The 68,488-nt window shown below is 34.4% G+C and overlaps 8 protein-coding genes and 1 pseudogene across 16 annotated transcripts in view; 6 read left to right on the top strand and 3 right to left on the bottom strand.

Annotated features, from left to right (window-relative positions):
- LOC137810976 (expansin-A6) overlaps positions 1-2,613 on the bottom strand; it is a 2,877-nt gene extending 264 nt beyond the window's left edge. The window contains exons 1-3 of the mRNA XM_068612501.2: positions 1,463-2,613; positions 1,040-1,358; positions 1-351 (exon numbers count right to left, since the gene is read on the bottom strand). The exon at positions 1-351 is cut by the window's left edge and continues 264 nt beyond it. Of these exons, the coding sequence (XP_068468602.2) occupies positions 42-351; positions 1,040-1,358; positions 1,463-1,721 (888 nt within the window). The 5' untranslated portion in view covers positions 1,722-2,613 and the 3' untranslated portion in view covers positions 1-41. The remainder of the gene's footprint in view (positions 352-1,039; positions 1,359-1,462) is intronic.
- An 8,464-nt stretch (positions 2,614-11,077) lies between these two features.
- Positions 11,078-13,948, top strand: LOC137810941 (uncharacterized). Of its 3 annotated transcripts, none has more exons than XM_068612461.2 (8): positions 11,078-11,382; positions 11,474-11,536; positions 11,645-11,731; positions 12,545-12,782; positions 12,978-13,051; positions 13,185-13,283; positions 13,507-13,632; positions 13,725-13,948. In XM_068612461.2, exons 1-7 carry the CDS (start codon positions 11,185-11,187, stop codon positions 13,588-13,590), a joined length of 843 nt encoding a protein of 280 aa, XP_068468562.1. In that variant the 5' UTR covers positions 11,078-11,184; the 3' UTR covers positions 13,591-13,632; positions 13,725-13,948. The 3 variants fall into 3 exon arrangements, with proteins under 3 accessions (XP_068468562.1, XP_090153746.1, XP_068468554.1); XM_090297620.1 differs by having other exon boundaries at positions 12,540-12,782; XM_068612453.2 differs by having other exon boundaries at positions 13,507-13,948.
- A 1,226-nt stretch (positions 13,949-15,174) lies between these two features.
- LOC137810954 (Rab5-interacting family protein) lies at positions 15,175-17,483 on the bottom strand. 2 transcript variants are annotated; one of them, XM_068612474.2, is made up of 4 exons: positions 17,101-17,483; positions 16,688-16,791; positions 15,569-15,698; positions 15,175-15,477 (listed from the first exon to the last, which is right to left on the bottom strand). In XM_068612474.2, the coding sequence occupies exons 1-4, from the start codon at positions 17,203-17,205 to the stop codon at positions 15,439-15,441; spliced, it is 378 nt and encodes a 125-aa protein (XP_068468575.1). In that variant the 5' UTR covers positions 17,206-17,483; the 3' UTR covers positions 15,175-15,438. The 2 variants fall into 2 exon arrangements, with proteins under 2 accessions (XP_068468575.1, XP_090153747.1); XM_090297621.1 differs by lacking the exon at positions 15,175-15,477 and having other exon boundaries at positions 15,485-15,698; positions 17,101-17,355.
- Positions 17,484-31,005: 13,522 nt separating this feature from the next.
- Positions 31,006-32,130, bottom strand: LOC137822797 (uncharacterized). The gene has a single exon (XM_068627800.2). The coding sequence runs from the start codon at positions 32,128-32,130 to the stop codon at positions 31,006-31,008; it is 1,125 nt and encodes a 374-aa protein (XP_068483901.2).
- Positions 32,131-33,786: 1,656 nt separating this feature from the next.
- On the top strand, positions 33,787-38,567 carry LOC137820323 (oxysterol-binding protein-related protein 3C). 2 transcript variants are annotated; one of them, XR_011082607.2, is made up of 10 exons: positions 33,787-34,066; positions 34,387-34,480; positions 34,746-34,862; positions 34,947-35,019; positions 35,277-35,395; positions 35,639-35,760; positions 36,142-36,318; positions 36,700-36,844; positions 37,099-37,866; positions 38,150-38,567. XR_011082607.2 is itself a non-coding variant. In XM_068624356.2 (10 exons), the coding sequence occupies exons 1-10, from the start codon at positions 33,975-33,977 to the stop codon at positions 38,394-38,396; spliced, it is 1,365 nt and encodes a 454-aa protein (XP_068480457.2). In that variant the 5' UTR covers positions 33,787-33,974; the 3' UTR covers positions 38,397-38,567. The 2 variants fall into 2 exon arrangements, 1 of the variants encoding a protein (XP_068480457.2); XM_068624356.2 differs by having other exon boundaries at positions 37,688-37,866.
- Positions 38,568-43,443: 4,876 nt separating this feature from the next.
- On the top strand, positions 43,444-48,764 carry LOC137825281 (telomere repeat-binding protein 5). Of its 2 annotated transcripts, XM_068631005.2 has the most exons (10): positions 43,444-43,774; positions 44,649-44,848; positions 44,949-45,738; positions 45,834-46,043; positions 46,150-46,212; positions 46,310-46,389; positions 46,567-46,805; positions 47,049-47,375; positions 47,607-47,670; positions 48,314-48,764. In XM_068631005.2, exons 2-10 carry the CDS (start codon positions 44,768-44,770, stop codon positions 48,554-48,556), a joined length of 2,097 nt encoding a protein of 698 aa, XP_068487106.2. In that variant the 5' UTR covers positions 43,444-43,774; positions 44,649-44,767; the 3' UTR covers positions 48,557-48,764. The 2 variants fall into 2 exon arrangements, with proteins under 2 accessions (XP_068487106.2, XP_068487187.1); XM_068631086.2 differs by lacking the exon at positions 47,607-47,670 and having other exon boundaries at positions 43,482-43,774.
- Positions 48,765-52,731: 3,967 nt separating this feature from the next.
- LOC137819322 (scarecrow-like protein 14) lies at positions 52,732-56,048 on the top strand. The gene is made up of 2 exons (XM_068623487.2): positions 52,732-52,965; positions 53,321-56,048. The coding sequence occupies exon 2, from the start codon at positions 53,352-53,354 to the stop codon at positions 55,590-55,592; it is 2,241 nt and encodes a 746-aa protein (XP_068479588.1). The 5' UTR covers positions 52,732-52,965; positions 53,321-53,351; the 3' UTR covers positions 55,593-56,048.
- A 1,233-nt stretch (positions 56,049-57,281) lies between these two features.
- On the top strand, positions 57,282-60,238 carry LOC137820194 (GRAS family transcription factor). 3 transcript variants are annotated; one of them, XM_068625261.2, is made up of 3 exons: positions 57,327-57,507; positions 57,629-59,704; positions 59,861-60,238. In XM_068625261.2, the coding sequence occupies exon 2, from the start codon at positions 57,673-57,675 to the stop codon at positions 59,659-59,661; it is 1,989 nt and encodes a 662-aa protein (XP_068481362.1). In that variant the 5' UTR covers positions 57,327-57,507; positions 57,629-57,672; the 3' UTR covers positions 59,662-59,704; positions 59,861-60,238. The 3 variants fall into 3 exon arrangements, with proteins under 3 accessions (XP_068480620.1, XP_068481362.1, XP_090153306.1); XM_090297180.1 differs by having other exon boundaries at positions 57,329-57,970; positions 58,138-59,704; XM_068624519.2 differs by having other exon boundaries at positions 57,282-59,704.
- Positions 60,239-63,893: 3,655 nt separating this feature from the next.
- LOC137829648 (scarecrow-like protein 31 pseudogene) lies at positions 63,894-66,322 on the top strand (annotated as a pseudogene). Its single transcript, XR_016517764.1, has one exon. The product of XR_016517764.1 is annotated as a scarecrow-like protein 31 pseudogene (transcript).
- The last annotated feature ends 2,166 nt before the right edge of the window (positions 66,323-68,488 follow it).

Below are 68,488 nucleotides of genomic sequence, written 5' to 3'. Positions count from 1 at the left end.
AATATATATTTAATTATGTCATTGATGTTGATTCTAGGGTTTCAGACTCGGAAATTTTTGCCGGTGAAAGTTTGACCGAACTGCCAATGCGGTGGAGCGATGTTCCACGAGGTGGAGGTGCGGCTGTCGCTGCTCGTCACGCGAAACGACAGCGCCTGACCCACCAAAACCGCGTTTGACTGCCAGTTCTGACCCCAGTTTCGGCTCATTGGCATCCACCCGGTTCGAGACCCCTTCACGTAGATGCGCACGATATCCCCCGCACCCGCCACGTTGCTAACGAGCACCAGGTTGAAGTAACGGAATCCGTTGACGGTGAACCTTATCCCTCCGTGCTTTCTGCATGGCACCCTGCGTAAATACCAACCAATCCACTCATTATTATCTAACTAACACTCTTAATAAAATTTCTACTTCAGTATAATACTTTATAAAGCAAGGTTAAGTAGATATAATCAAATAGGGATCCACATAATTAAGGTGCTACTTTTTTTCTTACGCCTCGCAGTAACAGCACCGAAAGTGACTTGAAAGTAACAATAAATAGAAAAAACAGCAATGAAATTAAGGAACAGACTAAAATGGTTAAGTGGTTGAGTGACAGAAATCCCAAAATTAGAGGCAGAAAGACCAACGAAGAACCTACCCCACCTCTTCTCTACTGAATCAGACACAGGCCATGCCGAAAACTGTGAAAAGCACAATGTCACAAACAAATCACGCTCACATCATTGACTTCAGTTATGAACCATTTGGGAAATGGACTAACCAGTAACTACCTAGGGAAGTTAACAGCTACCTTACTTTCTTTTCCTTTCACCGTGACCATTCTAGAGACTCATTACCAGTTTTTGTGACTGCTGCTTAAACAATAAGTCAATAACCGTACTTTAAACCCCCAAAGGGAAACAAAAACAAAAACCCATAAATCACAAATGAGAAAAAATTATAAAAAACAAAAGAAACAAAGCTAAAAATATAATCTTTTTACTTTAAGGATGGATATATGAAAAGGAAAAGTGAAGGGTAGGTGACGAACCGGCGAAAGGCAACAGGGACAATTCCGGCGCGGTATTCGGCAATTTTAAGGAACATGGGCATGGCGAGGTCGAAGTGAGGACGAGGAGGGTTGCACCAGCCGCCATTGTCGTTTGGAAGAGCGTAGTTGGGAGGGCAAAAGTTTGTTGCGGTGATGAAGATGGAAGGGCTTCCGGAGTGACACCACTGTCTGTCGTTTGCGCACTTGATCTCAAAGCACGCGCCGCAGCTAAGGCCATTGTTGAAAAGCGCTGTGCTCAATGCCGCCGTGTTCACACCGTAGCCTTGGCTGTAGAGGTTCCCATACCCACACGCTCCCCCTAAACAAAGTACAACGTGGAAAAGAAAATGCTGTTGGTTAGGAACATTAAGCTATGTTGTTACATTTTCAAAGTACTAGGTTTGTGTCGAGTTAGTTACTAACCCATGGTGCCGGAAGCATCGGATCCTCCGTAGAAGGTAGCGTGAGCACTTTCCCATGCACCGCCAGAGTAAATCCCTGGAATTCGTGCTTCAACCATCCATGTTAAGGAGATAACGAAGGCAATGCAGAGAAAAATGTTTGGCACTGCCATTTTTCTTCTTTTTTTTCCACTCTGTAAGTTGAAAATAGTTATGAGAGGCGATTGGTCCGGGAGAGAGGAGGAGTACTTAAGGAGCAGAGCGGCACTGGGTAGTGACATGGAACATGTTGCAGTGCAGGGGCAGTTTTTGGAATTTTGTTAACTTTTTCTATCATTATTAAATTAATTGTAACTTTTACTTCAACGCGTATACACCACCTTCCAATTGTATTCAGACAAATTGAATTACGTGTGGGGTCCAGAACTACGTAGAGATATGAAAATTTTGTAGAGCAGATTAAAACTGAGAAGGTTAAAAGGTGAAAGAGTGAGTAACGGTGGAGGAAAACGACAGAAGTTGGGATTGAGAATCCATGGGGCGGGTCCTTTCTTTCATCTCTAGTTCCGTAATCATCGCTCCTTAGATACCGCTCCCAATTCACTTTAACTGTATCTTAGTGCCTCACATTCTATAACCCTTTTTCTTTCCTCTCTCGAGCCACACCCACCAAAACCACTACCACTGTTACCAATGCCATCAACCTTCTGCATTTTAATTTTCCTTCTCTAGTTTTTTTTTACCGACACTCAACCTCCTTAATAAAAAAAACACTACTGTTTTCTCTTGGTACAGTGCTGCATGTACGAGAGATGAATGAGTAAATGGATAAAACGATGGCATTTAACTTTTGGCGAAAGAAGTTGGAAATGGGAAAAGCGAATTAGCTGCATCGGATGCTCCAAACATGAAAAGATGAATGAAGATCTATGACCAGCTTCGGTTGTCTTCTTTGCGGGGTTATGATTCATCACTCCAGGACTTGTGCGAACCTTCTCATTTTTTGTCAAAATGTACCAAACAGCTCACATGGAAAAGAGGGAATTTTGGATTCTGGGCCAAACGAGTAAATTCGAAGTAAGCCTCAAGTTAAATAAACCGAAAAAGCTCCACTTTGTCATGGTCATGCTCATGGAGTCCACGAAAAATCGCATCCCCAACAACGCAAACAGTGAAGCATCCATATCATGAACACACCATCCTTAGGTTAACTAATATGCTTCATGTACTTTTTCAGTACCTAAAATATAATTTATCATTACGATTATGAGAGTTCACTTTATAATTTAAGAGTAACTATTTACCTTATTTATAACTGAGCTCAGCTATCAAGTAATTTTAATAATAGAACACTAAAAAAAGAAGAACATGGTCTATACCCCATTTAATCTTTATATAAACATGAGTTAAAATATCTTAATTCTCTCATAAACTAGATTTATTTTATTATTTATTTATTCACTTACTTTGGAGTTATTTTGTAAGTTTTACCACTCATAGAATAATTAAGAATAGTTTATTTTATTGGAGATCTCACATCGATTAGGACTATAGACGAGAATATTTCATTGTATATAAGTGGGTGCAAACCTCACCTCATAAAATCGGTTTTATAGGGTTGAATTAGGCTTAGAGTCCGCTTTGTAATATTATATCAGAGTCATTCTGAACTTATCCTAACAAGTGTTTGTTGAACTTATCAGACCATCCGTTATTGGACCGTTATCGGATCACCCATAATATTATTGGGTATGAAGCCAAGACCAATTGGGTTGGGCTAAGTAGACAACATGTTTTAGTGGGTGAGCTTAATCATTGTGTCTCTTTATTATTTCTATTAAAAGATATCATTGTACTTGTAATTGGTGTGCAACAGGACAGAATAAAAACCTAATAGTTGCCCGTGTGGATGTAGGTTGTAGTTGTCGACCGAATCACGTTAAATTATGTGTTGTTTATTTTCTGCAGTTGATTTATGATTATGTGTGTTGTTTCCGCGTGCGTTTTTTTTTTCATCAAATATGTTATCCAACGCACGAGCTGTCAGTCTCGATGCGAGCTGTTATCTCCGCTTTGTAATACATTTTCTACCGAAATAAGTTAATTAGATTATATATGCATGGTAGCTAAAGGTGTTTGACATACATACGTATAAGAGAGTGTACATGTGTCTATATAGAGTGTTGTTCCATACTAAAATAAGACACTAGAATGAAACCTAGCAATGAGCTTAAAATATAAGTCCTTTTTTTAATGACGTCATTAGCGTTAATAAATGATTAGTATGGTTGAGTAATGAGCCCTTGTGGGGAGAAAAGGGTTGGAGTTTTGTGTTTTGAATGGGGCCAGCATTGTTGTTAGTTTGAAACCGAAATTTGGGGGCCATGATGAAGGAGGAAGCAGGGGCTAAAATAAAAAGTGCATAAATGCAAGGAAGCATAATGAGGTTGCGTCATGTGGAAATATGATTATGAGAGGCAATTGAAGGTGAGAAAATAAAAAAGGAGAGATTGCGTGGTGGGCATGGCAAGAAGGGGTCCTAGTCCTACACCTACTCCTACCTTTCGTCCCTCCAAGGCACCCTAATGCCATGTGCTTCCCACACGGGTCGGGTCAAGAGAAGACACAAAACAAACATCATAATCCACGCAACCTCTTCATTTATTAATGTGAATGCAAATAGGCAAAGTAGGATTTTCTTCTTTTTTGTACATTTTTAGAAACAAAAACATCTTCCTTTTATCATTCGTCCCTACATACCCAACCTTCTTATAAAGCCTACGTAATGCTCAACAAAATTAAATCTAGATAGATGTCAAATTTTTTATTTTAAAAATATATTTTTTTTATAGAAAATAAAATAATAATTAATTAACAAAGTGTTATATAATATTTCCACACCGTAATCCATTATTTTGAACAAAATTATGAATGTTTAATGTTAGACATAATATAAATTTTTAAATCCCTATTGTTAATTTTAAAATTTAAACTTTCACTTTCTACTTTCTATACGGTGTTGAAACTGGTTAAACTTCTATATTGATAATTCTCCTTCGTAATTAATTGAATCAGCGTGACTTTTAACAAGTTTTAGTAATATTAAAAAATTAACTTTAAATTTAACTCAAAGGTAAGATTTGTACTTATTTATATATTATATTTTTAGTTAATGTGAGATTTTGCAAAGATAAACTTTAAATGACTTTGATATCATATTAAAAGACTTTAAGTCGAATTCAACCTTACAAAATCAGCAGATTTGTACTCATTTATATACTATGAATTGACTTTATTTTTAATTAATGTGAGATATTGAAGAAGTAATTTTATTCCTGTATAATTTTCTTGCCAATCTTTATCTTTTAGTTTTATATTAAAAATGGTATTTAAAATCATTATTTTCCGTATACATAGTAAATAGCTATGTCACCTTTTACTTTTACTTATAAATTATTTTTCTAATTACTTTAGGATGAAAGATAGTTTCAAACTTGCTTTTATTCAATTTGTAAAATTGGTTTTGAGATTTAGTTATTCTAGATTTGAACGATATTGGAGAGGTAAAAGAAGAGTTCATGTTTACGTTCATATAGATTATATAAACTTTACTTTAAAAAAATTATTGTATTATATATTACATTATAACTATAAAATTTTGCACTAATTAAAATATTATTGTGTATAATTGAATATTTTTTTTTTACTTTGTTGTTAAAGTAAAGACAGACCATCAAAATGAGAACAAAATAAATGGAAGTTAACTAATGTTTTAAACTTTTTTTTTAAATTCAATTATCTAAAATGCCACTACAAACTACAAGAAATTGATTAAATATCAACTAATTTAAAGATAAAAAAATAATTAGTTAAATTTTGACTAAATTAGAACTATTTTATGAATAAAAAATTATTGATATCAAAAGTGATTTATATTATTAATAAAAAATATAAATAGTTTCTAAATTATAATCTAACATTAGTTATTAAAGTTTTAACTTCTAACTACTTTAAACTCTAAATTATTGACTAATTTAATTAAAGACCAATTTAGAATATAAAACATTGATAGTTAATATTAGATATCAATTTATAAACTACTTTATAAATTTAATAATATAATTTAGGTATTAATCGTTTTTAGTTTATAAAATAATATCTAATTTAGTTAATATAATGACTAATTATTATTTTTCTCTAAATTATTTTATATTTAATGATTTTCTTGTAAGTTAATATAATGACTAATTATTTTCTTATCTCTAAATTAGTTTATATTTAATGATTTTCTTGTATTATATGCTTCTAATTTTTGTCTTTAGTTGATTGACTAATAATAATAATAATCTCTTATATAGGAAGAACTTTGAAAACAATTAAGCGAAATGAACTATCAATGGTTAAAACTTTGATTGCTAATTAGATATCCATTTAGAAACTATTTTAACAATAATAGAAACTAATTTAGAAACCAATTTTTTTTTAGTTTCTAAAATGGACTTTAATTTAGTTACTATTGCAACTAATTATTTTAGTTTTTAAAAATTGGTTTCTATTTCATGATTTTCTTGTAGTGTAATTAATATTTGATCAAATTTTATTAAATTATAAATAATTTTTTTTAAGTTTTAAGAATTTGAATGTTACTAAATGTTATATATATATATATATATATATATATATTGTATGATGAAGTAGTTTAAGTAATATATAGGTCATTCATAGTTGAGGTGGATTAAATAATTAAGAAATAGGTGGATGAAGCATGCTTTTATTTGGCCATATATGGAATATAGAATACCTAGGAAATGGATTCAACAAAATAGTGTTGGGCACTTATTTATTAAAATGACCTATTTTTCAAAATGTGGAGAATTTTTTATGTTGTTCTTTGTCACAAGGAGAGTGAGAGATATATGAGTTTGGCAACAGTTTAAAGTTTGCATGTGCATGGTGGCTATTGACATCAAAGATAGAAGATACACATGTGAACTGAAAATTCCTATGCATTGTGGTCCATTTACCCCACAAAAGATTGGCTTCTTCAACTCTTTCTTTCATTCACTCCCATCCTTATCTGTGATATTCCTTACATGTGATCATCTGCTATACTACAACCCCATGATTCAATGCCTCTTAGTTCCTCCAAATTTGAGGCTTCACTAGCTTCCACCCAAAGAATAATACATATCACCTCCTCTAATAACAAACACAATGGGTTGGCATCAATGTCACACTCAACTACATTTTGAGATTTTATTTGAGTGAACTTTCTGATCCAAGGAACCAATGGTTCAGCGTTCTGAAAAGATAAGATCAGTTGAAGCCCAAAAGTTTGTGATAAGGGAAGGGTCCCAGAGGAAAATACTATTCAAGAACAATGTTGTTTCTTACAAATAAAGGAAAAGGACTGGGGTGGGGGAGAGACACTCGACAGACCATAGAGGGCTCAAACCATGTTTCTGTCTAACAATGATAATGTTATTTCTAATCTCAATTTTCTGTAATCATCTCATGTTTGTACACTGCACTTTTTGTTTTAATGGCAGCATAAATGAGACAAAATAAGTGCCACTGCATTCTCTTCCTTCTCTCTGTCTCTCTTTCTATTGATATAAAAATGCATGTATAATACAAAATGAGAAATATAATGTGCAATTAGTGAACAATGCTGAGGAAACAATCTCAACGGTAGTAGTATAACAGTTAAAAGTGTTCTTGTGAATCTGAGATGATGCCATGTCAAAGTACTGAAGTGGTCATAATAATAACACTTACCCTATTTCCAACATTGGACCATTTTGCTTAATAGTTTAGAATCATGAATCCTATATCCCAGAATCATGCTTGTTTAAAACTTTGCTTGATAAAAAAGCAGAGTCTTTTGAAGCAAGCATCCTCCTGACACTTCTCTTAAATGGGCATATCTGTGTCGGACACACGTATCGGTGTCGACACTCATAGGACACTCGTAGGACACTTATCGGTGAAGTGTTCAATTCAAAAAATATTTGTTGGATTTTTTAAAATTCTAGCACGGTTTTAATATAATTTTAAAAAGTATAAATACAATAATTTTCTAAAAACTCAAATTTATTGTATAAATTTTTATTACGATTATAAAAATAAGGAACAAATTCTTTTGAACCAGTCATGAAAAATATCTTCCTGCTCCCAAAAGAATCTGAAACATACTTTTGCACATAAATATTTATTTTCAATTTATATAATTTAAAATTATATAATATATAAATTTATGTCCCCGTGTCCTACATTTTAGAGATTATATGTATCTCCGTGTCCGTATCCGTATCGTGTCAGTGTCTGTATCATAGGTTTTTCATCTATCTGATGCCATATCAATCCTGTTCTTTGTTCTTTGTTTATCTTTTGAGGGACCCTGAGATCATGGAGCTATTTCCTTCTTTGTTGTATTCCTATTTTCAAGCATCATCCATCATACATAAAAAATAAAATAAAATTTAAACTATCTATCTACAACTGTGGTCACGAAACATCGTTAATAATTTAGGTGATAATAACAGCTCTTCAATACATCATATAATAACAAGTGTTACAACCGAATTACCTGTAAAACATCCAAGTGGGACCACTGAAATCTGGTTTGAATAGGAAAAAACTTATTCCCTTGTTCCTTCCCTCGAGTAATGAATTTCGTAGAAAAATTAGGTATCTTATTATATTTTATCGTAGATGATCTCGAAGTATTTATGATCGGTGTTAGTGGTGACATGAGAAAAAATGTTTATCATAAAACATTAGGAGAAATGAAAATAGTATGTGTGTGCAAATCATTAATCATGCGTCCTTTATATCAGGTTTAAAACCAACAAAAATAAAACAAGGATGAGCTATAGGAAAAAATATTTTACGTTTTATAGGCAAAATGTTAGTATGACAAAGACAAAAAAAAGGGGGAGCATAGAAAGATTGAGAATTTTATTATGAAGTTTTTCAAAAGAAAATTGATTGTTTAAAACAGGTTAGACGAGAGAGAAATAATAATATAAATAACATGAATAACAATATAATTTCAATTTTTTTTGGATAAATTAAATTGAAAGAGAATAGTTCTATAAATAGATAAAATATGTTGATGTGTTTTCTTAACAATACCATTTTGTTAAAAGAATTTTAAGATAAGATTTTTTTATGAATAATACCTTTAGATGTATAGAAATCATTCATGCAAAATTCTATTCCATTATCAGTACAAATGACATGATCTTTTGCTTCAGAATCTATAATCCAAGTGATTTCATTGTCAAGGAATCCATACCTAAATTATTTAAGTTTGACACAAGTGGAAATAGAAGTAGTATGAGAGGAATTCAAACTGCTAGAGGTTTTCTTTCCTTATCTGCTACAAATGCATTAACACTTATGCTAGAACTTCTATAGATGAAATCCATGTTTCCTATAGCATATGTCCACAATATGATCAAACAGTTCACAGTGGGAGCATATTTTATTATTATGAAGATTTTTTCCTTTGTTATCAAAAATATTATTTGAATTGTTCTTGTATAAGAAAACATTCTCATTGTGACAAATTTTTCCATAAAATTTGGAGTGAACATTTTTAAGAAATACTAGCATTGTTAATAAATGTATTATTTACCTCTAAGGCATTATAAAATGCAAAATGAACATTTTCTCCAAGAAGTTGTTTTTCTTGTTAAACAATAAAGGAGCAAATTTTTGAAATGAGTGGGAAATGGTCAAGAGGAACATGAAATTTGATGTTCCCATATTGTTCATTAAGGTCGTGTAGAATTTGCATGGCTTGATCTTCAAGCTTTCTTTTATCCATGACATCAAGAATTTCACAAAAATACTTATTATTGTATTTACAATCAAACCTGAAATTGTTCATCTTGTACGCATAACTTGAAAAATAATTTAGTAATAGATTGATATTTTTGTCTTAATGAAAACATTTCTGGTTGAAGATATGACATATGATCACCTTGACCATATCTTGATTAAAGTTCATCCCAAATCTCAACAACAAAGTTCATCCAAATGATGGATTTTTTGATACTTAGCGTTACCAAATTGATGATTCATGATGCAACCATATTGTTACATCTTTTCCACAAAGAAAATATTTGATTTGTGGCAGGAGGAGGATCAATAAGACCGTCTATGAATTGTAACTTATTTTTTGCGCTTAAATCAATAACCATAAAACGACTCCAAGAATGATAATTAGTCTAATCAAGTAAAAGAGAAACTAAAGAGGTAGCATGGTTCTCACCAAGATGCATATACATGAAGTTATTGACTCCAAGACAAACTTCTTCGTCAACCTTATCCATCAAAGAGATGCGCAAGAGAACACTTCAAAATTAAGTGTTTTAAGGTAAAACTAGAAAACTTTATCATTGATTTACAAAAGAGACTGTAGAATGTTGTCAGAAAAATCAATTATGCAAGAAGAAAAACAAAAAAGAAATAGAAAAATAGAAACGTTTAAACAAAACGAGATGACCATTAGATAATCTAAGTATTTCATAAATTGTCTAGGTTAGTCATAGTCATCAAACTATTTAAGAATATTTTGGATTATAGGAAAACAAACCGTCTAATGGTCAACAAAATAAACTCTCTAAAATTTGAAAAGGATAGACAAGATTATTTTTTCCAATTCTCTATCATTATATGGATAAATATTGATCGATAGAAGTGTTAAACCATTTATCTATATTATTTTTGTGTCAACAAGATAGTCAAACATAATTTATTGAAACATAATTGTAAGGTTATCTACCTCCATCAACTATGTATAAACTAGTTGTGGTAACAAAATTTGTAAGCATGGAACATAATTAAAGAAATTACTATTACACATTTTTCTATTTTAATCCTAATTAGTTTTACCTCAATTTTTAAACGAGAAAAATATTTTTCCATGTAAGATTTTTACTAAGTTCAAATAAAAAAATTGCGTTTTCGGTAGTTTTATCACATGGTAATACTTGCTACTTGAGAAGTGTCATCACTAATTGGGATAATGTTCTCTTGTTGTTTATATTTTTCAAGGAGGTGGCAAGAATTAGATAGATTTTGATATTGACATTGAATAAACATAAGCATATTGTGTCATTCAATCAAAATCGTCATCCATTCATGTTTGATTTCCTTTGTCTTATTTATGATTGCACATGTTCACTCTTTTATTACTAATAAAAGAAAGGTTTAAATGATTTAGCACTTTCAAAAACAACATGCCATGGTGTAAATGTTATTTTCTTTGTTATAGCACATGTGTTTTTTTTTGTTAGTATCAATTGAATATTTTCAGGTTATGTTAAAGATATCTCCTAAGAATAAGAATATCCTTGTTCTTTTCATATTAAGTACAAACACCATCTCCAATCCAAATTCTAATAACAGTAGTATTGTGGATCTTTTTTCTTTATATTTATTTAATTTTCTCCTTTTTATTAAATATGACATTTTAAATTACACTTACATTTTAACAAGAATGCAATAGTATCTAAATTACAAAATAATATTTAGAAAAGGCAAAAAAATGAAAAAAAAAATTATTTTTGGTGAAGAGAATGAGAAGCAAAGAGATATTTAGGCAAGTGGAATGAGAAGAGAAGGTGGAAAGAAATATTGATTTATTAATATTATTAATTTATTATTGCGTGGAGAGAAATTAAATGAAATTAATAGAAGAATTGGTTTGGGTGGAAATTGTGGCGTGGGCTGATGGCCGCCACCAGCCTCTCTCAGATCATCCAATCGCCGCTCCTGGAACTGCCCAGAACCACCGCCCACGTCAGAATCTCCGCCAAAAGCCTCCGCGTCTCCGCCACCTCCGACCGACACCCCGAGGGACCACACTGCATCTACGTCGGGCCCCTCGAAACCGCCAACAAAGAGAACCTCGAAGCTCTCTACTGCCAAGTAAACCAAACCATTTCAATTTTACTCTCCGCAAAACTTCAATTTTGCTACTATTATGGAAATATCGATGAGTGTTTGGCTTTTGCAATAGGCACGGGATGCGTATTATAGTGGTCACCCTCTCATAGTTGATGACATGTTTGATAGAGTAGAGGTATGCTACCTTCCTTCACTATTTACTATTTAAACTGTCATAGTATATAGTTCTTAGCTTCTGATTTAGATTACTTTTCCTTCAATTATACTAAATTATTGAAAACAGTTAAGGTTAAGATGGTATGGTTCAAAGTCTGTCGTCAAGTATCCTAGGTGCAGTATCAGGAGGCAATCCACATTTGCTGATGCTGAGGTAATTTCATTTTCTTCACAATCTTATATTAAATTCTTCTTCTGTCACCTGCCTCTGCTGGGTTGTGATCCCCAATCTTGGTCGCTGATTTCTTATCATATATACTCTCAATAGTTGTAGAATGAAGTGCTAGAGTGTGTATTTCCAATTTTTTACTCTTTCCTTCTGTTTGATACAGGGGAAAGAAAATAAGAGATTGGTTTGAAAATTGAATTGGACAGAAGATAGAAGGATAGAAAAATTAAGTCCTTGTTTGTTTACTGTTTTCTTAAATTTGTTTGTACTTTGATTCATTTGAGAATGACTGTCCTCTGTCTGAATATAATTATGTTTTCTAAAAGTTGGTCTCTTGAGCACTTGAAGAAAACAGAGGAAGTGAATGAGCATCTCCCAGCTGTTTCTGTAATGTAATTTTCATAACTTCATAGATTTTGAGGAGAAATTAATTGCTGGGTAATGCAGAGTTATTGTAGAAAACGTTTTTTTTTAAAATAAAAAATTGGAAGGGAAACAATCAGGCTCTGAATTTTTGTTTTTAAAAATCAATATTCATGTTTTTCTTTTCAACCAAATAAAAGAAAATGCATTGCTATTTGTGTTTTCTTTCTCTGTATTTTCTTTTTACTCATTCAAACATGTTATTATGTGGCTCCAGAATTTCTGTTTGTGTGATATGATTGCTGTATTTCTATTCTATTGAATGTCTGTAGCTTGCTACATGTTTATCTGGCTAGAATATTTAGGGCTCCCTGCCTTGGCTCCTTTCTTCTTGGTTTCTTCTCTAGAATATTGAATGATGTTGTCGTAGGGCAGGAAGATCTGTCTATGGTTTTTGCTTTAGCAAGCACATGGGCCATGTTCCTTGCATTTGGCAGTTTAGCCTGCGTTGGACCCATATCGTACACTGTTGGCATGGCTTATCAAAATGCATTCGATTCAGGCGTATCACTTGGTAGCCAAACACCTGGATTAGGGTTTCTGGCCTTGGTGAACAGCTTTATTTTCCTTGGGCTGGGTGTTGTCATCGGCTACCCTGTTGCTTCAGCTTCAGGTAAAACCCTTTTTGCTGCTTTTCCCCTTCAATATCTTATGCTTTAATCTTAAAATTTGTACTCCAAAAAATACCTCAACTGCCCCTTGTTTAGGAATTCCTTATCGGAAAATTTTCTCCCTATAACCTCAAAACATATTCAATGATTGGTGACACTACTTCTACATTTGTATTTAATTAACTGTCCTTTCACAGTTAAGGTGCTTCAAAGCCTGTGGAGGAATGATTTGGTGGCACTAAAAGGTGCGTGTCCAAATTGCGGAGAAGAGGTCAGTCATTGTAATAACTCTCCATTGTTTCTTTTCCATCCTGTCCCTCAACTTATGTTCAGTTTGAGAGGCACTGCACATATGTAAGGTTTAATTTCACCATGTGCATTGAGCTGGATTAATTTTCTTTCAGTTATTTGCATTTGTGAGAATGGACAGGAATATTGAGTCACCTCATAGAGCAGATTGTCATGTGTGCGAATGCTTATTAGAATTTCGCACAAAAGTGGAGGTAAACGAATTAGACTTCTATTCTATTTTTAATTGAATTTTTTGCAAAAGGCTGTTCAAAAATCTAAACTGTTACAATTGAGAATAGTTATGCAACAATTTCTAATGCATGTTCATAATGTGAAATTTCTCTTCCATTTTATATCCTCTTCGCCCAAAACAAAATTCATCCACCAAAAAATGATGTTGCACTTTGTATGACACATGATTTTATTGTTTTTCAGCAACCAGTCTCAAGATTTGGTAGACAGTGGGTTTATGGGCGTATTTATCTTGTTTCACTAAGAGGCAGATCCCGACGGCAATAACAGCAGTGAATTTTCTTCCGAATTGCTTTTGTGCAGTGTATAGTAAGGATCAGAGTTTCATCCATTCCTTTCTTAGTCTTATTTTTAGTCTGGAACAGTTTTGCCTGAAACCGATTTAAAACACTTATCATCAGGAACAAGTTGACTTGTTAATGGATGGACAACTAATTTCTTCGTGTACGTGAGTGTTATGCGCGATTTTTTGATATTGAACTCTCAGGACAATTGATGTCTATTGTAAAGTAGAATCACGATTATCGTGTATACAAAATGAGCTCTGCATTTTTTATATATTGTTTACTCTTGTAGAAACACTTGTGATCAAATATTAAATGTCAGAGACAGTGTTACATGCCCACTTTATTATTATTTCTCTTGTATGCCATGTTACTATTGCCTTGATTGCCGCTGCCATTGTTGATTCCATTGTTATTCTAGTTACCTTTCCTATGATGTTTATCAAAAGTTATTTTCGGGACATATTCTATTTTCGGGAAAGTTAAATCCACTGCTCTGTACAGTTTGTATTCTCATGTTAAGGGTAAGTTATTCCATGAAAATGATATAACTTTCATTTTTTATTTTAATTAATTTAAAATTTAAAAAGTATTTGCGTGAACATGAAAAAGTTAACTAAATATAGTTATAAAGTATGCTTGAGAATAATTTTTACAGTTATATATTCTCATACTATAAAATCAGAATTAAACGCCTCATGATGTTAAACCGACTGAATCGAACTAGTGGGGGTTGGATAGTATACGCCAGTTCTTAGGTTTGATTATTACTATTATCGTATAAAAAAAAATATGTCATCAATTGTTTTGCCCAAAGAGAAAAAAAGGTTTGCTTACAAAGTCTAATTTTTCAAAATTCAAGAATAATTCTTTCCTCTTGCAGGTGACATCAAGGATTTCATGTAACATTGACAAAGAAAAAACTACATGCATCCAAGGATGATCCAAGTTCCAAGTTATCACATGATCTATTGATATAAGAAACGATACTAACACATTAACTCAAATTGAAGAATAAACTTTCTGTTGATGCTATTATACTTGATTATGACTTTTGATTAACTCTTCTTTTAGAGGAAGGTGAATACGGGGGAATTGCATCGCTTTGCTAATCTTCACAACAGTAAATGATATTTGTGCACTATGAAACTTACAGTCTTTATACGTTGCATGCTAGTATATAGATATAGAAGAAATTTTCAGTTAGACGTGCATAATCAATTTTTTGAGACAAATACCCTTTAATCTCAATAAATCTGCAAACTAGAGATTCTTTTACATTTTTTTTTGGGTCAAAGAGAAAGGACAGCGTTATTATAATAAAGTTATTATCTTGCAAACAACCAAAAGCCAGATCATGAAAATTTTATGGCCTTTTACCATAATCATGCATAAATACACAAGATTGGATCCTTAAATAATCAGTTGATAGAAGCTGCAACCAAAATCCCCCACAATAAAATATCTATCCCCTAACAGCAACACCAAGACCCCCAAAAAATGAGAGAACCCATTCGGGAATTCTATGTTTATGGCATAAACATCAAGGATAAATGGTCCTTCAGGATTTGCCTGCAAGCAACTTTATTTCAAGGTTTTCAACAAAGAGAATTTTGATTTTCATCAGTTCTGCAATCCTCGAAATTTGCTAAGAGGAGTCACTATAAATGCTTGACTAAAACAGCTATTACCATGGGATGCAGAAGTTAGTGTTCATGCATGCATTGCAAAATCAGAACATTTTACATAGAACTAAAGCAGATGACTGCAATTTGGGCAAATGTAATCAAGTAAATCTTTCAATTCTGTTGAAGCTTCAATGCCCAGCCAATCAGAAGTGTGCTAAACTGTAGACTAGAATCCAGGAAAGCTGCACAGATATTAAATTGGAGTCAGACTGTAGAACAACAAAAGCCTTATTTTCTACAGCATATAAAGCAATGAACAACATAGCATAGTACCAGGAAAAGGGTTATAGAAGCAAATAGCCCCTCTTGAAGGAGGGCTCCATGACCACCAAACTCTTCCTCGTCAACCTTTAATATTACTGCATAATAACTATATATAATCCCAGTCGATAACGCTAAAAACCTGCAAAACAGACAAATATTTAAGAAATAAACATCAAACTTTAGAGTGTTAAGGAGAGTAGGTCCCACATTCATTCTTAATGGCACAAAAATGCAATGGAAAAAGCTATGAACTAAGGATTTCAATTTGGACAAAGATAATTTATCTGATGTTAAAGAAACAATATGATGTTGACAATTCAAGTCTGAGAAAATTTATACTTCGTAAAGTCACAACAATTCATCAATCATTCTGTTTATAAAATTGATGATAGCACAAAGTAAAACTCAACAAAAGGTAACTTGATTACTGCAGCCTAACCTCATTAACGATTTATTTCAATAGATTACTAGATGCTTTTCCAAACAAATCTTCACAAACAATGTCACAGTGAATGCTAAAACCGAAAATCAAGAAACATTAACATAACAACTTCAAAAGATTGTTATCTCTGATGAGACCCTCTCCTATATTTCCAGAGTTAATGTTGCTGTAGCACAGCAAAAGTCATAAACACGCAATTCCCTTAGTTTTGTAACTAGAACAACATCTTCATATATTTAACATCCACCGCTGTTCCCAAATTTATGTTAAATGCCCACATTTTCATAGGTTAATCACTCAACACTTCTTTTTCACCCATAGATCTACATGGTCCTTTCCCATAGTCAATTAATCCTTGATAGAATAGAGCACTCACTGTCTCCTTCTCCACTGTGCACTTCCTTATCTCATAAATGTTGTGAACAAAAGTTGATCCCAACTCCTAAGCAATATGATAAAGGACCACTCAAAAATATCATTGCCACAACAGAACATATACACAAGATGTTTCTAGATCCTATGCATGGCACCATTTGGCAGAAAATCAAAATTAAAGACAATGACCATTAACGCTATTTGGACAGGATAGCACAACATCAATTATTACAGTTAATACTCAATCTACAACTTCAATTACATCCAAATATAAGATAAACATAAACATACTGGACAAAAAAAGCACTTACAGTATAAACCATATGCCTCCAACCAAAGGTATTGAACCCCAAAGGAATCCACAAGCAAGGCCGAGCCCTTGTCTAATCCAATGTAATACGTCTCCCAATTGATCCTGCTTGGAGGTAATCCATAGACAACGGTTGTTAGCATATGATTAGAAAAATTAAGTAACAACTACGCACAATACAGTTATTCCCAATCTTAATCACATACTATAAAAGAAGTTGAGGAGGTGTTACATCAGTAACACAACTATTTAATTTTTTTTTACTCTGTTGCTTACCCAAGTTTCAGGAAGGCATATAATTCAACTCAGCACCTTCAAAATTAATTATTTCATTTTAAGTAAATTTCAGCAAACATCTACGGGTCAAATTGGGAACAGGAATGGATCTAGGAAGGATGAATTGAAAGAACAAACCTTGTCCCAGGAAGCTTCGGGATCAAACAATTTGGCAAATTTTGAAGGCGAGAGGTGACCGTTCTGGTGCGGCTGTTGATGGTTAACGGATTTACCCTCTTTCATAGTCGGAGACAAACAACGAATAATAATGAAAACAAGGAGTAATGGTGAGTGAAGTACTTCACACAGAATTTGGGATCCGGCGACACAGTGGAGGGTGGAAAAAGAAAATTAGGGTTTTTGGATTAAAAGGGAAAAAGGGAATCTGAAAGTAAATTAAAAATTTCAGAAATTGGTTGTTAATGTTCGATCTGGCATTTCATATACATTAACATCACAGTATCTATCTCTTTTTTCCTTAAAATCTCAACAACCACATCTTCTCTGCTGTTTGTTACTTTTGTTTATCATAAATTTAAATTTAAATTTAAATATATCCAAACAAACATTTTTTTGGATAAACATTTATTTCTTTGTCTATTTTACACTTAGAAGTTATCTTTTCTTAAAATTTACACACATTTTTTAATATCCTTTTAACCTTTAATACATCCATGTAGCATAGACATAGATACGACACAGACACAGACACGAATATACGTATAATATATAAAATGTAGAACAGGACACATATCTATATATTATATAATTATGAATTATATAAATTGACAATAAAGATTTATATGCACAAATATGTTCCAGATTCTTTTTTGGAGCAGAAAAATATTTTTCATGAGTAGTTCAAAAGGATTTGTTTCTTATTTTTATAATCATAATAAAATTTTATACAATAAGTTTCAGTTTTTAAAAATTAATATATTTTTCTTTTTTAAAATTGTGTTATAATTGTATTAGAATTGTCAAAAATTCAACAAATATTTTTTGAATTGGACACTTTACGGATACGTCATACAAATGCCGGTATCCGATATGAGTATCCGACACCGACACGCCAGTTAAGAGAAGTGTCAAACTAAAATTATATTCATATTAATTAATATGAATGACTTTCAAAAATAAGAACAAAATATAATTCTTATATATTGGTTTCCCTCTTTCATACCTTTACGAAAAAAGTTTACTTATAAAGCCCTAATTTTTGTGGTTTTTTAATGATATGGTATGTGATTATTATCTATTATATATTATTAGAAAAGAACCACTTAGTGACTCTATATTTTAAAAAAATATTGATACTAATTGTTTTTGTTTTTGTTTTTTTTTTTATTTTCAAATATAATTAAAAGTAAAGTAAAAACATAAATATGTAGTTTTTTTATATATTGTTACATTTTTTAATTTTAAAATATAATTAAAGATAAAAATATAAAATATATACAATAAAAAGATAATCCTTTATACAATGTTAAAGGTGACAATCTTTTTTTCCTTTAAATATATATTTAAAATGATTTTATTTTCATTGGCATGTAAATCTTGTATGTGTTTAATTACTTTTCTGTATAAAGAATTATCTTTAAATTTATACAGTTAAAATATTTCATTTTAATCTTTACACGTGTTAGTTTTTAACTTTTGTAGCTTATATTATTATTTTAATTATCTTTAATCTTTTAGGAGTGTAAAATGGTATATGAAAGAATTAAATTGAAATATTTTAAATATGAGAGCTAATTATATAAACTGACCAAAAAAAAGTTTACATTAATAATGCATAAAATTAAATTAAATATGGATAAAATATAATTTTAAATTTTCGTATCCGTAAACCTATAGTCTTCGAAAATATTAAGTAAAATTTAAATATTTTTTATATTATTACTTTAATATCTCATTCAACTACTTATTATCGTTTTAATATTTAAAAACACGATAATATTATGGTCTTAGTCATACCAACTTTTGGATTTTAATTTTTAATTAAAAAATAAGTGATGACTTACACTTTTAAAAACCTTTTTTAAAACACTATTATTTATTTACTATCTTATTGTAGTTACAAAATATAATAACTAGTAAATTAAGTCTTTAAAATGTGTGCTGATTTCAATTTAATCTTCAAAATAACAATTAGTGCTATTTCGTATCTTCAAAATAACCAGTATATAATTTTTTATATACTAGTTATATATATATATATATATAACTATAATTATTAAATAAAAATAATTAATTATTATATTAACTAAACTAGATATTATTTTAAATTAAAAAATTATTAGTATATAAAATAACTTCTATTATTAATAAAAACTACTTTAGATAAAATTAAATATAATAATTAACTGTTTTTTATTTTTAAAATTATTTTTTATTTATAAATATCTTGTAATATATATATATATATATATATATATAACTCAATTATTATATTTTTATGTTAAATTTCACATATCATTTTATCATCAAAATATACTATCTAAAAACCAATATCACGCTACATTAAGAAATATTTTATTATTATATTATAATATTTAAGAATCAAATTATAATTTTTGTATTTAAATATTAAATTATATCTTTTTGTTTTTTAAAAGATTAAATTCACAAAATCCCACTCGTTCATAAAAAAATCAAATTTGCCCTTTATATAATATGCATTGATTGATCTTATTTATTAAGTGAATTAGTATTTGTGAAGGTTTTAGTTTTAAATGTACATTTTAATAAAATAAAATGTGTTTGATTACAAATAGCTTTATTTATTTTTATTTTAATGTTGAGACGTTTAACTCTTATTTTTTTAGCCGGCTTAACACTTTTTAGGGGGAAGAAGTGGATTAATTAGTGTTTATCTAGTGAAGGACTCCTGTTAAGTTATACCCATACATTACTACATGTCACCAACTCTTTATTTTTTACCTAGATATAAATAACTTTTGTGACAAAGTAACTTTTACACTTTTTAGTTGATTATAAATGATTTTCGCCTTCAACTTATGACATGAAACCTTCACAAATTATTAATCAAATAAAACATCTTATTAAATTTCCTAATTTAATACTTATATAGCACATTTCAATATTAATTTTCCTAATTTAATACTTATAATACATTCCAACATTAATATTAGTATAAGGAGTGCTGGAATATCATCCTTTAAGATATTAGAAAAAATAGTTTTAGACTAAAAATAATATATGATTTTTTTATTATTAAAGTAAAAGGTCTACATAAATGGAAAAAAATATTTAAGTTTCATTTTCAAAATAATTATCATTCCTTGAGAAAAGTTTTTTCTTTTTACTTATAATTTTTCTTTAAACTTTTAACATTATCATTTATCAGATTGATAATCAAATACTATATTTGGAGTCCTGACAATGATTAAAGCAAAGTTACCTAATCAAAATTTTGATTCGAGTAAGTTTAGTTCTGCTTCTTTTTTTGTTGAGACAGTTTTGAGTTTTCATGTATACTTAGGTACATGTGCTTTGCATGTGATATATTTAGTCTTAGGATTAGTCTTTGTTAATTTAGGATCCTAATGATGTGCTCAAATCATTGATCAGGATTTTGTTGTGCAGGTTAGGTTATTCTTGTTTACTTTAGGAGTTTGAGTTATTTGTGAGTACTCGTCCTTCTATTCAAGTAAGAGAGGGTGATTTTAACTTTTCAATAGTACCTTAGGCTAAAAGATTTGGATGTAAAGGTGACGTGGTCACAAGTTCCAAAATTCTCATACAATTATGTTATTTAATGATTTTTTTTTTAAATTGATAACTTTTGAAATTGTAGATATATTTGATTTTTATAGTTTGGTATATAAATGTTGATTTTAGTATTGAAAAGGTTATTGAATGTTTTTAAGTTGGGTTATGAATTATTTTGAAGTTTAAACAGTGATGAAAGTTGGTTGTTTGAGTTGAATTTAAGTAGAGTCTTGTTTAATTTTTTTAATATATATATATATATATATATATGATTTCAACGAGAGTACAAATCAAAATTCGAGCAAGGTAGTGTCATATTAATTCTATAGGTTTTACAAAGTACAATTTTAATTATTGATTATTGGTAAAGATTTGAAATTTAGTTAGGTATATTATTAAGTATTTTCGCTCAAGCAACAAAATTTGTCTCTCTTTTTTATCTTATTTTCGCTCAAGCAAAAATGGTACTACAACTAAACTCTTGTCTCGGGTCAATTTTAGCTTAAGTGAAGGGATTTTCGCTCAAGCTAAAAGATATTTTTGGTTTTGTTTGTTTGGTTATTGTGTGATGATTTTAGTTAATTTAAGATACATGTAAATTGGATATTGATTTTCAATAATTGTATAATGTGTGAGATTAACTATGAATCATGTGGAAGTGTGATCGAGACATAATATTTTTAAGAAAGGAAATGTCTTCTTGAGAATTTTAGGTGGTGTATTGATTTTTGGACTTTGTGAAAGAGATTATCTTGACTTTCCTAATACACTGAAATCATGAAGGTGTTTAGATGTTGATAGTTGAAGGAGGTTCCTATGGTGTGAAAGAGAATCATATTAGGTAGATCATTAGCAATTTTCCTCATGTCATATTATAATGGATTTTCTAGTGTTGAGATGTTGTTGTGAGGATAACTAAGTGACATGATAGGGACAAATATTCGAGTCTAATTTCAATACACGAATCTTTCGAAAGTAGAGTCAAGTGTTTGTTGTTGTATGTTAGTGAGTTTTTGACATAATGGTGAATGTGATATGAGAATAAACACTTGATTGCTTAATACACTGAAATTGATGGTTTAGGCTTTAGGATTTATGGTTTATTGTTTAGGGTTTATGGTTTAGGGTTTATGATTTAGGATTTATGTTTTAGGAGTTATGATTTAAGGTTTATGGTGTAGGGTTATTCATATGTTTGTGTTTAAATTAATTGAGTCTAAAGTTATATTAAAAGTGTTTAAAAATCTGTAACTTACTATACTTTTTGGTTTGTGTTGGTTTAAAAATTTGTGATAATCGTATTACAAAGGAGCATAGGACATTACAGGTAGTAGAACTCCACGACGAGTAGATGTAATTTACTTTTTCTTTTAATATTTTGTTTTAATACATATTATAATCTTTTTATATGTGTACATATATATATATTGTGTACATATTTAGAAAGTTTAGTTAAATAAATTCTCAACTTACAAATGTTTATTATTAGAGAATCTTTGTTGTAATCAATTTTATAAAAAAAATTCTTGAAAACTTGTTCCACACTAATAATCATTATGAATAATCTGTAAGTCACATTTACATCTACCATCAATCTCGATTTTTCCATTTACTTCATTATAAATAAAAGCTATATGACAAATATTTGATAACTTATGTTAAATATTTTGTTGTTTTAAAAATAAATATGCAATTAATTATTTATAAAAATAATACTTCTTTACGTATAAATAATAAAAAAAAACGACATGAAAAATAAGACATTCTTAGGTTTAGAAAATTGTAAATAAAAGAGATTATGTTTCTAGTTACGTTGCATAATCTAATGTAACCTATCTTAATGAAATGAAACTATACATCGTTTTACTTAAAATTCACATATTTATTATCATAAATCTAAAATTGTTTTTAACATATAAAATAAAATTATAGTTTAATAATTTCACAACAAATACCTTTTTTTTTCTTTATACGCATTCATTTAAATGTTCCATTAATTTTTTTTTACCTAAATAATTATACTTATTATTCATTTTTCACTCTCATACATTCAAACAAAACATTAAACACAATAAACATTAATGGGGACTACTATTTGCCACCATCTAACTTTGTGTTAAATCTAATACCCATTCAAAAATACTCATGAATTTATTTTATATTTTCCAAATATTCATGCATGTTTATAGATGTTTTGATTAATTTTTTTAATTTTAAATAAAATCACTAAAAAGTATTCTTTGAAATGTAAACTGAAATAAAAAATTATCCTAAAATACAATTTAAATAAAATTATAAAACATTAATAATAAAAAAAAAGTCTTATTAAAGAAGTATTCAAATAAGTTGTTCAGTAAATTATAAATTTAAATAAAATTAATTTCTCTATAAACAGCTTTAATTTATTTATTTAATTATAATAAAAGTTTCAAATTAAAAACAGTGAGTGAGTGATTGATAGATATCTTAATAACAATAAATACAAAATATAAACATGTTGTTCCTACAAGATCTGACCCTGCAGAACACTTCCTCTGATGATGTCTTGTGTTGTTCTTCTCGTCTTGTCGGTCTTTCGGTTGGTCTTCTTCCAGCTGGATCTTCGGCTCGGACACGATGGGGGGAGTACCTGCGAAGACACTCCGACGATCAAGTCAGACCGAGAGCTAAGTACCAGAAGAGTGGGGAGTGAACCTTGGGTGATGTGCCTCTTCTGCTATTTATACTGCTCTAGGTGGGCTATGGCCGCTGTGGGCCTGCTTTAGGGTCCAAACGAAGGCCCAATTGTGTCTTAACCGTGCTTATCATTTAAGTTGGGTTGTTTATGCCTAATTTCGCGTTTAGCTTCGCCTGTTGTCGTCTAGTCGGTTTTGTCGTCTAGTCGGTCTAGTCGGTCTAGTCGGCCTTACGACCATCTGGTAGTACATATGCGCCCCAGGCTCAAGTGAGTTGGCTAAAATGTAACGTAGAGTCGAATTGCCGTGAACCTTCAGTTTGTTGAGGTTGAGTACGTTGGCTTGTACTCGAGGCGCGTGCGCGTGGTACTGTGGGATGTGACCGCTGGGTAAGATCTCACGCGTTCATTGCATGTGGATCCAACGGTGGGCATTCGTTGTGACGCTTCGCCTTCTCGTTTCTCTCACCTATAAATAGGAGTGGCAGTGGGCTCCGATTTCTTCACGTGATTCGTGAACTAGCTCCGAGAGTCCGACAGCCGAGTGATATTCCTGCGTTCCTTGTGTATTGGTTGAAGAGTTTCCTGGAGGTAACAATGTCTTTTCTTTCGGCTGCTGCCTCATGTCCTTCTGTGTCTAGGGGGTCTGATAGGGAGAGGCCATTGGCTGATGATATCCCTGTCATAGATGCCGAGAATGCCGAAGGCTCTTCTCGGGCTGTCGGCCCTTTGAGTCGGGAAAGTGAACAACCCGCAGAGTCGTTGTCATTAAGTGGGTACGCAGGGGAGGAAACCCGAGAGGCCGAGTATAGATGGGTACATAGTAGTGTTCGTGAGTTCTTCTTTGTCTTTACCAAAGTTTCGTTGCTCCAGGATTTTGTAGATAGCGTAGATATTGTGTTAGATGGTGTGCCTAGTGGTGCTTTCGCTCTTCGCAGGTGTCGAGAGTTTGAGACTGTTTGTTTGGGCAGGGGGGAAGGGCGAAAGGATTTTTTCTATTTCTATTCTTGTTTGTTTTCGGATATGCATATCCGTTTTCCTCTTGATAGTTTCACCATGGAAGTGCTGCGTGTTTTAAATGTAGCCCCCACGCAACTGCATCCGAATAGCTGGGCCGCAATCCAGGCCTTTCGGTTGCTTTGCGACGTGTTGAGTCTTAGGCCGACAGCTAGGTCTTTTCTGCATTTCTTTGGCACTAGGCCGGGTGACCGAATATGTTGGTTATCCCTTGTCGGCCAAACAAAAAATAGCCTTTTCGCTCCTTATACGACATCCTACAAGAACTTTAAGACAGGTTTCTTTAAGGTTGTCATTGAGGAGGGAGGACGGCAATTTTTCTTTGATGGTGAGACACCTAAGTTTCCTTTTTATTGGACGAAGGATCCGGCACGTTTCAATTTATGGCCGAGGTCCCTGATGACCGATGACGACTTGGAAGTGTTATCGGTGTTGGACCACCTTCCTCGCAAGATTCCAACCCGGTCCCTCGTCCGTGCCTACTTGTCCCCTGATAGATGTGTTGATGTTGACGGTATGTGTCTTTACTTGTCTTATTGTGCGCTTTACCATGACTAATTTTGCTTTCGTCCTTCAGGTATAATGGCAAGTTTGGTGCCGCCAGGTGGAAAGAAAGACTATTTCCGAGAGCTTCGCCTGAAGCGACAAGCACAGATGGCCGCGAGGGGGGATACGCCGGGAGGATCCGGTACACTGGATGCCGAGGCTGCTATCCCCATTACCATAGTGCCGGCTGTCGAGTCCGATCATCCAACCAACCCAAGGAAACGGAAAGAAGATCATGGCAAGGATCGTGGCAAGTCTTCTCGGCGCCATGGGGAGCGCTCTTCATCTGGAAGGTCTCCTAAGAGGGGCCGATTGCCCGGGGGACCGGGTTCGAGCGGGCCTGACTTTCTCGGGCACGATCTTAATGTGGCCGAGAAGGTGAGCATCATGCTGAATCCTTACCAGCAAGATGCGTATTTGTCGGCACGCCCTTCTCAAGTTCATGACGCCTTCATGGAGTTGTGCTCTAGGACCTTGGTACTCGGCAAACGGATGGCATTCGATTTGATGAAGAGGGACAAAAATGCAGCCGAGGTGGAGGGACTCCGGGCTAAGCTGAACACTTGTGGCTCAGAAGGAAGCCCTAGAGGCCGAGGTGGCGAGGTGGAAAGAGAAGTTCGAACTGGCCGAGAGGACTGGTAGAGAGGTTGCCGAGAAGGCTGACAACGAAGTGAAGGGCTTAAAGGAAAGCCTCTCGGACATGGCCCTTACCAACCACCGAGCCGAAGAGAAGATAGAGAAGTTGTTGAAGGAACTAGAGGTGGCCGAAGATAGCGTCATGGAGGAACATGAACTTGGCTTTAAGAAAGCCCTTCGGCAAGCGGCCTTCTTCTATAATGTTCCCTTGGATGAAGGGAAATTCGATGTTGACAAGGATTTCTACGAAGGCCAACTCATGCCGATAGACCAAATTCCAAGCTCAGCTCAAGTTCTAGCTCCCCCGACAGCTCCAGAGGTCGAACACCTAGAGTCCGATAGCTAGGTTGCTTCTCCATGCATGGGTCGCGTTTAATTGTTATTTTTTGTAAAGTCGTGGCCCCCTTCTTTTTGTGTAACCGATACGGCGTAGCCGGTTTCTTTTGAATATAATGAATGAGAAGTTGTTTTTAATTTGAATGTCGTCTTTCGCTCACTTCTCGTATACGCGTTTATTGTTACTTGTACGGTTGATTGTTTCCTTGAGACTTTCTTGGCCGAGAGGTATTTTGTTGCACTCTCGGCAGGGATTCACTTGGGTGAATTCTTCCTTGGCCGAGAGGTTTATCTTGAACTCTCTTGGCCGAGAGGTATTTTGTTGCACTCTCGGCAGGGATTCACTCGGGTGAATTCTTCCTTGGCCGAGAGGTTTATCTTGAACTCTCTTGGCCGAGAGGTATTTTGTTGCACTCGCGGCAGGGATTCACTCGGGTGAATTCTTCCTTGGCCGAGAGGTTTATCTTGAACTCTCTTGGTCGAGAGGTATTTTGTTGCACTCTCGGCAGGGATTCACTTGGGTGAATTCTTCCTTGGCCGAGAGGTTTATCTTGAACTATCTTGGCCGAGAGGTATTTTGTTGCACTTTCGGCAGGGATTCACTTGGGTGAATTCTTCCTTGGCCGAGAGGTTTATCTTGAACTCTCTTGGCCGAGAGGTATTTTGTTGCACTCTCGGCAGGGATTCACTTGGGTGAATTCTTCCTTGGCCGAGAGGTTTATCTTGAACTCTCTTGGTCGAGAGGTATTTTGTTGCACTCTCGGCAGGGATTCACTTGGGTGAATTCTTCCTTGGCCGAGAGGTTTATCTTGAACTCTCTTGGCCGAGAGGTATTTTGTTGCACTCTCGGCAGGGATTCACTTGGGTGAATTCTTCCTTGGCCGAGAGGTATATTTTTTTTTTGTATTAATGATTTGCCAGATAATTTTGAGTGATAAACATGATTTCATTGATTGTGGTGCCTCGTTAAAACCTTCTTCAATCAAAAACCCTCGGGATAGCCCTCTGGGAAAAAAGATCGAAGGTAGGAAAGAGTACACCTATAATACATGTTAACTGAAATACATTTTCAAATGGCTCGCGTTCCACGTCCTGGGAACTTCTCCGCCATCCAAGTGTTCTAGGCGATATGCGCCATTCTGGAGATTTTCTCTGACCTTGAAGGGACCCTCCCAGTTTGCATTGAACTTTCCTTCTGCTGGGATCCTGCGAGCTTCCCCTTTCATTCTCCAGACCAGGTCTCCTTCTTGGAAGGCTCTTGGTTTAGTCTTTGAATTGTATCTTCTCGCAGCCATCTGCTTGCAAGCTTGTTCCCTTATCTTGGCCCTGTCGCGTGCTTCCTGGAGCAAATCCAACTCCGCTCTTAGACACTCTTCATTCATCTTCAAACTGTGGAGTTCTCTTCGGATTGTCGGCTCTCCAACTTCAACCGGCAGCATGGCGTCTGTGCCGTAGGTGAGATTGTACGGGGTTTCCCCAGTTGCCGAGTGGGGGGTACACCGGTATGCCCAGAGAACTTTTACGAGCTCCTCTACCCACTTACCTTTGGCACTGCCAAGTCTTTTCTTTAATTCGTTCAAGATGACTTTGTTAGCAGATTCGGCTTGGCCATTGGTTTGCGGGTGCTCCACGGAACTTGTCTTGTGCTGGACACCCAGGCTTTCATAGAATTCGGCCAACTTGCGATCAGTAAATTGTTTCCCATTGTCCGTGATGATGGTGTGCGGGATTCCGAACCTGCAAATGATGTCTTTCCATACAAAGTTCTGGACTTGCCTAGCTGTGATGTTTGCAAGGGGTTCCGCCTCAATCCACTTTGTAAAGTAATCCACTGCGACCAGTAGAAACTTCCTTTGCCCGGTTGCCTGGGGGAAGGGACCTATTATGTCCATCCCCCACAGGGCAAAAGGCCAGGGAGAATTGATGCTTTGCAAGTTGTGAGGGTGTGGGTGGATTAGCGGACCATGCTCTTGACAACTTACACACTTTTTCACAAAGTTGGTGCAATCGGTTCTTAGCGTCGGCCAATAATATCCGGCCCTCAGGACTCTCGTCGCCATTGTTCGGGCCCCGGAATGTAACCCACACGCCCCTTGGTGTAATTCTTGTAGAATGTACTCGGCTTCTACTTTCGACACACATTTGAGCAATGGGGTTGAGAATCCTCGCTTGTATAAGTCTTCTCCTATTATAACAAACCGTGACGCTTTCTTGGATAGGGGCAAGTCATGGCCGTCCTTCCCTTCTTCACGGTCCTTGACAGCTTTTTTCATGTCGGACACCCAATCGTCTTCTCCTTTCTCGGTGACCATGCATTCCCCGATGGGGACCGACGGAGCCGATAAGATCTGCTGAATGACAGAGGCGTGTCGGCCTTTCGTCTTAGCGGTTGCCAGTTTTGACAGGGTGTCGGCCCTCAGGTTTTCTCGTCGTTTCACATGATTTATCTTGACATTTTGAAACTGGCTGATGATGTTAACCACTCTGTGGTAGTATTTCAGGAGCAGAGGATCTTTGATTTGGTAGTTCCCATTGACATGTTCGACCATGAGTTGCGAGTCCGTATGACATTCCACCTTCTGAGCTCCCACATCTTTCGCCAGCAACAGCCCGGCTATGAGTGCTTCATATTCTGCTTGATTGTTCGATGTGGGGAACCCAAAACGTAAAGATTGCTCAATCTGTATATTTTTTTGCCCTTCCAGAACAATTTCGGCTCCTCCACCCTTCTTACTTGAGGAGCCATCGACATGCAGGATCCATATGGTTTCAGGTTCTTGGCATTGCTGCAACTCTGAAGTGAAGTCTGCCAAGCATTGGGACTTGATAGGTCCTTGTGGTTCGTATTTAATGCTGAATTCGGACAACTCGACTGACCAGCCAATCATTCTTCCGGCCAACTCGGGTTTTTGCAAAATCTTATTGATGGGGAAGTCGGTTCGCACTATAACCTCGTGACTTTGGAAATATTGTCGTAGCCTTCTGGAGGCATGGACGAGGGCTAGAGCTACCTTCTCGATCATTTGATACCGGGTTTCCGCATCCTGTAGTACTCGGCTAATGAAGTAGACTGGTTTTTGTTCTGTCTTTCCTTGTACTATGGCGGCACTTACGGCTTCCGGCGACACGGCCAGGTAGACCAGTAGAGGGATCCCATTGACGGGTTTGCTTAGAATAGGCGGTTCGGCCAACGCCTTTTTTACCGTTTGAAAAGCTTCTTCGCAACCTTCATTCCATGTGAACTTCTCTGCTTTCTTCATGAGCCTCAAGATCGGTCTGATCTTATCCGCTAGTCTAGGCATAAATCTGGACAAGGACGTCAGTCTTCCCACCAGCCGCTGAACTTCTTTCAGGTTTTCCGGGCTTCTCATAGTTTCCAAGGCCCGACACTTGTCCGGATTCGCCTCGATTCCTCGGCTTGTCAGCATAAAGCCTAGGAACTTGCCTCCTTCAACTCCAAACACGCATTTCTCTGGGTTAAGGCGCATGTCATACTTCCTTATCTGCTGGAAGACCTCGGCCAAGTCGTTGGCGTGTTGTTCCACGCTATCGGATTTTACAATTATGTCGTCAACATATACTTCCATGGTCCTTCCTATCTGATCTCGGAACATCTGGTCCATGAGCCTCTGATAGGTGGCTCCAACATTCTTGAGGCCGAAAGGCATGACCTCATAGCAAAAATTGGCTTTGTCGGTAATGAAGGCTGTCTTCTCTCGGTCTGCCGGATTCATCCGTATTTGGTTGTACCCAGAGTATGCATCAAGAAAACTTAACACTTTGTGACCGGCTGCGCCATCTACCAGCCGGTCAATGCTCGGCAATGGATATGCATCTTTTGGACATGCCCTGTTAAGATGGGTGTAATCAGTACACATTCGCCACTTTCCATTGTTCTTCTGCACCAGGACGATGTTTGCCAACCACGTGGTGTAATGCACTTCTCGGATAAACCTAGCATCCAGTAGTTTCCTGGTTTCCTCTTCGACTATCCGTCCTTTTTCTCCCACGAACTTTCTCTTCTTCTGGGCTACCGGCCTAGCCTCCTTACAGACTGATAGTTTGTGCGAGATTATGCGAGGATCTATTCCCGGCATGTCGGCTGCCGACCATGCGAACAAGTCCGTGTTTTTGTATAGGACAACTGTGATAATGTTCTTTCCCTCTTCTCCTAAGGTTGATCCCAAACGTGTATTATGACCTGCTCGGCCCACTCGGCATGGCACCACCTCTTCCTTGGGTTCCACTTGGGGTTCGTCATTCGGTCTTGGATCCAGGTCATCACTTAGGGATATATGATGAACTTCGGCCCTCCGGGTGGGTGTTCGCGGCGGCAGGATCTTCAAACTTGCCGCGTAACATTCTCTTGCAGTCTTCTGGTCGGCATGGAGAGTGACCACCTCTCGGCCCCTACTCAGGTTGTCGGCTGGGAACTTCATGGCCAGGTGGGGTGTCGAGACTATAGCTCCCAATTTGTTGAGAGAAGATCGCCCGATCAAAATATTGTAAGACGTTTCGGCGTCGACAAGCAGGTATCTGATTTTGATCGTCCGGCAGTCTCGATTTCCTTCTCCAAACTTGGTGTCCAGGTCAATGTACCCTCAGGTGTTGACTCTCTGCCCCGCGAAGCCAATGATCTGTTCATCATACTGGACAATGTCGTCGTCAGATATGCCCATCTTTCGGAAGGTCTTCCAATACAAGATATCCACAGAGCTTCCTTGATCTATCAGAGTTTTCATGATGACAAAGTTGGCTACTTCGATGGTGACTACCATAGGGTCATCATGCTTCGGGTTTATGTTTCTGAAGTCCGAATTCGTGAAAAGCACGGGAGGCAGGCTTCTCCTGCTGCTTATGCTGATGGAGTACACCGAACTAACCGCTCGGAGGTGTCTTTTTCGGGAGGACGATGTAGTTCCTCCTCCCGCGAAACCCCCGGCGATCGTGTTGATGACTCCACGTACCGGCATGGTTCTGCGACGATCCCTTCCTCCTTGTCCTTCTCGGCCTTCTCGGCCTCTTCGGCCTCTCTGTTCGTTTGCCTGTGTGTCCCTACGCCCTTCTCTCTTTTCCATGTCGACTTCGTTTTTCCTGTCTTATCGGCTTGTTTGGACAAAGCGTCGCAGATGACCAGCTTGGATGAGCTCTTCGATTTTATCCTTCAGTGCCCAACAATCTTCCGTCGTGTGCCCAAAATTACGGTGGTAGTGACAATGCTTGGTTTGGTCGGCACTCTGCGGAGTAGGAGTCCTGCTTGGTGCCTTCAGGAGATCTGCATTGAGAGCCTCCTCTAAGACCCTCGACCTTTCGGCAGTCAGGGGGGTGTAACGGTTGAAACGTGGTCCCTTGGGAAAGTCTCTAGGCTTCCCAAAATGTGTTGGTCTGCTTCTGTCTCTCCTCCTCTCAGGTTCGTCGGGCGCTTGAGCCCTACTCCGAAACTCTTTCAATTCCTCCAGCTGCATGTATTTGGTGGCTCTTTGGCGCAACTCATCCAATGTTGTGGCGGGTTGCATGCATAAACTGTTCGAGAACGGTCCCGGCTTCAGTGCAGTCACCATGTGGTGCATCGCCACTTCGGGACTTAGGTTTCGTATGTCTAACGCTGTTTTGCCGAATCTGTTCATGAAGGCCCTCAAGGTCTCCGACTTCTCTTGCCGAATATTCACTAATGCGATCGAAGTGAGGTGGTGTGGTCGGCTGGTAGTGAATTGTGCTCCAAACTTAGCCGCAAGTGTGTCGAAGAAATCTATGGATTGAGCTGGCAATCGAGTGAACCAGCTCAAGGCCGCCCCCTTAAGTGAGGTGGGGAATATTCGGCACCACAACGCGTCTTCCGCCGTATGCAAGCCGACCTGTGTCAGGTACGCATTTACATGCTCATCAGGATCCGTGGATCCGTCATACTTGTCCAATGCGGGGTTGTTCCAGGTTCCCGGCAAGGGGACTTCAAGGATGGTTTCAGTAAAGGGACTTCTTCGAGGCGCCGTGTTTAGCGCATTATTTGAGGTCGGCCTTATGTTTTCTTGATACGAGCTCCCGGCCTCACGTGTATCCGTGTTCGCGTGATCTCCTGAGGGGATATTATCCATGGCTTCCGGTATTTCTGGCTTCTCGACAAGCTTCTCTTTCATCCGAGCGTTCTCCTTCCTCAAAGCTTCCATTTCCTGCTGCATTTTCAAGATTAACGATGGGGTCTGGACGGCTGGTTTCTTCTTGTGCATTCCTATCGTTACCCGTCATGTTCCTCGTAGTCACCATGCGGACAATTCGTGGGGTTTTTCTTCTCGGCCCCACGGTGGGCGCCAAAATGTTCCTACAAGATCTGACCCTGCAGAACACTTCCTCTGATGATGTCTTGTGTTGTTCTTCTCGTCTTGTCGGTCTTTCGGTTGGTCTTCTTCCAGCTGGATCTTCGGCTCGGACACGATGGGGGGAGTACCTGCGAAGACACTCCGACGATCAAGTCAGACCGAGAGCTAAGTACCAGAAGAGTGGGGAGTGAATAGTTACGTTGGGTGATGTGCCTCTTCTGCTATTTATACTGCTCTAGGTGGGCTATGGCCGCTGTGGGCCTGCTTTAGGGTCCAAACGAAGGCCCAATTGTGTCTTAACCGTGCTTATCATTTAAGTTGGATTGTTTATGCCTAATTACGCGTTTAGCTTCGCCTGTTGTCGTCTAGTCGATTTTGTCGTCTAGTCGATCTAGTCATCTGGTAATACACATGTATAGTTAAGTTAATATCATATTTATTTTATCAACAATCTGATAATTAAAATACACATTTATGTCAAATTCATATATTTATTAGCATACAATTTTATACTGTTTTTAAAATTTTAAAACCAGATTATAGTATAATAATTTGATAAAAAAATACTTATTTCTGGCTCTTTTCTCTTTATATGCATTCATTTAAATTCCCTATTCATTTGTTTTATCTTTACTTTATTTCACTCTGACTAAAAAAGTTTATTTACTATTCTTTTTCTTTTTCTTTTTAAGTCTCTCGCATTCAAACCAACCATTAAAGAGAAAGGTGTAACTTCAATAGAACCCATAACTTGTTAATTTAGCCACGAACTATATGAATTTAATATATACACAAGTACATAAACATCAATACATCTAGTTTAGAAAATTCAATTTTATTATCAGTCAAATGCCTATTTAAAAATACTCAAATTATTTTATATCATCCATAAATACTTATAAATAATATGATTCTTTTTTAAAGTTTAAATAAAATTATTTTAAAAGTATTCTTTAAAATATAAACTTAAATAAAAATGTATCATAAAATATAATTTAAATAAAGTTATTAACATCAATAAAAATAAAATTAATATTTTCTAAAAAAACATATTTAAATATTTTGTCATATTATAACTTAAAATAAAATTAGTTTTTTTAGAAGCAGCATTAATTTAATTATTTAATTCTAAAACCATATTCAAATAAAAACAAGATTGTAGAAATTAATATAGAATTTAAATTATATATTAAAAAATAAATAATATGCACATGTATAAATACCGTAATATGGTATTTATCCCGTGAAGAAACTGATGAAATAAAATACACGTTACTTACCGATATTCATTGGAAAATACTTATTTTATATCTATCAACAATTTTGTTGGTGGGTGTAGATTTTTTTTCTTACTTATTTTACATGATTATATAGGAGTTAAAAATAAATAACTTTTGCTATTAAATTTGACTAATCTTTAATAAAAACCATGTTTATAACTTTAGTTTCAATAATGAAAAATCCTTACTCAACATAAGATAGTTAAATTAACAATACACGATGAAATTAATACAAATAAAAAAAATTAACTGATCTTATATTTAAAATTTTAACATATAACATATCATCCAAATATAAATTATTAGTTTTTCATTTTACCCAAAACACTATACACACCCTTCACTCCTCCATTGTTTGAGTTTGAGTTTGAGTTGAGTTTGAATTTGATTTGGGCGAGGTTTGGGGTTGTGTAATTTCTTTGGGTTCTGAATCTGATAGTTTTCTGAATTAGGGTTTAAGGTTTACCCGCAGAGATGGGCAGCCCCTCGAAGAAGAATGAAAGTAAGGGGTTTTTCGCCGCCATGTCTTCCATCTTCACCGATGCTATGCACCGATCAGTCAACGGGTACTTCGTCTTCATCATCCTTTCATTAATTCACCTCAAAACAATGTCACTTCTAAATGCCTATATTCATATGTTTTGTTTCTACTTTCAAGTATAATTTGATGATTGCATTTTTGGTGTGAAAAAAAAAGTGGTTCCCCGTTGATCGAGTATTGAAATGCTTTTCCTGCACTGTACATCCTAGCCATGTAGGATATTGCATTCTTACAACACTAGAATTTCAGTCTATTCTAGCAGTGTTCAAACTCTCTAGGATTTGCAAATTGCAACTATTTGGAGAGGAATTTAAGCTTATTTATATGTTTCTGATTTGTTTCCAGGCTTCTTGGATATGAAGGTGTGGAAGTTATTAATCCAGAGGGAGGTAAAGAAGACGCAGAGGAGGAAGCACAAAAAGGAAGATGGAAACAAGAGGTGTTTATTTATTTGTTTATTTTTAATTTATGGCTGTTTCTAGTTTTTCTTTATTTCCAGCTCCCTGTTGAGCATTTAAAATGTTGTTGGAAATTACTACTCCCTTAAGTTAAATTGTTTGTGGTGTTTGTTCATGATAATGATTCTGACATATCTTTTGGTTTTGTTCTATTTTCTTCTTCTCTTCTGCACATGCCTCATTCGTACATGCTCATATTCTGAACATTTTTTTATCGTTTTTTTCCCTTGGCTCTTTTATGTAAAGGAAAGAGATGGTTATTGGAAGATGATGCAGAAATATATTGGCTCCGATGTAACATCAATGGTGACACTACCAGTTATTATCTTTGAACCGATGACTATGCTTCAGAAAATGGCAGAGGTTTGCTTACTTTAGTTTTGTCATTTTCTGATGGTTTCTTAATTTGTAGTATGAATTGATTGGATTCTAAATTGCTTGAACTAGTTGATGGAGTACTCCTACTTGTTAGATCAAGCAGATGAATCAGAGGATCCATACATGCGGTTAGTCTACGCAAGTGAGTTGTTTTCTCTTTATAATTTTTTTTTTCCCCAATCTAACTGAAAATTCTCCCAGGGATATAGTTCTAGGTAGGAATGAATGTCAGACCAAAAGCATTCTAACTAGTTTTGATCAAGGATTTGTTTTACTGGCCTCAAATATCTTCATGTAAAGCTTTTTTTAGTTCTTATTTTCCAGTTGGGTTGAAGTAACTTTAGATATGCGTTTTTCTAATTCTTTCTTCACTATTGTACTTTATGATAATCATCACAGCATCATGGGCTATATCTGTGTACTTCGCTTTCCAACGAACCTGGAAGCCTTTTAATCCTATCCTTGGAGAGACTTATGAATTGGCTAATCATGGCGGAATTACATTTCTTGCAGAACAGGTATCTTTTCAGTATGTGATTCTCGAGGAAACTCTCTGATGCAGCATGTTCTGCATTACTCTTTCTTCTTCCCTCTCTCTGTGCATTTGTCTTCGAAATATAGGGTTCTTTAGGACCTTTTAAAAACATTTAATTTCTTCTTTTTTTCTTAGGTGCCTTAGGCTGCAACAAATTATATGGGTTTTTGTTTTTTCTGTCTCTCTCTCTCTCTCTGTATATAAAATAAATTATTTTAAATTTCAGGTGAGTCATCATCCCCCAATGAGTGCTGGGCATGCTGAGAATGAGCATTTTACATATGATGTGACTTCAAAGTTGAAAACTAAATTTTTGGGAAATTCTGTTGATGTTTACCCTATTGGAAGGTGACAAATATATTGCAGTTGTTTAGTAGATTTCCTCTGTTATATCAGTTTATTCTTGTTACTGATGTTGTTATGTATTCTTCCAAGTTCCAACTCTGATTGATGTTTTCGCCTATTGCATTCTTAATGAAGGAGTTTCAATGTCATCTCCATGATCTTAAGAGATTTAATGTATTTTCCAGCAGGGTAGAGATATTTATGGTGGTATTTGATGAATATGCATATTTGTTCCAAGCTAATTATTATACTTTCTTCATCTCCCTATGAGTTTGTCAATATGGGTTCCTTAGTGGTACAGTATATAGCTATGCAGGAAAATAATTCTTGATGTAATCTAGTTCTGTCGCTATTTTCTATTTAAAAAAACTTGTATGTTTGCAGAACACGTGTGACTCTTAAGAGAGATGGTGTAATCTTGGATCTGGTGCCACCTTCTACAAAGGTTAACAACCTCATATTTGGCCGGACTTGGATTGATTCGCCTGGGGAAATGATAATGACAAATCTGACAACTGGAGATAAAGCTGTACTATATTTTCAACCATGTGGATGGTTTGGGTCTGTATCATTTCTCTTTCTTTCTACTTTCTTAAGAAGCAATTTCTATATTGGATTTAGATTTCAACCTTGAGCAATTTGTTAGTTTATTCTATTACAGCTTTTACTTCAATATATGATATTTAAATTATTTTCTTGGTAATGTGGCATTAAAAGTTTTTGTTTCACCGGACTATTTGATTTGATTGACCACTAGTTACCTGGCAAATTTTTCCTGTTAAAACTAAGCTATTTGAAAATAATTGAGTGGCCTGAATTGTTTCTTCCTTCGTTTAGGATTTCTATATTTTACTTCGTCTTTCTACTCAGCTGTTTAGGTATCTTACTATTATCAATATATCTAACTTTTAATTAGACTATCTATTTCTTGATCTGCTGTAGTGCTGGTCGATATGAAGTGGATGGGTATATCTATAATTCTTACGAGGAGCCTAAAATATTAATGACTGGGAAGTGGAATGAGTCAATGAGTTATCAACCCTGTGATTCAGAAGGAGAGCCTCTCCCAAACACAGAATTGAAAGAGGTGACTTTTCAATAAAAAATCTTCAGAATGAACTTGAGATTATTTGCAATTAAAGTTCATGGTAACTTTGTTTCAAAAACTAGGCATCTTGGTCTTAATGTTTGATGATAGTTAACATCCTTGAAACTTTAGTCCTTTTCCAAGTTAAATAGCATCATGTGATTCATGTAGCTGATCTCATCTAGTGGGACAAAGCTTTGTTGTTTTACTGTTTAAGGTTAAAGTCATGGTCTATCTTGTTACTCTTGGTTTAGGTTATAGTTGTAGAGACCAATGCAAATGGCCATAGTCTCTTCCCAGTTAAGGAACTTTCACAAGCCAAGAGTGCATGGGGAGCCATAAGAATATCGTTCATCCATCAAACCCCAGCTCCTCAAAAGAAGGAAACAACTTTTGTCTTTTCTCCCTACTTCCACCAAGCACTAAAGTGGTGACATTGAACTCAATTTTTTCAACTACTTCTCTTAGTTTACTGTGCTTGTGCTCTTTCCTTATTAAGAAACTTACATTTACGCTGGAAATTCTGAACCTATTTGTAAAATGCTAATCATTTGAAGGAACTTCATGATGTGATGCAAGAAGATGCTAATATATCCTAGTATATTAAGTCGGCTGCTCATACACATCTGTTGACAAGAAGCATAATCCATTGCAATCCAGCCTTTTAGTCTTATTTATGATTTCTTCTGTTGGAAGTTATTATAACCATTGCAATCAATAATCTCATTTCACTTTGGATAAGATATAATTTTGCACTTATACTTTACTGTTATATTGATTGGTGAGGACACTAATACGTTCCTGATCATTGTCCTTGGCATTTCCAATGATTTTGTTCTGTAGGTTTGGCATCTTGCTGATGTTCCAAAGAATGACAAATTTCAGTATACGTATTTTGCTCATAAAATAAACAGCTTTGACACTGCCCCTAGGAAGTTGTTGGCATCAGACTCTCGTCTACGCCCAGATAGATATGCACTTGAGATGGGTGATCTGTCAAAATCTGGGGCAGAAAAGAGCAGGTTCTTTACCTTTTCTTTTAAGTAACAGACAACATAGTCTTTGTTGTGTGGGTGGGGGTTCGGTTTTAATTGATCATTCTGTGGCCTTCCGTATTGGTATCTCATGCCCAAGGGGGAGTGGCTAGAAATTAGAACCATTTTGTATTCTCTTGAGAATTTGTTAGGCTTCTCTGCTACTGTCTTCCCCTTTCTCAAATAGAAATGGGCTTGAGTTTCACCAATCACCAGAGAAATTTGGTTAGATGATTCCCAGGGTATTTATTCTTCACTTGTTTCCTTTCAGTTTGGAGGAGAGGCAGCGTGCTGAAAAGAAAACACGAGAGGAAAAAGGGCATAAGTTCGTGCCTAGATGGTTTGATTTAACTGAAGAAGTGACAACAACTCCTTGGGGTGATTTGGAAATCTATCAATATAATGGTAAATACACTGAACATCGGGCTGCTGCAGATGACATGGGAAGCATTGATGATTGTGATGTTAAAGCAATTGAATTCAATCCATGGCAGTATGGTAATTTGGCCACGGAATGAATTAGTTTCAATTTGCCTTTGGCTTTCGGATGCTGCAGTTGGTTCATGTAACTTTTTATTGATACATAGAACAAATCTAATTTTATTTTGATTTTGTTGGCTTGTGATCATTGTAATATCCGCAGAACATTAATATTTTGATTATCACAGATACAATGTTTTTGTTTTGCATGGACTGTGGTCGGCCGTAGCCCGTGAGGGTTACCTTGAACATGTATATATCCGTTGCTGTCTATGGTGTTTTTGCTAGTGTCAAACATGCCATATTCGAGGTTTTTGTCAATAATTTGCTTGGGGGCAAAACAGTTAGACTACACATTCCTCTCTTCCAACACCAAACCCCAAAAGAAAGGCTAAGACGCGCAATTCTTAATAATTAAAAAGAATAGAGATGTATGATATTTGCGGTATGAATTTGAAGCTTGTCACATGCGTTGCACGTTTCTTTGTATCTGTACAGTCATAACGGTTTTCCATCCAGAAGATGACTGAATTGGTTAAAGAAAGATTAGAACATTTGCCAGATTCGCATGATTGATAATATAATATTAAGTTCAAAATCGATATGATCACTTGAAGATAGATCTCATGAGATCTTGAAGGGACTCCGCGTTAGTGAGATTTTTGTATTGTTATTCTGTTGTCAAATATAATAATAAATAAAACAATAATTTACCTTTCATCTCCAAATTTGTCTTAGGTTGTTTTTCTAGCATTCAAGGATTTCTCCAAACATTTTCAAAAAATGCTTTAGTCTATTGTGATTTTCCTATAAAAAGATGGGGTATCTACCCAAGAGGACACAAGTGGCAATAAGTAGCATCACATACTAGAAAAGATGATGTTGCATTCTTTTGGAATAAAAAAGCTTTATCCTTGGCCCAAACCTCTCGTTCCTTAGTCCATTTGTCAGCTTGTTCTTGAAGCTTCTCTACCTCGACAACATCAGACCTTATGTGTTCAATCTCTTTCTGAGTTTCGAACAATTGTCTTATCCACCTTTCTTTTGCTGAGGCCTCTTGCAATTTCTTCCCAATCCAATAAATAATGGTTGATGCCTTGTTGAGAAGGCCTTGAACGCTTTCACATATGGTAGATAAACTCTGCTTCTCCAAAAGGGTAATGTCCTTGTTAAAGAGGTTATGAGCCCAGTTATGGGTCGAATGGCTAAATCTTGAATCCCAAAAACTTTCCTCCCTTGCAACTAGGCCTTGAGGGTTCTAATTCTCAGTTGTTAGAACCAAGAGTGAGTTGTTTTGGTAGGAGTAGGCCATTGATCATTCTTTCTCTAACATTTTCTTTTGAACTGGGTCCGAAGGGGTGACCTCAACATCGTCCGAAGCAATAATCATCTTGTTAGCTGCATTGAACGTGTTGCCCGACTCTTTCAAAGCATTCATCTCTTTCAACCTACGAGTAATTTTTTTCCAAGAAATAACCATTTCGTTATGTAAACCAATATAACAAGATTGGAACAATTAAGAGTTAAGGTTCAAATTAAAGGATTAAATAAAACATATACTAATGTAAACTTTTTGATCTACGGTCTAGTACTCAAGTTTCAACAAATTAGAGTATTTTGTCCAGTAAAGTGGAAAACCCTCTAATAAAGATGAAATTTTAAGACACGATCCTTAAAACATTTATAAGAAGACTGGAATAAGGTCAGGAGACCTCAGGTGCTAACACTATTTAGGGTTGTTAGCACATTTAGGATTATTTTAAAGTGAGAGTGTGGAGATTGCTGAACTCTTTGGTAGAAAATTTGTAGAAATAGAGAAAAAATGTCTTTTCTTTCATTTATGTTAGGTTCAAATGTTCTTTTATATTTTTAGATTTGAAAAACTACTGTCATAAATTAATTTTGTATTCTTCTACAAGCACGTGATTATAAAAACTTGATAGAAATAAAAAAAAAATTATAAAAGGTTGGGTAGAAATATCATAACTATCTATTGTCAGCCTTTTCTTTTCTGAGTATGCGAGGTAAAGAATTCACCTCTCACTTTTTAATTACCTTTATCAGTTATTATGTGCATGTAATATTATTTTGATTGGATGGATCACAACCCTTGATTACTTTAATCAGTTAAATGCAATGATTTTTACAGCACATCTTTTAAGATAAAAAATTAGGTTTTCTCATGAATATTTAATAATGTTTTTGTTCAATCGGTCCCCACACAACTTTTTCTTTACTGTTGTTACCATTGCCTTGTCTGATTCTAACTATTGAACTCCATGATACTTTATCATGTGTTTGGTTTTAAATTTTTATTGTTTTGAATTTGACATAGTTTATTATTTTAAAAAGTAAGTTTGTAACACAAATGTTACCAGAAAACTTAATTTTACACATTGCTTTAATGAATTTGGTTTTTAAACTTAAATTTAGGTCATTTAAGTTTATAAACATTAATTCAAACTTGTACTTTAGTGGTGTAATACTCAACTTTTCTTGTTTCTGCCTTTTTTTTTTTCCAGTGGGTGTGACCAAGATCTGAATGTGGCTTGTAAGTCAAGTAAATTACATTCAAGTTACTTGAGTTTCAATCTCCTTCCAACTACACACTTCATCCCTAGCTTCCACTTTCAAACTTCTTTGGATATTTCTTTTTAGTTGTTTTTTCCTACTTTTTTTTCTTCTATATCTCACCTCATTTTACTCCATCGTTATGTCAAGTTCATAGGTCACAGTCACACTTTTGACTGTCCTTGCTGTACTTCTTTTCTGACTTTTTCAAATCAATAAATTTTATATGTAACTCATGATCATCTTATCTGTACTATTTATAATGAAATTTCACTTATCAGTGATTAAAATAATTAAAAATTTTAAAAAATAATATCGTGTTAAGGTTGTTTGTTTTCAGTGTAATCAAAATTTCGAGTGAATTATAAGTTTGTTACAAGTTATTTTTTTTATTAATTTTAATAATTATTTATGAAATTGAACCTAAATATAGAAATATCTTTTTATTTGATTTTATGTCGGATCGTACAACAGGTTACATTGACCTATACAATCAGATTATACCTTTGGCAAGTATGATCCAAACTTCAAATTTATAAAGATAAGGAAGAGAAGAACAAAAAGTTATGAAGTTGCTCACAAGAAATAATCGTAATATTAACCACGTTCGAAAAGAGACTCATCTTTATTTATCATTAAAATGTGTTATATAAAATATTTAAATTTTTTCTATGCTATAAGGAGAATCCACTCCAACAATCTGGGAATTGCTATATGCAGATATGTAATGACAACACTTTTTTCTGTGTTTAAGTTATATTTTTACTGAATAAGTTTTTGTTTAATATTTATTTTGTCTATTTTCTCTGGAGGATAAATAATTATTTGGATCCAAATTTCAGGGGATTGATAACACAGATCTGTAACTAGTGATTCAACCATGGCATGAATATATACATATATATATATATATATATACATATATATATATATATACATATATATATATATATTCCAGCTTTGTTGGGGAAGGAATATGGATTCCTTTGGCTTCAATCAAATTAACAAGAATGGCCATAACACGCTATCTCTCTCTCCTGGGCCACCTTGCATTTCCTCTTCATCACGTGCCCTTACCCTTTTCAAACCCAATTCAGGACAATTTTCTTTTTAGTTTTTTCTTTCTTTTCTTTTCTAACACACAATTCTGTTACTCAGGATAATCTTTATATTCATTTTAGATATTTAATTCCTCCTACAATAATTTTAATATTATTATAAATCTTAAATCAATCAATTAGATATTAGAATTCTCTTCTTATTATAGAAATATTTTGAATAAAAGAATGCAACTCAAAACTTAATGCACATTTTTGTCATAAAATAAAATGTCATATGCCTTATACGAAAAACACATTTAATGAATAATTGATTAAGGATGATAACTGGTTGTTATATTGTAAGACAGCAACATGTGTTGCATTGCAAGGTTGCTTGTTTGGTTGAACTAACTTTGTCCAAGGTTATCAATGGTTGGTTTGGTTTTGTATCTGTTTCTGACTGAACCAACTCTAATGTAACTCATCAAACTACCTATCTCCTACTTTCTAAAACATTTTTCTCTTATCCTTTTCTATGAATTTCAATAAACTCAATTTTTTCCTAAACAAGTTTCTCCATTTCACATTATCTCTAAAAATAAAATAAAATAAGGAAGACAAAAGAAAATAGCAGTAGTGACGTGATATAAAATATTTTTTTTAGTAAAATGAAATAAAGGACGTGGTTCATCCACTGTCACACTGCCACGTGTGATGATAAACCCAAGTCTTTTTCTTGATACTGACACGTATCCACATCACGTAGTTATATTGAATATTTTGTCACTATAGTTTTCTTAAGTATTATCAAATAATACTTTGTATTTGCAACACTGTGAAGCATTATTACACTATAAGGACGTATTCACAGAGATTCCCCAAACTCCGTTTATCTTGCAGAACGCCCTCTTATTGGTGTGCCAAATTTCTACTCTCTAAGCACTTTTATTGCTTTCGTTTTCTTTCTCAATATCAATAATGATTTTTATGTGTTAAATGACTTTTAAAAAATTGATTTTTCTTCAATAAGTCTAAAAATTTGATATTTATTTAATTAAATTCTTTTGTTAGGAGAGAGAGATCTTCTTAAAATCAATGACTAAAAATGATTATAAAAAACTTATTAGCTGTGTTTGATCCCAGCACGTACAATTAGCTTCTTAATTTATATTCTGATGGATTATGATAATTAAATATAATAAAGAGTGTGTTTTGGTCCTTAGAAATATTATCTTTCACACATAAACCTGTAATAATAAGCATGACAAAAACTAAAAGTGTCACGCTTCTCTCACCCACCCACTCAAATGCAAAACGATGACATTATGCCACCTAAACCCCCATATTATTATATATTTATATTATATGTAACATATTTATAAATCATATTCAAATAACACGCATAATAACGGAAAATAAACAAAATAAAAAATTATAGAAGTTTGTAATTACCTACAACCTACCCACGCTTTTTACCTTTAACCTGCTATATCCCGTGGAGTTAACTGCAATAACCGGCAGATCCTGTTGGCGGGGGTGGTCATATAGTGCGCGTTGGGGGGTTTAAGCAAAGAATGAGAAGTTTTTTCAGAGGGTTTTGGGATTCAAAGCAACAAATTGTTTTCCTTTTTCTATTCGAATTTGTTCCATGAGACAAAAATAAACCAAATCAAGAAAAAATGCTTCTGTGATGAAAAACTAGTGTTGTTTTTGTTGGTTCACTTCAGAATTCGGAATTCGCCGGTCTTACATTCGTCGGAATTTCGCTTCGTCCGGTCAAAATTGTGTTCTCTGAAGGGAAACAGGTAAGGATGTCTTATGACAAGGATTTTGATTGCTGGCGGGTGAAATTAATGGGAGATTGTGTCGTATGGTTATGTTGAAACTTCAGAATTTTCGGTCTTTGTTTTCTTTAGTTGAGTTGAATCTCCGTTTTTCTTTCGGATTTGGATTTTGTTTTTTTTTCTAGATCGGTCTTCTTTCTTTGTTTTAGATCCCTACTATCGTATACGTTTTGAATTTTTCAGACTTTTCTCGTGAGCCTGTTTGAAATCTTGTTTGTTTTTTGCTTCTTCCTTGATTTTAGCGTATTGTGTCTTAATATGAGCTGAATTGTTTTGTAAAGTTTGTTTTTTTTATCTTCGTCTGAATCTGTTTTCGTTGTGTAATCCTCTTTATTTATGCCTTTATCATCAACGTGCCTGGATCTGGTGAGAGTTACTTGATTGACTTCCTCTTGGTTGGGCATATGAAGGGAGTAATTTTTAACTCTGAAAGATTGAGTTGCAGTTAATGGTGCTTTGTCGAATCTAGTTTTTTCTTATTGCAAATATTCTGTTGTTATCCCTCTCTATGATATCTTCCTAAATCTTGGATGGAAACATGCACTTTTTTTTTCTTTTAATGACTATGTTCTTAAAAGTTTTCTTTTTTCCCTTTTAAAGAAAACGAACCTGTTTTTGAGATGCCCCACTAGATATACCTTCACACCCGAGCATTGCCTAGTCGTAAGGGAAGGGCGGGACTATCTAATTCATAGTCTTTCTCTTAGATACTACTTTATCATTCTAAACGAATTTCAGTAATGTAAAAAATTGTGAAATACTTATTATTATTTACTTTTACTGGTAGTGGTACACTGTAATGCATCTGATCTTTTACTTATGGGTTTACTGTCAGGCTTTCAAATCGTGGCTGGTTAAGTCAAGTAAGAAGAGAAGTGCTGTTTATCGGATAGTGGGTCTTGGATTGCTGAATATCTGTGCTTGATCCGTCTGTTCTGGCATGGTTTCTAAGATATGGTCTTGCAGAAGAGGTTAGAGTACGGATTTAATGGCTATCAGGCTCCTACCATGCCCCGAGCTTCTCGCTCAGTTAGGGTAAATATGTTTTGCTTTTCATGGGGCTGGTTAATAATTCAATTTACGTAAGATTTCATGAAAACAATATTTATGATTGTTTTGTTAAAATGTTTCCTAGAGGAGGGCCAAATTTCAAAGAGCAGAAGACAAGCAGAAGTGTGCATTTGACTTATTGGCCACCGTAGCTGGTAAACTATTACAAGAGAGAGAGAATCCAGCCATTTCTAGCTATACATCATCAAATAAGGATCAGTGTAGATTTGTCAAAGAGTGCCATGATGCAAATAAACCATCCAAATCTGAGCTTTCTGACGAAAGAAGTTGTGACAAAAAAAGTTTGAAAGAATTCCCACATCTTGCAATTGATGACCATGCAAAGATTGCTTCTATAGTAGCAAGTTCTAGTTGCTTAGAGAGGTTCATTGCAAAAAAGTTGGTGGATGGCAATAGCCATATCAAAATGGAAAATGTTACTGGAGAAGTCAAATTAGATTCTTCTGGTTACCCAAAGGATAGTCATTTCAAGATAGATGGCGATACAAGTAAAGGAAAGGATGGGATGCATGAGTTGGAGAAGGTGCCAATAGGCAGTGGGATTGAGATGTACAGTTTTGGGGATCCGCTGGATGAAAATCCTCCTGCGTTGATCAGTTTAGGAGGAAATGCCAAATTGTCTGGGTATAATGATAGGATTCCCTGTAGCTTGTTGTCCAAAGGTTGTGACAATGTAGCAGTAGTTAGTAGAGATGATGATGAAAACTCTTCTGGGTGTACTCACCCTATTAATACTAAAACAAGGACCTTTAGGCCAAAGAATTGTATAGGTGATAGTGCAATAAGTAAAAGACTGGCTTCTAACTTTCAGAAAGTTGCTCAAAAACTGAAGTATGACACACTTTCTAACAGTGGTGAGTTCATCCTTATGGTATGAGATTACTTTAACCTTCATCCTTCTTTGCTTGTTCACTGATTTTTTTTTTAATTGGAAACGTGCTAATTTTAGATGGAGTTTGGAAGAAAACTTACCACAATCAGAGGAAGTGCAATAAACGCCAAAATTCTCAGATGAATATTCCTTTCAAAAAGAGGAAGCTTTTTAATTATAAGTCTGTTTCAAATTCTAAGGGATTTATCAGGAGTGGTGGGATTTATTATGCACCCAAGAATTGTATTAATCAGGATGCTTGTGGTTCACTTCCTAGGATGCACAGAGGTTTTACACATTCCCTCTACATGACTTCCTTCTTTACAGTTTGATTTTTTGTTTCACCTCTTTATTTAAGGATCTCATGGAGTCTTCGTTTAAATCCTTGATGCAGACCCTGGAATACCATCCTTGGAAGCATGTCAACACCAGGTGTTACGACGAATAGGTTCTCATGGTATGAGAAGATTGAGGGAGCAGTTCTTTATGTATTCTTTGACTTGATCAGTATCTTCAAAGCGGTTCTTACATGTAAATTTATTTCTTTTAACCAGTGAAGCTTAGGATCAAGTCATTTAGGGTGCCAGAGCTTTTTATAGAGGTTCCAGAAACTGCAACAATTGGGTCCTTGAAGGTGTAATAATTTATATATTTGGCCATCTACATACCATCTTCCCATTTCTAGAAGTTCACGAGGAATGGCATCTGTGAATTTATAAGTTGCATTGACATTTTAGGATCCATTCCATTTGCATGTTTCTTCCATCACAAGTTCAGTTGGCTGTATTTCTTACAGCATTTTGGTCTGCAGAGGACAGTAATGGATGCAGTGACTGCTGTACTCGGAGGTGAATTGCACATTGGTGTTTTTCTCCAGGGAAAGAAAGTTAGGGATGACAGTAAAACACTACTTCAAACTGGAATTTCTCATCATAACCAGCTTGATGCTTTGGGTTTCACCCTGGAGCCTAATTCTTCGCAAAGCCTACCGATTGTATGCGCCGCACATTCTCCCCGTCCTAGCACTGACGTACCTCCGCCTGTAATAAGGTAGTGTATAACCTTCAAATGAAGTTGTATGGTAGGAACTGGGGTTGTCAATTAGTGTTCTTAATTATTTGTACTCGAATACAGTTATCACCCCAATCAACATTGTATTTTCTCTTGGAAATGAGGTGTTTATATACTTAATTCAATTATTCTAGTATCATTGACATATTTTTGTATAAACTATTATTCATACTGTCATCTTATAAATATTATTTAGTTTATGTTTCTAAAATTATTGTTCAGGTGTCCTTCCCGTCCCGCTGTAATTCATCAGGGCATTCAAGGCAATTCTGACATGTTACCTGAGCATCAAGTAACCAGTTTTGGTAGCCAATTTGAAAGTGATAATGATTCAGGACCTTCTCCTGCTAACACTTATGTTGACAAAGGTATGGAAGATTCCAAAGAATTGGTTACAGTTCTTGAAAAGGGTAACGAGGAACTAGCTATGGTATCTGTACCCCAGAAGCCAAGGCGATCGATGGTGGTACAGCGCCGATTACGTAGGCCTTTTTCTGTAGATGAAGTAGAAGCACTGGTTCAGGCAGTTGAAAAACTAGGAACCGGAAGGTAAGATTTACACGAGACTTTGTTTGTCTTGACGATAGTATTTTCTTTTTCATAAGCTGGCCTAATATTTAGTGGGTACCGTGGTACTAGTACCCCATCCTGTTGCTAGTGTGAAGGCGTGTAGATAGTTGTCTGTCTTCTGTATTTTCAGTAAGTGGATGGTGAGAGAGATTTCCTCTTACAATCCCTTTATGCTGTGTTTTTATTTTCTTATGAAAAAAATATAATCAGGTGGCGTGATGTTAAGCTTTGTGCTTTCGATAATGCAAAGCATCGGACATATGTGGATTTGAAGGTAAAAACATGTGATCCTTTTTGCTTGGAAACTGCAGTACTGTATATATGCTACTATGTAAACGACTCTTAAAAATGGTTAACCAGATGTCACCTTCCCGTTAGCGAGTCTTATCTTTTAAATAGATTTTGATGTATAAAAGCTTAAGGCTAAGTGTTTTGGGCCCTATAATTTCTACATGTTCAGGTTTTGATTCTTAATTAATCCCCAAAGTTTATTATTTGAGTTTGACCCCTACTCTTAAGGCATAAATCCTTAGAACTTTCATTCGTTTGTACTTTATTCCATATACAAGTTATATTATTAGGTATTGGTCTTTATTTCCAATGAAAAACTAATCCCCTATAGTTTCCATATATTTTAGGGAACAAGACCCACAAAACTGAAAATATGGCGACTGATAATAAGAAAAGCTAATCATAAAAATCAAAACCTAATGAGATACAAACTATAGTGTCCAAAATATTCAAACCAAAACTTAGTTATTCCTCATGTTTCTGTTTTTCTGTAAAACTACTGCAAGATAGTGATAGAATCCGAGTGAAAAGATGAAGACCATTTTTTATAATCATGGATTTTTGGTTTCCTTACCGAGAACGCATGGCAGAGAAATATTTTACACGAGATTTTGGGGTTGTTGCAGGATAAATGGAAAACACTAGTACACACGGCAAGAATATCCCCTCAGCAAAGAAGGGGTGAACCTGTTCCCCAAGAACTTTTGGACAGGGTTATAGTGGCCCACGCATTTTGGTCCCATCAGCAGACTAAGCAGCAGCATCCGGAAACTAAAACCGTCTTCTCCTTCAATCGTAAAGGCCAGGGGTTGTCATCAGCAAGTGGCCATGTGGATGAGAGTGTTTTGGTTTCTGACTTTTGTTATTAGTGTCTTTTTCTTTTTGCTTTCAATAAATATTTGTGAAGTCTATCTGTTAATGAAGCGTGTAAAAAGTGATGATGACAAGGAAACAAAACAGGTCTCGAGTTCTTGTAAAATTATCTTTGCTCGTGATGTGATCTTTCCCTTCGTGGACACTGCTTGTAAATGATTGATGTAATAAAGTGCTCCATAACACAATTCTTTTGACTGTAAATATTTCATTGCCGTAGTACAAGATCCTTATGCTTTTACTTCTTGATGGATGAATTCCACATTTACAATTTACTTATCTAATTTCTGAGGAAACTTATGACCAATGGAAGACGGTGAAGTTGTCTACATGGGATTTTCAGTGTGTTAAAATAAACGAAAAGGAAAATTAAATACATATGGTTATATTTATATTAAAAATATATAAAAATAAGGGTTAAATCTATTACATAAATAAAAATATTTAATAATATCTTATTCACTTCCTTAAGCTGATACATTTTTGAGTTTGCCAATATGATCTGAAAGGTGTTGACAAATATGTTGTTTCACCTGTCGGAAATGTGTTGTTTCACCTGCATGACAGTCACTACTTGAAAAAACAATATCATCAATATATATTGTTGTTTCACCTGTCGTAAATGTGTTGTTTCACCTGCGTGACAGTCACTACTTGAAAAAACAGTATCATCAATATATATTGCATATACTGCGAAGTAGATACACCCATCACCCGAGTGATGGTAAAAAAATTAAATGATATGTTTCATTGTGAGTCATACCAAACTTTTGAACATCGATGGAACATACCAAATATTTTTGTGAAGATCATGGCAATTTTCTTTGTCAGAATAATATGAAAAGTTAGAAACCAAAATTATTTCCCATCTCGAATTCGATATATGTTTAATTTAGTTATTAAATAACAAAATTACTAATTAAACATCATCTCTTAATTCCTATAAATTTAAAGTAGAAATAACATGGAAAAAAATAGAAGTATAAAACAGCGTGAGATGAAAAAAAAAATACACCTCGCACTCAATTTATTGCACACAATTTTAAACCATTCAAATAGTGATAATTAAAATTACTATTTTACTTCTTCATATTCTATCAATTATCAACTAAACATAATTTGATATTTTTAAGAAAAAATGTATTTGAAAAGAAAATAAACAAAGAGTGGAAAAAACGATCTCCTCTTATTTGATTCCAACAAATAACAAAGAAAAGGTATTTTCTTTATTTGGTTTAATTTTTTAAAATAAAAATTGAAAAATATAATTAAATGAACATGCTACTTTTTATATAAAAAAACATTCTTTTTCTTTTGAAGAAAGACAATGAGAAAACTATATCCACACAAATTCTATCCATCAAGTCATTGCTAAAGCACCATCAAGCAAATAAATGCACTTCCTCCCCAATTATTATTATTTTCTTTTTTTTCCCCACTGATGAAGTACCATCAAACAAAAGTATTTTTTTTATAACAAACAATATTCTTACAAATGCATGCCGTATTTATTTATTTTACGGTATAACAATACATAATTTATTTTTAAATTTTATAAAAAAAATTGATGAATAAAGATGGCAATGAAGGTTTATTAGAGTTGGTGTTTAATCTCAAACATCATTAAATCTGTTGTGAATGTGTACACAACAGTCTCTTTTCTAGAAAAGAGCAACCTGTTTGATGTTCATGCATCTGTTATCTCTTTATAAGTGAATGCAGCCATCACTTCTCAAACTTTGACTAGAAATGGTGAGGATTGTGACTGGGATCAGTGTGGTTCATAAAATTTAAAAACAAATTTCATTTTTTTTTATCTACGGAATATTCCGTTTCAAAGGGATCCCAATCCTAATTTGAATATTCTGTGGTACACAATTCAAAAAGTAAAACAAAGGATGGGCTTGTCAGGCCCATTTCAGTCTAGAATATAATAAAATATTAGTTTTTTTTTATATTTTATTTGTAAATTAATTATTAAAATGGATAAAATTTAAAAATATAATTTCAGGATAACGAAATCTCAATTAATAGACTTCCATTAAAATCTAATCATGTTGAAATAGAAGTCATGTCAATTTGACTTGATTCACTTATTTTAATAATTTTTTAAGATTTTATCTATCACAATAATTAGCCTACAAAACTATTCCAGTAAAAATATAATTTTAAGAATGATAATTTAATGTTTATATAATATTTTGACGAGTTTAATGTTACGTCAGAATAGAATAATTTTGTATCAGAAGCACAATTTCAGGTCATTGTAAATATAATGGGTTTTTTTTGTCAATGTAAAATATATTTTTCTGTTTTAGTTTTTGTAATTTGTAAATGCAATAACTCTTCCTTTTGTTGGCAAAGGCATCAAATTAAATGAAGAAGAATCATCCTCCTATTGCAGCCTCACTAACACTAGACCAAACATTGTCTTTTGTGTTAATAATCTTAGCCAATTCATTTATGCTCCTAACAAGTATCACCAATAAGTTGCCTTTCACATTTTCTATATTTAAAAAATCTCCAAGACTAGTATTTTCTTTCATAACAACAATTTCATTATAATTAATTACTTTGATTGAACCACTTGAAACCAGAAAATATGTTTCCATATACTTGGGAAAATCTATCATCTTTTGAAAACCTTAAAAGCAACAAATTATTTCAAGGAGCTCATCTGAATCGTGTTCTTGCAGCTACTACATGTGAGATCAAATGAATCACTTATCTTCTCCAAGACCTCCAAGTGCCTTGTATTCAATCTTATATTGTGACAACCAATTTGTTTTCTAAATTGCCTCTAATAAAGTGTTTCACAAGATGACAAAACATGTTTGTGAAAAACTGAATGTGGATCTTCTCAAGTTTTTTCTATCTCCTCTTCTGTAAGTTGTTGACATTTTTGGCAAGCCCTTGGCTCCAACTATTTTTAAAGACATCCATTCTAAGTTGATGATAATGAAGAACATTTATTTTTAGTTTGAAGAATATTGATAAAGTATTCACTTTTTTGTTTTTATCTTCTTTAGCTTGTTTGGGCTTTTTTTTTCTGCTTGCACCCCCTCTTTATTATTTTTGTTTTGTTTTTTTGGAGTGTTTGTTTCGGGCATTTTACTTTTTCTGTTCTTTTTACCTTTTTATATAGGGTTTAGTTTTTGTACTCGGAATCTGACGAATAATTCAAAAATTTCTTTTTCACAATGTTTCCTTTTTTTCTGTTTTCCCTCTTATTCTCTTTCATTTACTCAGAATACTACTTATTCTACAGAAAATATCTTACGAACCTGACTAAAATGGTCGAATAATATAAAAACAAAAAATCAATAAAAAAAGTACTTACATAACTCTATTCAATTATTTGATAATAACTTAAGCGACATATATTATTTATCTTCTTTTATAAACTTTAATATTTATATTATTATAACAGTATTATCATGTCTCATAAAAAGTTCTCAAAATATTATTTTTCAAGGGAAGAAAGCGAGTACGGAAGCTATATAATAACAGTGAAGTGAGGTGACAGCATTTGACATTACAAATATTTTTTTATTTTGATAAAGATTGTAATTATCTTCTATGACCGAACAAGTACATTATTAATAACTAATGCTAAGTTTGCTCTAAAAGAGGTCATTAAAGTTACGACGTTGTGCATAATATTATATTGGCCTTTAGACATACTTAAGAACAATAATCAGTTAAAGACAAGAAATAAAGGTGTTAACCATCACTTAAGACCAGAATTAAGGGTGTAGACTGCGGCAATTAAGGTTTTTGTCGTGCTCTCGGAAGATAAATGACGTATTTCTGTCTTACATCTGTATTGGTATCGATACTCATATAACACTTATCGTATTCAATTCAAAAAATATAAATCTATGACGATTTTATCACAATTTTAAAAGGTATAAAATATAATAATTTTTTAAAAATTCAAATTTATTATATAAATTTATATTATGATTATAAAAGAAAGTAACAAATTCTTTTGAACTAGTCATGAAAAATATCTCTCTACTTCCAAATATTTATTTTTAATTTTATAATTTATAATTATGTAATATATAGATATGTATCTCATATATAATATATAATTATATAATATATATCTCATATTTTAAATTTTAGGAGATTATACGCATCCGTATTCACCTATATTCATATATGTGCTAGATAAGTTTGTCTTCATGAAATATAACCGCGCCCACCTTAGCCACCCAACATGTGCATTTGTTTTTATGATCAAAGGTTCAGAGGCCAATATCAACATTTGGCACACACAGAAGAGATTCTGTTTTATTTTGGGTCTCAAAATGCTATGATCTATCTCAGTGTGACCCAATGACTTCTGTCTTCGCCACCAAGGACACAAACTAAAGAAAATCTCAACTCTCTCTCACAGGTTCTTTCTCCCTCTCTTCTATTCTATTTATAACTTGTCATTTTTCCCTGCATCATTATTAATAAAACAATCATCTTACTTTCTTTCTTGTGTCCATTAGCTATGCAAAGCAAACTCATTGATTTTGCTTCCATACACATAAATTGCCTCAAAATCTCACTCTCCTAGGGTTACCAATGTTCCCTCAAGCGTCTTCTTTTAACACATGCATCCAGCTACAACTTTTGATTACATACATGTCTTACTGCTTCTGTCTCTTCCATTTTCGTGTACTGTTACAAAGCCATGCTAATTGTATGGTTCTGGATTTATGGGGGTAACAAAATAATTTTTTTCTCATTTTTTCAATTTACAGTATTGGTTTTGAATTGAACTTTATCACCTTGATGGATCCACGTTTCAAGTCCAATTTCATCAATGGTTTTGAACCTAACCAAGTGCCCAACACGGTTGTTGTAGAGGATCAGTTCCTTGTCCCTGTTAATGGGATGATGAGATCCTTTGAGTTTGGATTCAGGGATAACCCATTAGTTCTTCCACCTGATCCAAACGTTGCTCAGAACCATGTTTCCTTTGCCACCGATGAGGAGTCTCCATTGGATGAGATTGATTTTTCAGTTACTGTTCTACGCTACATAAACCAAATGCTCATGGAAGAGGACTTGGAGGAAAAGTCGTGTATGTTTCATGATTCCTTGGCTCTCCAAGCTGCTGAGAAATCATTCTATGAGGTCATTGGTGAGACACACCCTTCTTCAATAAAAACCTATCACGACGTGGACAGCCCTGAGGATAGTAGTTTCAGTGATTATGGCAGCGGTGGTACAGCCACTAGCACTGGTAACTCGATTGAGTCTCATGGCAATAACGTTGATCTTACTGACTATAAGCCTTCCATACCGCAAACCACTTTTCCCACTGACTTTGTTTTCCAGGCCAGTTCAATCCATTCTTATATGAACACCACAAGAAACTTCGGTGTTACCGATAGTGGATTCTTGGCAAGTTCCACTGCAGCTGGATTTTTGGATCCAACCTTGTTTAGCAAGAGTGAGTCTGTACTGCAATTTGAGAGGGGTGTGGAGGAAGCCAATAAGTTCCTACCTAAAGGGAATCCTTTGGTTATTGACTTGGATAACCCCTCTTTTAGGAAGGTTCCTCCTCTACAGGAGGAAACTAAGGTAGAGAGAGATGAAATTTATGCTGAGTCTAGGGGAAGGAAGAATCACGAGCGGGAAGATGAAGAAGCAGATTTGCATGATGGGAGAAGCAACAAGCAGTCTGCTGTGTACATTGATGACAGTGAGATATCAGAATTGCTTGATAAGGTTCTGCTGGGCACTAGATGCAGAAATGATCCAGCTCCTTTGTGTATTTGTTACGCAGACCTTTCTAATGGAGCATCCTTGTGTGCACAGAAGAAATTAGAAGAAACAAACAAGTCTGGTGGTGGGAAGAGCCGTGTTAAGAAACAGGGCAACAAAAAAGAAGTTGTGGATCTGAGGACATTGTTGCTTCTATGTGCACAAGCTGTTTCTTCTGATGATCGTGTATCTGCTAATGAATTACTTAAGCAGATAAGGCAACATACTTCTCCGCTGGGTGATGGGACTCAGAGACTGGCCCATTGCTTTGCAAATGCCCTTGAAGCACGCTTGGCTGGGACAGGCACTCAGATTTATACTGCTTTATCACACAAAAGAACCTCTGCAGCAGACATGGTGAAAGCTTACCAAATGTATATTTCGGCCTGTCCATTCAAGAAGCTATCAATAATTTTTGCAAACCATACAATTTTGCAGCTAGCCATGGAAGTCGAATCTCTTCATATTATAGACTTTGGCATCCGTTATGGCTTCCAGTGGCCAGCTCTTATATATCGTCTATCAAAACGACTTGGTGGGCCTCCCAAGCTGCGGATTACCGGGATAGAACTCCCACAACCTGGTTTCAGGCCAGCAGAGAGAGTCCAGCAGACGGGGCTTCGCCTAGCAAGATATTGTGATCGCTTTAAAGTTCCATTCGAGTTCAATGCAATTGCACAGAAATGGGAAACCATCAAAATTGAGGACTTGAAGATAAAGGAAAATGAACTTCTTGCAGTGAATTCTATGTTTAGATTTCAAAATCTACTTGATGAGACAATTGTGTTGAACAGTCCCCGGGATGCTGTTTTAAATTTAATAAGAAAGGCAAATCCCACTATCTTTATACATGGTACTGTCAATGGGAGCTACAATGCTCCATTCTTTGTACCACGGTTCCGGGAGGCCCTTTTCCATTATTCTACTTTGTTTGATGTGCTTGATACTAATGTCAGTCGTGAAGATCCAATGAGATTGATGTTTGAGAAAGAGTTCTTTGGGCGGCGGGTAATGAATGCTTTAGCTTGTGAGGGTTGTGAGAGGGTTGAGAGGCCCGAGATATACAAGCAATGGCAGGTTAGAAACATGAGAGCTGGATTTAGGCAACTTCCCTTGGATAAACATCTCATCAACAAATTAAGATACAAGTTGAAAGATGTGTACCACAGTGATTTCATGCTTCTTGAAGATGCCAACTTCATGCTGCAAGGTTGGAAGGGCCGAGTAGTTTATGCTTCCTCTTGTTGGGTACCTGCACAATGATCTTCTCAGGGTAGTTTATTTGGAGAAACGTTTCCTGAGTTTGTAGGGTAGACATGGACTTCCACAAGGCTTATGGTTTAGACTTGACTTATTCTAGAAGCTTATCCCTGCTAATGGAATAACATAGCACACTGAAGTTTCAGTTCTCAGAATCTTCTTCCTTCTTGAGTTCTTGTGATAGGTAATCCTCAGCAGAATCCTGAGATAGCGAGTGATTATAAAAGTTGAACTACATTGACAGACATCCTTAACTCACTGGTTGCACAACATTATCGTAAGGGCCATGGTAGGGTTTTTTCATATCTGTCAATGTACTGTTAAAGTTAGGTGTCTTCGTAATTAATAGGGGATAACTTCAATGCATATTCTCTTTGTCATGTAACCTTGTCTTTTTCTTTATGATACATTTTTTCTTTTCAAAGTTTGAATGTTAAGACAATTTTCTATTCTCTTTAATCACTCATTTAACCAAGCAAATTTCACTCTTATTTTTTCTAAATTTCTTAATAAATCTTCAAGTTTTATTTCTTCTTTGACAGCAATGTCAACTAACATTTTGCATGAGTCTGATATTTGTAAATTATTATTTAAAGTTTTCTCTGACTTAAAAATTAATTTCAGAATTACTTTTTTAATTTTTACTTGTGGTATTTTATTTTAGTTTAAAGCAGTTGAGAGATGTACGTAAATGTCATTTTTTTTCTAAAGCGAAAATCTTAAATTAAATAAACCAAGTCATATATTATCGTAATAGCTTTTCGACAAAATATATTTAAATCCTATCGTAGACTAATATTATTTATTAAACGTTTAATGATTTATTTAATTTTTAAAATTAAGTAAAATTGTTTCAAAAACTTAAAATAAACGTTGAGCCGTCACTTGTACTTGCCACCTCAAAAAACTAAAAAAGCAGTTGTTTGCAATAGTTTTGACTATCTAATAAATCATAACATTTTATTTTCATTTTCTTTATTATTATTATTATTTTAATTTATAGGCTGAACCTATTCAACGCGAAGTAGTCTGAAAAGTCTTAAAGCAGGAGACTTTTGAACCGTTGTCGGAAACCTATTGGTACATAAACAACCACTCTCTCTTTTTCTTTTAGTTTTTTTAATTTATTTTTCAAAGATAATTTATACATTTTAAAATCGATTGATTATATATTTTATTATATAGAGTAAATACTTATTTTGGGAAATATACGTGCTAAACTACTAGTTTAATTTAACTTCATTTTTAGTCAATAAAATTAATTTACAAATTCTTTTTTAAAATTTGAAATAACTATCATTTTTTAATATTTCCATTGATCCATGTTGAAAAAAAAAACATCTTTTTCATTTAAAAACTTAAATGCTTAACAGTGTAATTTTTTTTATTTAATTACTGTTCATTTTATAATAATTATTTTTAGTATAATTTCTTGTTAGTTGTGGGTGTAATAAACCTTTACCCGAGGAAAAGTTTTCGTTTAATAGTTTTAGTTAAAGTGAAAATTTTAAGACTGAATATGTTGATGCTAAAAAAAAAGGATCTGGATCACATGTTCAGAAAGATAACTTTTGTTGATAAAAAAAAACTTATTTTTGTTAAAATTTTAAAGCACAATAATTTAAAATATATTTGAGAATGAAGACAAAAAGTACTTTATAAATAGTTCCATTCCTTGAAGGAGTTAGATATTTTAAAAAATAAATAAAAATGATAAGAGGAAGAATAACAGATGAAATGATTTGGGAACATGTCTTTACTAAAAAAAAGTGTAATGGAGTTGGGAAAGTGGATATACTGAAATCAAGAAATAGCAGTTTGTGTGTATAGATACATGTGATGTTCTTCTCTTTCTTTTTTACTACAAAAACAGCATCCTTGGAGCTCCCAACATTGGTGGCGGCGTCCCTAAACTAAGGTTGTTTTTCCTTATAATAGTCAAAAGTTTCCTTCTTCCATTTTCAATCAATTCTCTTTCTCAACACAACACCATAACTCTTTCACTCTTGCCATGGAGCACCCAAACTTCTTTGGTGAAGACGAGGGCATAGCCCATCTCACAGACTCGCTTGCTTTTCCAACCATGGATCCTTCTTCCAGAGACCCTTCGCTGGAAGACAACGACTTCTCGGAAACTGCCAAGTTCATCAGCCAGATCCTCATGGAAGAGAACGTCGAACACAAGCCATTCTACGACTCACTCACCTTGCAAGTTACCGAGAAATCCTTCTACGACGCTCTCGCCGGTAACCTACTTCCTTCCTCCAATCAACACCCCCTTGCTTTCAGTCCCGAAGCTGAAACCACCACCACCACCACCACCGCTAGCAGCAGTAGCAGCAGCAACAACAGTAACAACAATTTTTCAGATGAAAATTCTGGTGAGTTGAAGCTTCCTTCTCCAGATTCTGTTTTTAAGTTTAACTCCCGCCCGCTTTCTCAACCATCTCCTTCAATTACCGCCAATCATGGGCTCCAAGATTTGGACTTTTCTATTGCCAAACTCTTGTCACAGAATATTTTCAATGATGTTGACTCCGTTTCCCAGTTCAGGCGAGGCTTGGAGGAAGCTAGCAAGTTTCTTCCTCCGGGACCTAACCTCGTGACTGGTCTAGATTCAAATGGAGAACAGGGGTTCAATAAGTTTGGAGAGACTTCGTATGGGTTGAGGAGTGGGAAAAATCACAAGCGGGATGAGAGATACGCTATAGAAGAAGAAGAAGAAGAAGAAGAAGAAGGGAGAAGTAACAAGCAGTCAGCACTTTCCCATGCCGATGAGAGTGACTTGTCAGATGCTTTTGATCGGGTGTTGCTTCATGAAGGAAACATGTGTAGCGAAATCAGTTCTTTGCCAGGTGGAGCAGTGAAGGTTGATGAACCAGATGGAGGGAAGAGCCGTTCAAGGAAACCAGGGAGGAACAAGGAAACAGTTGATTTGAGGAATCTTTTGTTGATGTGCTCACAATCTGTGTATGCCAATGACAACAGGACTGCCAATGAATTGCTAAAGCAGATTAGGCAACACTCTTCTCCCTTTGGGGATGCATCACAGAGGTTGGCTCATTACTTTGCCAATGCCCTTGAGGCACGCTTGGTTGGGGATGGTACTGTTGCACAAGGAACTTATTCTTTTCTGACCTCTAAGAGGTTCTCTGCTGCTGAGTTTCTCAAGGCATACCAGGTTTTTCTTTCCGCCTCCCCTTTCAAGAAGTTTACATATTTCTTTGCGAATAAAATGATTATGAAAGCAGCTGCAAAGGCAGAAACCATCCATATTATTGATTTTGGCATCCTATATGGTTTCCACTGGCCAATTCTTATTAAGTTTTTATCAAATAGAGAGGGTGGTCCTCCCAAACTGAGGATCACAGGGATAGAGTTTCCCCAACCTGGCTTTCGCCCCACAGAAAGAATTGAGGAGACTGGTTCCCGTCTGGCTAACTACTGTAAGCGTTACAATGTTCCCTTTGAGTACAATGCCATAGCATCGAGGAATTGGGAAACAATTCAAGTTGAAGCCCTTAAAATTCAGAGCAATGAGCTAGTTGCTGTCAATTGTCATATGAGGTTTGAGAATTTACTGGATGAGTCTATTGAAGTGAACAGTCCTAGAAATGCAGTCTTGCAATTGATCAGGAAGATAAATCCAGATATTTTTACTCATTCCATCACTAATGGATCATATAATGCCCCCTTCTTTGCCACAAGGTTTAGGGAGGCTTTGTTTCATTATTCTGCTATTTATGATATGTGTGACACTGTCATACCTCGTGAAAACGAATGGAGGTTGATGATTGAGAGAGAGCTTCTGGGCCGGGAGGCTATGAATGTTATAGCATGCGAAGGTTCTGAGAGACTTGAGAGGCCCGAGACATACAAACAGTGGCAGGCTAGGAATACAAGGGCTGGTTTCAAGCAGCTCCCATTGAATAAGGAGTTGATGGCCAAATTTAGGACCAAGTTAAAGGAATGGTACCACAGAGATTTTGTCTTTGATGAAGATAACAATTGGATGCTTCAAGGTTGGAAGGGCCGCATTTTGTATGCTTCCACTTGTTGGGTGCCGGCATAATGAATGTTACCGAAGTGGGTTCAGAACTCAAACTAGACTCAAGGTTAAGATTTAGTCACTGGCTTTTACTCTACCCATTTCTTGTTTTCCCTGTCAAAGATTCTTGTTATAGCTGCTAACACTTGCTTATTGCTTGAGCTTTGATATATTTCAACTTGTTGTAATGGTAAAGCTTATTTTGCTTGTTACACTGTTTCAGGTTCTGGTACCTACTTGCTTCACCTTCAGGTGCTGTGATGAAGATTGTATACCAAAATTTTCACCGTGTTGCTTGGTAAAATAATGGCATGACTTTGCTTGTTATAGACTTGTGAAAATAATGCAATTTCTATAATGATAAGGAAGGTGTTCTAGAGTAGTAGAATCCTTGTAAAATGTTTGCTCGAGTACTTGCGATCAAAATATTGAGTTATTTTCTTTCTAACCAACATGTATTAGGCATTCACCTCCTTCTATTTAAATTTGTAATACATTGTCTCTTGAACCAAATTAGCTACTGAATTGACGAGATGTAACAGATGACAATGTTCAGTTTGTTTTATCCGGTGATGCTTGCAATTTTGTTTTGTTGCAGTAACCTGTGGGAAAGTCATGTTTTCCAGCGATAGCTTCTCTGAAATTGTCGGGTAATTTGTTCCACTGATCAAAGTACTTCAAATTTTTTATCTGTTGCTACTACTTGAATATAATCTAGAATATTCAGATAAGAATGCTGACAAATGCCTGCTTCTCCTAGCCTTCTTTCCCTGCCTTATTTGCGTCATAAAAAACTAAGTTTGAAGTTTTAACAGTGCTTTACAAGATATAAGTTCATTAGATCTTATAAATTACATGCTGTTTGGTTGCTCAATTTTTTTAAGATTTTTCCATTAACGTTGGCTCTTGATGCTTCTAGCTATGATATTTTCTTATTTACGTGCCATTGCCAAAGTGAACCATAATATTCACTTTGCTTAGACCTGAAAGCTTTTCCCTGTGATTTGTTTTCATGCTGCCAATTAATCTGTTGGCTGTTTGCTTGTTTTACATCTAAATCAATGGCTATTTTCAATGCAATGTTGTTGAATTCAATTTAGACACATTTTACTATTTTATTGTTTAAAATTAATTCTATTTGACTTTTGAACAAACAAACAAACACTTAAGGATGGTTGCTGGAAGTTACTTTGTTGGAGGCAATCACTATCAGCAGAGGTATTCAAAAGCATTTGTTCTAAAAAATACTGATTGAAATAAGTATCAAATAGTTTTTTATTATTTTTTTTAAAATTCAAACGTGATTGAAATAAATTTGATGGTCAGCTGAAATAAAGTTATTCAAGCGAAATGGTTTAATAGAATGTTGAAACAAAATTAGCCAAAATATATAAATCAAGATTGAGGGAATGTAATGCATTAAAGTTGTGTACATATATACTTGATTTAGCATTTTGCAAAATACTTGCAACATAATCTCAAGTTCAGATTTTAACTAAGTATCAATTTTGGAGGGAATCATTTATGGTTTATTTGATATATTGAATTTTAATCTTGATATAGTGATTTCTAATTGTACTCTGTATCTTTTTCTTGCCACTATTTCAAATTCCAAACCAGAAAACCCTACCAAAAACATAATCAGCAATTAGTTTTACTACAGAAGTCATTATTGCTAGTAAAACCAAAATTGCATATTATATCAATGTCAATGGCTCCAAAATTTGATTCCATTCCTCTTGTCCTATCTTGTGGTGGTTGATTTGTGAAACAGTTTGTACTTCACATTATCCTTTTGTTATGAGTAAGCAAAAACCAATTTGCCATAATGTCTTTTATAATTCACTTTGATGTAGAAAAATGGTGGAATTTTTTTACTCCCTATGCTATGCATGGTTTAAGTCAATTGCATGATCCTACAAGAGTAAGCATAAAAAAGATCCTTCAATGCACTGTGTTGTGTATTTAACTTACATTTTTTTCCAAGCTAAGATCTTCCTTTCTTGTTTTAGGCATTGCTAAACACAATGTTGATGAAAATAATTGGTGGTATAGTTGTGAATTAAATTAAAGTATGTTGATGAAAAGTGTAATCGTCATATTATAAATGCTTTGTGTATATGTTTCAATATGAACTGTGAAATTGTATTTGCATGGCTTTATGTTGTAGTACCTTTTGGTTATATTTAATATTTGTATGCCAAATATCAGACCAATGGAAGAAATCCTAAAAGTATGATTCTAAGAATCAATCACCGCCTTTTATTCTACCAAGCTCCTATTTTCTCAGTTAAACCTTTGTTTGAGTTCTAAAACTTTGCTTGTTTCTCCAGTTCCAAGATTTCATCTTATTATTTTTATTGTAATTTTTGGATTCAATTAATGATTAACCGATTTAACCAGTAATTATTGAGACAGTGGCTAATGCAATTACTATAACACTCTTTTTATTGATATTTTGAATCAAGGATGTTAATTATTACAACTTTCATCTAAATCTATAAAAAATTCTTGCAAGCAAATATTATAACGTCAATAAATTATTAAAGGTCAACAATATTTTCTGCACTCTATTTAGAACAAAATTTATAAATATATTTTGGATATTTAGAACAAAATTTATATATATATTTGGATAATTTGAAACGTACATTAGTTGTGTTACTAATGTGTAGCATTTAAAAAAAAGTTGTAAATTCAATGCTAAAACAAGTCTAACTCAATTCATTCAGTAAAATATGAAAGCATTTTTTTTATTACCACTCGTATAATTAATCATAATACTATTATGGAACCTTCAATTGTTTTAGAATTAAACTATGACTATTTCTTAAATTTTATTTCAAACTACTAGGGTAAGATAAATTACTTTGACGATCGTTATATATATGCAAAAGAAATTAGATAGTTTAAAAACTATATACATCTTGAAAAAAAAAGTTATATACTAATGAGTTTGAACAACGAAGATGAAGATATGGTGAAATTTAATAAACTTAAGATAAATACATTTCACTTATGTAGTTTCTTAAGCACAAAATACATTTCACTTATATTACAAATCTGAAATTTAAAAATGACATTTAACACTTCATATATATTAGAAGTGTTGTCTTTGACTGAAAATATAATTGTAAACTCATTTATGAAAAATGTCATGGCACAATTACTATAAAACAAGAATTATATGTGCTATGTATTTCTTCACCAACATTTTATTTCTATTATTACCTTTTTTAAGATTTTCGTATTCGTTTAACTTATTGTGTTACTTTTTTTTTATGGTTTTCTCTTATTTATAATAAAATATTTGTTCATATTAATTCTCTCTTATTTATAATCATATATTTCTTCATATAATAGTTTACATCACAAAATGTATTCATTATCCATATTATGAAGTTGTGAATGAGGAATTTATGTAAATGTGAATATCTTGATAATTTGTTTAGACTCAGAAATTTATACTATTTAAAAAAATTATTTAATTGAATTCTAAAAATAAAATCATAAATTAAAAGGGCAACTGTTAGACTTTTTAAAAAAAAAATCATATTTGACATAAAATACAACTTTATTTTACGTCCATTTTATTTACTTTTGGGAAGACGTTCTCTACTTTTATTTCCAAAATGCTCATTTTACTTTCAATTTATTTTAATTTTAAACAACTCTACATGACAAATAAGATTTTCTTCCTTAGATTAGCTATGTAAGGTTTTCAAACCGGTTAAACCTAGAGAACGATTGAAACTACTTTTCTACTTTTTTTATCAGTCGGTTTTCACTTCATCTTCTCTTCTTGCAAACTTTTTCCTCACATCTACTCGTTCCACTCCTCGTTTTAACGAAATCTAGACTTGGATGGTACGTGTAGAAGACATTTCATCGCTCAAGTTAGATTTAATATTCGACACTCGATATTTTGAATCCTATGTAATAATATACCTGATTTTTGGAATTTGTATTATTAATATTATTTTAATAAGTCAGTAATTTACTGGGCCAGATTAGGGTGTTTAGTCACGATCGGACGTAGTACATGTAATACCATCATAATAATTTTTTGTTCATTTGAAATAAGAAACAATTTTATTTGTTTTTTTTTTCATAAAAACGTGTGATTGTATTTACTTATAATAATTAAGGGATGCATAATAAATAATTATTATGATTAGATTAATTAATTAATCCATTCAAATAGGTAGCATGTTAGATCAGATATTATTCCCCCATGTAGATAAGTTTCTAGAGATTATTTTGACAACAGTAACAGCCTCCTCCGAAATAGGAAGCTTCGCGGAGTTATTCCTACGACTGCGGTCATCATCATGGTCATGATAGTCAAACTTAAAGGGCTGCTGCATATGTTGCTGTTTGCGGCTTTGTGACTGTTGGCCTTCCCTCACCGAATTCTTCGTATTTCGTTTTCATCATGTTCTATGAACGAATCCCCATTTTTCTTTCTTCTCTCTCTCTCTGAACACTGCAAAAAGCCATTTCAGTGTTGTTGATTATCACGATGGAGCACAACTTTCCCAGAGTTGACCTGTTTGATGAAGAGGAGAGCTTATCATACCTCTCAGACTCACTTGGTTTTGCAACAATGGATCCTCCACTGGAAGAGAACGACTTCTCAGAAACTGCCAAGTTCATAAGCCAGATCCTCATGGAAGAGAACGTTCAACAAAATCCATTCTATGACTCGCTCACCTTGCAGGTTACCGAGAAGTCCTTCTATGATACTCTCATTGGTAACATTTCCCCTAATCAACACGCCCTTGTTCTCAGCCCCCAAGTTGAAACCACCACCACCACCAGCAATAACTACAACAGCAGTTTTTTAGATGAAAATTTTCCTTCCCCAGATTCTGTTTCTGCTTCTGCTTCTGCTTTTCAGTTTAACCCCCACATCCTTTCTCAGTCACCTTCATTTAGTCATGGATTCTCAGATTTGGATTCTTCTATTGCCAAACTCTTGGCACAAAATATGTTCAATGATGCTGATTCTGTTTCCCAGTTTAGGAGAGGGTTAGAGGAAGCTACCAAGTTTCTTCCTTCTGGCCCTAAGCTTGTAACTGGTCTGCATTCAAACGGGGAGGAGCAGGTCAATACGTTTGGAGATAATTCCTTCGGATGGGAGGGAAGGAAGAATCACGAGCGGCAAGAGATAGAAGAAGAAGAAGAAGGGAGAAGGAGTAAGCAATCGGCACTTAGCCTTGTTGATGAGAGTGACATTTCAGATGCTATTGATCGGGTGTTTCTAAGTGTGGAAAACGTGGGTAGTGAACAGAATTCCTTGCAGAATGGAGCAGTGAAAGGTGAGGAGCGAGATGGAGGGAAGGGACGATCAAAGAAACAAGGGACGAAGAAGGAAAGTGTGGATTTGAGGAATGTTCTGCTGATGTGTGCACAATCTGTATATGCCAATGACAACAGAGCTGCCACTGAATTACTAAAGCAGATTAGGCAACACTCTTCTCCCTTTGGGGATGCATCACAGAGGGTAGCTCACTATTTCGCCAATGGTCTTGAAGCACGGTTGGTTGGGGCTGGTTCAGGCGCTCATGAAATATTTTCTTTTCTGAACTCTAAGAGGATTACTGCTGCTGAGTTCCTGAGGGCATACCAACTTTTTCTATCTTCCACCCCTTTCAAGAAGTTTACATATTTCTTTGCAAATAAAATGATTATGGAAGCAGCTGCAAAATCAGAAACCGTCCATATTATTGATTTTGGCATCCTATACGGTTTCCAGTGGCCAATTCTTATAAAGTTTTTATCAAACAGAGAGGGTGGTCCTCCCAAGCTGAGGATCACAGGGATAGAGTTTCCCCAACCAGGCTTTCGTCCCACTGAAAAAATTGAGGAGACTGGTCACCGTCTTGCTAGCTATTGTAAGCGTTACAAGGTTCCCTTCGAATACCATGCCATAGCATCAAGGAACTGGGAAACCATTCAGGTGGAAGCCCTTAAAATTGAGAGCAATGAGATAGTTGCTGTCAACTGTCACATGAGGTTTGAACATTTACTGGATGAGAGTACTGTTGAATTGAACAGTCCTAGAAATGCAGTCCTACACTTGATCAGGAAGATAAATCCGAATATCTTTACTCAGATCATTATTAATGGATCATTTAGTGTCCCTTTCTTTAACACACGGTTTAGGGAGGCACTATTCCATTATTCTGCTATTTATGATATGTTTGACACTGTCATACCTCGTGAAAACGATTGGAGGTTGACGATTGAGAGCGAGCTTTTGGGTCGGGAGGCTGTGAATGTCATAGCATGTGAAGGTTCTGACAGGGTTCAGAGACCTGAGACTTACAAACAATGGCAAGTTAGGAATACAAGGGCTGGTTTCAAGCAGCTCCCATTGAAGGAGGAATTAATGGCCAAATTTAGGACTAAGTTAAAGGAATATCACAGAGATTTTATCTTCAGTGAAGATAACAACTGGATGATTCAAGGTTGGAAGGGCCGCATTTTTAATGCTTCCACTTGTTGGGTGCCCACATAATGAGATGCTCCTGAACTTCTGGACTTGGTTTAGAATTCATACTAAATGTATGATTGTAATAATCAGTGATTGACTTCTACTCTATCCACTTTTATATTGCTCCTTTTCCCTGTTAAAGCTTTGACTTATAATCCTACTAACAAATCATGGTTATTTGAGATATTTAAGCATGCATGGTTCAATGTTGAAGCTTATTTTGCTCGTTAACTTTCAGTTGCTGTGATGAAGATTGTACCAAGCAAAATTTCATGCAATTTTGTTTTATTGCAGAAACTTCTGTGAAACTCATGATTTTCACCTATAGCGCTCTAAAAACGCTTGATATATACTGCTTTTACATAAATGATTACGAATGGTGACAAATGCTAGCTAAGTTTGAACTTCTAACAATGCTTAACGAGATAGAACTTCTCTGGATCTTAAAAGTCAATGGCTGATTCTTAGAAGCCTACCTTTCAGTGTAGTATGAGTTCCGAATCTAGTTCAGTAAGATTTCTTTATGCCCTTCCAACCTTGAGCATCCAATTGTTATCTTCATCTAAGACAAAATCTTTGTGGCACCATTTCCTTAACTAAGTCCAAAATTTGGCCATTAATTCCTCATTCAATGGGAGCTGTTTGAAACTAGCCCTTGTATTTCTAACCTACCACTGTATATCTGGGACCTCTCAATCCTCTCATAACCTTAAAATGCTATAGCATCCATAGCCTATTTGCTTGTTCACACACAAGACAATTCTGAACATACCATGAACTTTTAATAAACCGTATTGCTAGCCATACTACTGCAGCAATATATATATTCCAACAAAACTAAAAAATGTAATTCATTTTATGATTTTCATTCATATTTTTTATATAGATAGACTCTAGTTATAGCATTTTACTCCCACAGATAAGAACTAAATTAATTAAAGAAGTTTTGATTATACCATATTTTTTACAGTTGTATAAACCTATAATTTAGTTTAATCATATATTTATTTCAACACTCTCTCTCTCCATTGGTAAATGGATGTTATACATTCCCAACTTATCTAATAGTCTTAAAAACCTAACTTGGATAAGAATATCTATTAATTGCTCGAATATTTGAAAATTTCAAGATACTTTTATCAAGTTTTTTTTATGAAAAAACAATCAACCTCCACATGATTCATTCAATCATGTTGTACAGAGTTGCAATCTCGTCCCAAGGAGTTTGCATTTTCATTTTCTTTCTAAAGTTATCACTAATGCTATGTTTGCATCCGAGTGAACACTATTCACTCAGATAGAAAAGCAAAAAAAAATGTAGTTTATTTCTATTCAACGATTGAAAAATGTTAATTTACATAATAAAAGACAATTCCCTATATGAAGTGAAGAAACACAATGAAAGACAATGAAAACTTAAAAAAATTTACATAATACCATTAAAAAGTCAAAATTATTCTTAATTTTATTTGTATTAAATATTATTAATATTATTAATAAAATAAATAATAATAATTAAAAAAATTATAATAATGAAAATAAATATAGTTATTTATATAATAATATTATTATTAATTATAAAAAATAAATATATAAATTAATTTATTATTTTATTATTATTCAAATATTTTTAAAGACAAAGGTAAATTTGTAAACTTACATTTTCTACCTTTTAAAAAAATTAAAAATTTTCACAGCACCATCACATCACTCACAAACTTCAATAAACTTTCCTCAAGAATCTACGCTAACATACTTAATCCAAACAACCTCAGTTTCTTCACACTTTTCTCTCAAATCACTCCAAATTCATTCCTTCAAATCTCCTTCCCAAACACACCATAAGGCACATCAACCTTTATTTAATCTAACTACCCACTTATGTTGTGTTTAGACTGAGGAGGAGATTTGTGGGGAGGAGAGGAAGTAAATTTGTGATAGTAAAGAGGATCTGTGAGGATATGTTACGGTACGTTTGGATCCAACGACAAATTGTGAGACAACGAAAGAAATGTGTAGAAAACTCACAAATCAAAAAATAAAAATCTAGACAAAAACGTTTCAACCTTCTTTCTTAGCATATTTGCGAAGAATGTGATTAAACATATATATATATATATACTATAATAAATATACATTTTATAATTATTATATTAAATATATATATTATATTTTTATATTATTAATCCATTAATCCTTTAATTATTATCTATTATATAGTTTTTTTTATAAAATATGTTAGGATTATTTATTATATAGTTTGCGATATATATTTATTCACATTTTATATTTTGTGATGTATTAAAGTATCAAAAGAAAAAAAAATTACTTTCTTTTGAAAAGAAAACACTT

The sequence above is a fragment of the Phaseolus vulgaris genome, chromosome 11 (genome assembly GCF_051622355.1).
Source record: "Phaseolus vulgaris cultivar YP4 chromosome 11, ASM5162235v1, whole genome shotgun sequence".
Taxonomy (NCBI): domain Eukaryota; kingdom Viridiplantae; phylum Streptophyta; class Magnoliopsida; order Fabales; family Fabaceae; genus Phaseolus; species Phaseolus vulgaris.
This window is presented reverse-complemented; position numbering and strand designations above follow the sequence as displayed.

Excerpts from the sequence above, each read along its gene's own strand:
- LOC137810941 (XM_068612461.2), top strand. The coding sequence starts at position 11,185 with ATGGCCGCCACCAGCCTCTCTCAGATCATCCAATCGCCGCTCCTGGAA. Across the intron at positions 11,732-12,544 it reads CCACATTTGCTGATGCTGAG|GAAGATCTGTCTATGGTTTT; the intron begins GTAATTTCATTT and ends GTCGTAGGGCAG. Across the intron at positions 13,052-13,184 it reads GTCCAAATTGCGGAGAAGAG|TTATTTGCATTTGTGAGAAT; the intron begins GTCAGTCATTGT and ends ATTTTCTTTCAG.
- LOC137810954 (XM_090297621.1), bottom strand. The coding sequence starts at position 17,205 with ATGAAAGAGGGTAAATCCGTTAACCATCAACAGCCGCACCAGAACGGT. Across the intron at positions 16,792-17,100 it reads CCGAAGCTTCCTGGGACAAG|GATCAATTGGGAGACGTATT; the intron begins GTTTGTTCTTTC and ends ACCTCCAAGCAG. Across the intron at positions 15,699-16,687 it reads GGAGGCATATGGTTTATACT|GTTTTTAGCGTTATCGACTG; the intron begins GTAAGTGCTTTT and ends TCTGTTTTGCAG.
- LOC137819322 (XM_068623487.2), top strand. The coding sequence starts at position 53,352 with ATGGATCCACGTTTCAAGTCCAATTTCATCAATGGTTTTGAACCTAAC.
- LOC137825281 (XM_068631005.2), top strand. The coding sequence starts at position 44,768 with ATGGTCTTGCAGAAGAGGTTAGAGTACGGATTTAATGGCTATCAGGCT. Across the intron at positions 46,806-47,048 it reads GTACCTCCGCCTGTAATAAG|GTGTCCTTCCCGTCCCGCTG; the intron begins GTAGTGTATAAC and ends ATTATTGTTCAG. Across the intron at positions 47,671-48,313 it reads GGACATATGTGGATTTGAAG|GATAAATGGAAAACACTAGT; the intron begins GTAAAAACATGT and ends GGGTTGTTGCAG.
- LOC137820323 (XM_068624356.2), top strand. The coding sequence starts at position 33,975 with ATGGGCAGCCCCTCGAAGAAGAATGAAAGTAAGGGGTTTTTCGCCGCC. Across the intron at positions 36,319-36,699 it reads CAACCATGTGGATGGTTTGG|TGCTGGTCGATATGAAGTGG; the intron begins GTCTGTATCATT and ends GATCTGCTGTAG. Across the intron at positions 36,845-37,687 it reads CAAACACAGAATTGAAAGAG|GTTTGGCATCTTGCTGATGT; the intron begins GTGACTTTTCAA and ends TTTGTTCTGTAG.
- LOC137820194 (XM_068624519.2), top strand. The coding sequence starts at position 57,601 with ATGGAGCACCCAAACTTCTTTGGTGAAGACGAGGGCATAGCCCATCTC.
- LOC137822797 (XM_068627800.2), bottom strand. The coding sequence starts at position 32,130 with ATGCACAAGAAGAAACCAGCCGTCCAGACCCCATCGTTAATCTTGAAA.